The sequence below is a fragment of the Varanus komodoensis genome, unplaced genomic scaffold, assembly GCF_004798865.1.
Source record: "Varanus komodoensis strain SLA01 unplaced genomic scaffold, ASM479886v1 scaffold6_2, whole genome shotgun sequence".
Classification (NCBI taxonomy): Eukaryota; Metazoa; Chordata; class Lepidosauria; order Squamata; family Varanidae; genus Varanus; species Varanus komodoensis.
In genome coordinates, this window is record NW_025336346.1 from 995082 (window position 1) to 1067170 (window position 72089).

A 72089-nucleotide genomic window follows, 5' to 3' on the forward strand; every position below is an offset into this window, starting at 1 on the left:
AAATGGCATTCAGAAACCCCATGAGTTTCAAAAGTAGTGCACTGTTCAGTATAGGGGCCTACTGCTTAGGAAGTTCTAGTTTAAAACTACATTAGAGATGCAGAACTAGTTGAGTGTTATTTGGATGTTATGTGCCTAGAGGCTGATTTAACAGTGACTGAGACGCCACTGTAATTAGTGCTGCAAATTACATTTCCTACTCTTGGGTGGAAGCAGTTTAAACCACAGCATAAACTGCTTTTATTTTGACAAAATGGGAGGCAAGGATACTTGGATTTTAGAATACAACAGCTCTGTAATAAATAAAGTCACTGTTGTCTAGACTAAAAATAGTTAATACGAAGAGAATTAGCTTAAACAGCAAGCCTTGTAGTAAAAATATTTTTGAAAGGATATTGTTTTAGACTATAATTGAAGTTGAAAAAAAGATTGATATATAATCTGTTTGAAGGATTTATCAGAAGACTTCAAGAAATGATTAGGCACTTCACTTGGTAGTCTACTTTTAATTAATTCTTCCAGTAATATTGCAAAGTTCTGATCACCTTTTATATAATTTAGCTCTCTGAATTCACTGCTGGCATATCTTTATCTTATTAATTAACAATATTGATATACCACTTTACATTTTGCATTTGAAACAACCCACTGCCACACACACACAAAACCTCCCTGCACATGTGCACATACAGGCAGCGGTATTAAGAGGCAGCTATAAAGATAGCTCATGGCTAGGGAATAACAAAATCAAGCAAGTATTTTTTCAAGAAATGCCTAATCACACCAGTGATGAGGCTTAATGTACTTCAGAGGGGAGATAATTCCACAGACTGAGTAGCACTCCAAAGAAGGCCCATTTTCATGTCATCACCAAATGGAAATATGTAGCTCATGGCACAAGCAACAGGGCTTCCCCTGAAGATCACAGCAATGTGGGAGGCTGGCTGGGTGGAGATATTCCCTGAGGAATCCTGGCCCTGAGTTGTATAGAGCTTTGTATAGTAATACCAAAACCTTAAAACTGACTTTGTAGCGGACTGGCAGCTGGTACAGATCCTTTAGCACAGGGTAGCACAGTAAGGCAACCCACTCATTAACATCACTGTTGCATTCTGGATTAGTTGCAGCTTCTGAATCAGCATTAACGGTAGCCCTGCACAGAGCATCTCTTACCCAATCTGATTAGTTCACTCTTAATATCTGACAACCAAGCAAACTGCGCAGATTGACTCACTTTTTTATATTTTAAGAAAACAACACCTTACTATACACACAGACTGTACACTTGTTTTAAGTGAGAATTCACTCAAATTTCTTTAAAATCTATTAACAAGAAGCAAGAAACAGTATATCTAAAGCTACTAACCTATATAAAATGGCACTTTATTGCTCTAAGCAATTCTGAGAATATTAATATTCAAGGCCTACAGGATTATCACCGTTGTTGTCCTAACCCCCCCACCCCTCCCCCCAAAAAAACCAGATTCACTAACTGAAGCCTGGTGCACAAAGACATACAATTAGGATTAAAGAATTAGAAGACCAGGAGTTTGTTTTTAAGTATTAAAAACGAAGCTCATGGTCCCACACAAAAATACCATCTCAGTTGCTTCAAACTTCCATCATTGCATAATATAATTTAGGGCAGGGGTGTCCTTGCTCATCTACATACAGAAAGATACGTTGAGGTCTCCCGATAGATTCCAGTCTAACTTCTACTCATCCAGGATGTAGAGGAACAAAATATTAGTGCCAACAAAAGCCTGTTGTGAGTATGAGTCATTGCCTGATGTTTATACTTAAGGAAGGAAGTACATCTAATGTCTCCCCCTCTCACTTGCTGCAGGCCGTCAGTTTAGTCTGAATGAAAGCTTCCCAGATAATAGATTGTGTTCATTAAGTATTGGAAAAAACAAGATCCACAAAATGGAGATGTAAAGCACAAATGCAGTCCCTACTATGAGACATTATATGTAAGTGCAGTAACTGAACCTAAATTATAAAGTTACACATTCACTTCAGTTTTCGATAAAAGATGTACTTCCACATAACACTAGCTTACAAACATTATAGACAGGAGAATTATACCCTATACTAAATGTTTTGTTGCTATTAATAGAAAAAATGGCAGCAGAACACATCTAAACCAGCTTTGTAAATGGGAAGTACAAATTCCCATCACTACACCCACAGGTCATGCTGACAGCAGCTGAAAAAAAGCAGTAGTTAAAGACATCTGGAGGGAACCACATTGGGGAAGGCTGCTTTAAGGTATATTTCTTATCTCAATGTCTACATATAGCCATAAAAGCTTTCTAAAAGAACACTGTATTCTAGTGTTGGAACTGTATGCCCAACAAGTGCCAATTCAAACAGCAAACTGCACAGATTTATTGAATGAATCAGAGATATCAGATAAGTAAATTTTTAGGTTGGAAACATGATGCTTCCTAATTAGCTTTTGCACAATGGATCTTTCTAAAGCACTGATCACAGAGTTTATCCCAGAGTAGGGGTGGGAAAAATTTTTTGGATGGGATGGGGGGATGAATGACCCTCCCATCCATCCCTCCATGTGTAAGATATTATTTGGTACCCAGCCAAAGTTTTGCTGGAGCTCTTCCACCTGGTGTTTTTGCTGGATACTTGACTTTGCTATGTGTATGTTTTCCCAGCACAGCAACTCCAGGTCCCAAACAAGATCCTGAATTGGAGGAACACTCCTTTATTTAGCGCTTCAGTTGGCCGGCTTTCCCTGCTTTGCATTTGCCCCTTTTGGGGAGGGTATGGGGCTAGCTAAGCTAGTGTGGACAAAAATCCCTGCTGTTATCTTTGAGCAAAGATGAATCCTCTACTTGCAGTCTGCCTTCTTCATTGGGAGAGAAAGCAGCACACAAAGGAATCCCTGCTTGAATTAACAGTGAAGTTCCCTCTTTATTAACCTACAGGAACTGGGAACTTTGATAAAAAGTGCAGCATCTTTATCATCTGAGAAATAATGCTTTTACTTATCCACACACAAAGCTTATCACAGAAGAGTTTATATATAGACCTGTACATTCAATTGATTGCTCATGACTTAAAATCTGAGGAAAAAATCAAAATGAAGCAGATATGCTGAATATTTGCTAAATATCCTCTATATATGCAATGTTGTAGCATAGTAAGCTAAATTCTTTGCCCTCTCCAAAAGTGTTGAATATGTAACATGCAGATTTGTATAGTATATTTTGCTTTGGTTAGTGACAATTATACAGAGCACTGTAGTCCTGCTCATTTTAAATCTTACTGAGCACCTTCCTTCGGCTTTGAAGGTTTCAGCAGAAATGACCCAACATATTCTCTAGTAATATAAGAAAGTCAACAAGCTAAAAAGTTTGATTTAAAAATGGATAATATACTGAATTATAATTTTCTGTACTTGTGCATCACACATGAGAAGAATGCACCTTGAGAGACAGTTTACCTGTGCCAGAGTTGTTTTTCATTCTAACAGATATTTCACTGAAATCCCTTTAAGGAAAGATATTAAAATAGTTTTAAATATCTGGCCATACTAATACAAAATTGAAGCAAAGCAAGTCAGAAGGGCTCTCCTGGGCCATCTAGTACAAGCTGGCGCTACTCATATAATACCCAACATTTGGGAGTCGAATCTTTCCTTGAACACCCTCACTGATGGGACCTCCATCACCTCCTGTGGAAGCCTATTCCATATCCTAGGGGTCTTAACTGTCAGGAAGTACTTCCTGACATCCAACCTAAAACCTGGTTCCTTTAGCTTTGCCCCACTGGATCATGTCTCTACCACAAGGGAGAACAGGTCACAACCCTCTACCTTGTGATACTTCTTCACATACCTGTAAGTCACTATAAAATCCCCATAGAGTCTCCTCCAAGCTGAAAAGTTTCCTGCGGGGAATTAACTGGTATTAATTACATCACTAACTACCCCAATTTTTGGCAGGTCAGAAGAGTTAACTTTTGAAAAGATGTCTATGGTAAGTTGAACAGAATACACTTAACTTCTTAAGTTTTTTCAATTAGGGATGTTTTATAATTGCTTTAAAACTTCTGAAGATGTTTTGCAAGAAAAAAATCTGAACAAAAACTATCCCTCTCTTGCTAACCTGATAAGAAGTATTTACAGAAGGCATAGCAAGTGGGCTCTGAAAGGAGAAGACAGTCCATTCAGAGCTGGATGTAGGTCTATGCCTCAAAGGCTACCTACAGTAAGTACTACATCAATGGATCAGGGAGAAAATGTGCATAATATAATCTGAATTGCTTTCACACCTGCAGCCTTATTCAAATAACCATCCTATTATTAACTCTTTCCTTTGGGCCTTATATTCCTACTATTAATACTAGTAGAATTATTTTAAATTGGAAGTGTTCAAGCCAATGCCATCAAAGCAATCTGGGTGGTGTTCAGAGGGAAAAACTCTGAAAGAGCCTCTCCAAACTGAGAGGACTTGTATTAAATGGTCAAATGCTTTTCAGTGCAAGCAAGTGTAAAGTGATGGACGTTGGGAAGACATCTTAACTCCAAGTATATGTAGATAGGCTCTGAAGCAGCAGTTGACCAGAAAAAGGATCTTGGTATTGTGGTGGGTATCTTGACTGAAATTTTGGCCCAGTGTACCTTTACTGTGAAAAAGACATATTTCACATGGTATACAATTAGAAAAAGAATTGAAAATAGAACTGCCAGTCCAATAATGTCTTTATGCAAATCCCTCAGGTGAATCTATTTGCAATACTGTGTATCTTTCTGGTCACATCCCCCCACCCCCCAAAAAAAAAAAGCTAGAAAGAGCACTGTAGAGCTGGAAAGGACAACTAATTCATTTGTATTATGTTTTATATTGTTTTATTTATGTAAGCCATCCTGAGGCCTTCATGACAGGACAGCATATAAATATTCTAAACAAACAAACAAACAAACAAACAAAGTCAAGGAAGAGGAATAAGTTCCTTATGAAGAAAGATTATAGTATTTTGAGTTTTTTAGCTTAGAAAAAAAGCAAGTAAGGGGGACACATGATACATGCTGCGGAGAAAATGAAGAGATAAGTATTTCTTCTTTTTATATAATACTAGAATCTAGCATGATCCAATGAAACTGAAAGGTAGGAGAGAGTCAAGATAAACAGAAGGCAGTACCTCTTCATACAGAGCATAGCTATACAAATCAATGGATAATAATGCCTACTAGCTATTATAATTATAGGCTACCTGATACAGTAAGATTCTCAATACCAAATTCTGGGGCACAAGAAATGGGAAAGAGTCCTACTGCCCTCATGGCCAGCTTGCACACTTCCCATAGCCATCTGGTAGGCCTCTGTGTGAACAGAATGCGATTCTTACTTTCCCAGTTGTATGCATTCTGCATTTTTCAAATGAAGGTACTTTTCCATCAAAAGCACTGACAATGGACTTCACCATAAGTCATCTGTCAATGTTAATATGATTTACTGAAGTTCTAGAGTACACTAGGACTTTAACCATCTGAAAAGAATGAATGTCCAGAGAATGCACCACAATTGTTTTCCATTCTAAGAGAGATTTCAATGAACCACCCTAATTTGTGAAGTTACATATCATTTGGAATACCAATGGACTCAAGATAAAAACAATTCAGTGCAAGTTGGGTGAAAAATTACATACCCAAAAGTCAAATACAGGGCAATGAGTTCAAGAAGTTAACAAGGTACATCACATGGACAGTAAAAATTCCAATGGATATATTTAAACAAGATATGAATGTACGGTAAAATGCCCATACCCACTGTTTCAAGTGCCATGGTTTACTCAACTGCAGTTCAAAAACAAGACCCAGGGCACTGAAGTGTGGCCTGCTCTGAGGAAGCTCATCCTGTGTCACAAGCCTCATACACAGCTGCATTCTCAGTCCTGGGGGTGGTGGTGCACAATTTTGGGCTGGCCATGGCAGCAGCTGGGAAGAGCACAGCTGTCTGTTCCCTCTTGCCTGCCATAGTGCAACAGGCTGCAATACTCCAATAGTATTCACTGTTATTCGTGGCTTCAGGCATCTGCCGGTGGGGCTTAGAACCCATCCTCCCTGGTTATGGGACTCCTACTGTATATAAAGTGAGCATAAGGACAATCCTTGGGCAAAAAAAGTTTCAGTAAAGGCAATTAAATTGGCTTATTGGCTATTTTTCAGGATTTTTTTTGAAGGCAGGTAGCCTGCTGTACTCAATTCAAGGGAATCAAATCATGATAATAAAGGCAAGAAAAGTTCCTCTTGGTTTAACTGATTGGTTCATTGGTTGGAAGAAGATGCTCAAGATTGGCTTCTGCTGGGCAAGGGGCAGGTCTTTGTCAATTATTGTTTTGATTACCAATACTTAATATTTATCAGTTCAACTTTTTCTGTGTTGAGTAACTCAAAGTGGCTTACATAATTCTCTACCTGTTGCTCTCAATCTTATCCCCACAACAACAATCCTGTGACATAGGTTGGAGTGAGAAGTCTGTGACTGGCCCAAAGTCACCCAGCTGGCTTCAAAGCTTGAGTACCAGAACCCAGATTGTCTGAGTCCCAGACCTGTGTGCTCTTAACCACTACACCACACTGGCTCTGATTGTAACTGATGTGATTGCTCCCCCATCCCACTATTTTATACCTAGTGGATTACTGGATCTTGGAGTTTATTTAGCAATCTTTATTATTTATACAGAGGACATGATTACCTTGCATAAGAGCAGGATTTTTGGGGATGCCTGTAGGAAGAGGTATATTTTCCATTGGTCTGAAAGTCTAGAAGGGTTTTCACCCACTCAATCTGTAGTGGCAGAATTCCAGACAATAGGGAGTATAATTAAAAAGGCCTTATTTCTGGTTCTCCAAAAACATGGGTACCACTGGGAAGGTACTGCTAATGAGCCCATCAAACAAGTAGTGGCCCAAACAGTCTTAAATGTCCTGCTGTCAAGTTGTTTAGGCTTATTAACAAGTATCACAACTTTAAACATGGCCAGGCAACACACAGCTCCCTCAACATAGCTACAATGTGCTGGCTTCATAAGCTGTTCTCATTATCAATCTAGTTGTGACATTATGCGCTACTTCCAGACCAATATTTAAGGGCAGCCCTACATATAAATTGCAATAATCAAATTTTTAGGTTACCAATGCATGGATGACTGTGATCAAGCCATCCTATCTAGGAATGGCCGTAACTGTCTCATCCATTGGAGCTGGTTCAAAGGCATTCCTACTCACCCAAGACACCTGTCTCTAGTGACAGTGCTGGATCAATAAACTGTCAGAATATGCACCTGTTTCTTTAGAGGGAGTGTAATCCCATATAAAGAATGCAATTGACCCAGTTCCCAGACATAGGAACCATGCAACCACAGATGCCTTGTCTTGCCACATGTCAGATTCAGTTTGTTGTCCCTCATCCAGTCCACCAATGCATCCAGGCACCAATTCAAGGCTTACACATCCTCCCTTATTTCAGACTTTACAGAGAAAGAGCAGGGTGTCATCACTGTACTGATGGCACTGTACTGATTTGCTCTACAGTGGCACTTGACAACTGCATATAAATATTAAACAGCATGGGGGGCGGGAATAGCATCCTGCAGTACCCAAAGCCAGGGGACTAGTGAACAGTCCCTTGGAACTACTGAGATCAGCCCTGTTGGTATCACTAATACCGTGGTTCCCAACTTTTTCTATGCCCTGCACCTCTAGAAAATGTTTATGCTCACCCCACCCCACAAAAGTAATATCACATTTGAAGATACAGAAGTCAAATTTCTAATTTTTGAACCACAAATTGAACTACATACAGTACTGTGTACTCAAAAAGGAACTCAAAAGTAACTTACTGCATAAAATTAAAATATAAATGAACAGTTAGAAATATTGTAAACAGTAAATTCAATTCCAAACGATTCCAATTCCAATCAATTCCAGTTCCAACTGAACATAAAATTCAGTGACTTCTTTGTTTCGTCTTCTCATTCACAATTTTGTCAAAATGTGGAACTTTTTCACTTATTGCAATCCGCAAGTCTGCTTGTGGATTCAGGTAATTCCTAGATTTTGTCTTGAATGACAAAAGGGAAACGAATCCAAAAGCAAACAAAATAACAATTTTATTATTGGGATAATTTTTTGGTGAAAAAGTCACAATTTGTCAATTTTGGCAAATCACAATGCAGCCTTTCTTCTTCTTTGTCAAACCCCCGAAATGTCATTTTGCACCGTATGGGGGTTCAGGCATCCCAAGTTGGGAATTTTTGCACTAATGGATACCACTGCCGATTATGCCAATGGTCTAAAAGAGCAACAGGGTAGCATACCCCCATTCTTTTTCCAGTAAAGGTCATCCACTGGAATGACCAAGACTGGTTCAGCATAAAAACTAGGCCTGAACCCAGACAGAATGGGTCAATATAGTTGGCACAGTCCAACAAAATTTGGACTTTGCAACTATTGCACTACAACTCTCTCAAGAACCTTCTACCAAAGGGGATACTTGTGACTAGGTAGTTGTCAGCTACAGTATGGTCCAGAGTGAACCAACCTGAGTGGTTGCTACAGTACCTCTTTCAAGGCAGTAGGTAGCACCTCTTCTCTTGAGAATGCATTTACCATATTCAGTATGTACTCAGTTAAACCTACTTTGGTACTTTTAATCAGGTAAGAAAGACAAGGATCAAGAGGGCATGTGGTTGAGTGTGCATGTGCAGACATCTTGCCTACACCCTTAGAACACAAAAATAGAAAGGGTTCCTATAGTATTTGGTAAGATGTAGTCTTGGACATCACCATTTTAAATGTAGCAACACCGTTGTGAAGACAGTGATTTTACTCTCAAAGTGCCTTACAAAGAATCAGAACAGGTTTCCAAAGGGGCTAGAGCTCTGTTTTCTGAAGCCAATGCTAGCAGCATTAAACTTCCTTAAAAAGCACCACCAGATGGCTACTTAAGGATATAATGTAAGCAGCAAAACAAGCCCTTTTTTTACTGCTCGCACCACCCATACAGTAGGCATGATTATGTGTTTTTTGTGTTTGGTTGACTTCAAAACCATACCTTTGCCACCTGCACTTTAGCTGTCATCTAGTCTGTTTCACTGCCTTCTGTAACCTAGAACATATGAGAGCTGACTGGGCTTTGCAATGTCAAGGAGGGTGACCAGGAACAATCACGATGGCCCATTCCATTTTATCTCACTGATCAAAAGTGAAACAATAGCCTGAGCAGAATCACCAGCTCTATCTAGTTTTAGTAAAAACCAAAGTAGATCTCACAAGCCTGAGGTCATTACATTACATACATTAGAGAAAGGAGCCATTTTTAAATCTCAGTTACCTTGCAGAAGCTTGCAGTGACAACCGCTTTACATCAGCATAATCAACCTCCTCACATTTTTAGCTTATTTCATAGAAACATAGGATTGGAACTAATTTCTAGGTAAATATTTTCTCTTTAAAGTAAAAAATACTGAAATGAAGTCTTAATCAGTAGTTTTCTACATGGCTTTAATGTATTACTTAGTACAACCTCCCTTCAACATGGATCCCTTTAGGTATGGCATACATGAAGCTGTCCAGTGGAGATTTTTAGTCCACAAGTTGTAGAAACGTGGCTTCTTAGAACATTACATCACTCACTCACCCACTGATTGCCTTTTCTCCATTTTCATAGGCCTGTAACTTAAATATTACTTACAGAGATTGCACAGAATATGTACACACTTTCTAGGGCCCTAAAAAGGGCCCATTTACCTGAAATACAAGAAATAAACCAAAACGGAAAAAGTCCTATAGGGTTTTAGGATGGATGATACACACCTTTGCAGCTCTAGGACTTATGTGGAATCTAGGAGCTAGCATTTATACACTTTCATATGATTTTAAAACTTATGTTGTCTTCAACAAAGAAAAGAAGGAAAAAAAGGAAATGGGGAGGAGAGGTCAACAAAAGAGGTGGAACCACCATCCATTCTCTCCCGAATAAAAGGGGCAGGAAGCATATTTGAAGACGAAAAAAGTCTACCACGAAAGACAATCCGTAAGACGCTTCAGGCCCACCTGAAGACCCTGTTTCCTCCTGAAAGAAACAGCTCCTGAACTCTATCCAAAGGGGGAAGGCGGGGACAGAGCCCTCTCGCACAGGATGGAGACGAGAGGAAAATAAAGCCCTTGTCGGGGCCCGTCACTCACACAGCACCGACTCGGCTCCCCCTACCTCTGCCTAGACTTACAAGCCCTTCTCCCAAATGTGCGCGTGTGGATGTACAGGCGCGGGAGGAGCGGAGATGGGACTGGACTTCCTATTCGAAGCGCCTCACCAGGAAGAGCGGCGGAGATTCCCGCTCCCTCAGCGGCCGCGGGCGGGCGGGGCAGGCCGCACAGGGAGCGGCCGCACAGCGCCAAGGTCTGCCCTGCTGGGCTCCCGGGTCTCTCCTTCCCCGCACCCCGGCGCACCCTCGCCACACGGGGAAAGCTCCGCGGCCCTTCCCGCGCGCTACCTGAGGGGCTCCCTGCGTCTCCCCGGCGCTGCTTCCTTATGCTTCTACGGGCCCAAACTCCGGCAGCGGCTAAGGAACGGAAACCGGCGGGGCGGGTTCAGAGCAAAGCGCGTTCACGTTCTCATACAAAACGCGACGTGCGCGTCGCCGCCCCTCGCGTCCCAGCAGCCAATCCACGGCTGCGGCGCGGAGGCCGCCGGGAAAGGGCGCTATAAAAGCTTGCAGTCTATTTGTGAACAGACTGTGTAACTTTCCCGGTAGCGCTGAGTGGCGAAGGCGGAGTGTTTGTATGTGTGCATGTTTACGTGTGGCGGAGGTAAAGCAGGAGCCAAGGCCAGCCCGACCCTTATCTTGCTCTTATCTTGATGGGTTCTCCTTGTTTGGGTTGAGTCGGTCAAGAAGGAAGATATTGGAGAGAAATACGCCGGGTGGGGTAGGTCGTAGGTCGAGCCGAACACCTGCCAGCGCTTTCCTGAAGGAACAGCGGAATCGCCAGGTGGGCTCTTCGCTACCTTCAGGATCGCTTCCTTGCATTTCCTGCACGTCGGTCACCCCCGCTGGAAAAGTGGGGTGGTGCAGGCAGTGTCCTTACTCTCAGAGCGAGGTTGACGATAGTTTCTTAAAGGCCGTGCGCCGTGTTCGTATTTCTCTCGTTTTCTGGTCGAGCAGGTCTTCAAACGTCACAGATGCTTCCAAAACTGATCAAAGATGATGATGCCCGTCACAGTAGTAGCGACTTTGTCAGATCTTTCTCAGCACCACCCCGCAAAGCGAGTCCTGTCTCCACCGTGACGGGGACAGGCGAGGGGGAACAACGTAGCTCAGTCTTGCCCTCCCCCCACATCCCTAACCCAGGGGTCACTGGAGTACCTTCAAAGTGAGTTGAGTATCGCCATCAGAGTCATGGTCAAAGCTATTGGAGCAGCCTTATACCAGCTCAACCATTCGCTCCTCTGACTATTCTCTACAACGATGGCTCAACCGCGACTGTCCAGGGTGTCAGACCCGGCTCTTTCCCATCTATATCTGTCACAGATGGAACCTGTGGGACATCTTGCTTTTCTCTTCTGCTAAGCTTCAGCTGGATCCAATAACTCCTTAAGAGTATATATTGGAACACATTCTGCTCCTATTATATTTTATACTGAAATTATACAGTGCTGTTGATTACATACAAGATTGAGAACTGGGACCAATATACTGATTGCTGGAAACACTTATTGGGTAGTAGGATAAAACAAGGGAACGCGCTCCCCAGAGAGGTCCGCCTGGTGCCGTCGTTATCTGCTTTTTGGCGCCAGGCGAAGACCTTTTTATTCAAGCGGCATTTTAACTGTTAATATTATTGGATTTTATCTGGCCAGGGCGGCTTATTTTATACTGAATTTTTGTATTTTAATTTAATGTTTATATTTTTGATTTATATTGTAATTATTTCAACTTAGTGTTGTAAGCCGCCCTGAGGCTTCGGCGAATGGGGCGGCATAAAAATGTTTTAATAAATAAAAAAATAAAGGGCTGACAAAAAGTAGAGTTAGTGATATTTTGAGCTTCAGCCCCCAACATTCATGGCCATTCCATTGGCATGGGTGTCTGAAGTTGATCAAAACATCTACAGATGCATCTTTTGTCTACCCCGGACTAGTGCATATTGACAATAATAAAAGCAATACTGGCTTTTATATAGCTTTTAATTGTTTCCCATAAAAGGAATGCATCAGATTGTGCTGTTTGTAACCAAGTTATCAACTGTAGTTCATGGATATGGTCATTTCATTACTTTATTTGGGGTATTTCTAACCCATCCATTACTGCATGTCTCTGGACGGCTTACAATAATCACATAACAATTATCTCAATGCACATTTTATGCTTTGGTTAATTTCTGTGCAGATATATGCTCTGCTGCAGCTGTATTGTATACAAAATGTTTCAGATGAAGCTGGTTAGGATTTGTGTTTGAAAATACAAGATAGGGAAATGTTTTTCTCCTTTTTGTATGAGATGATCAATACTAGACATTTTTGTCAGGTGTTTTAATTCAATCTTAATAGCATCATAGAATAGTAGAGCTGGAAGGGGCCATGATGGCCATGAAGTCCAGACCCCTGCTGTTGCAGGACACCAATTTACACCAGCCCGCTCAGATGGCTGTCCAATTTCACCTTGAATGTCTCCAGTGTGGGAGAGCCCACGACCTCTCTAGGCAACTGGTTCCACTATTTTATTGCTCTGACTGGAGTAAATATATCTCAAATGGTGAAACCAGAAACAATTTTAGCGAGCCAAAATTTCCTGTTGAATTAAATAAAACTGTTTCTGTCAAGAGAACAAAAATGTCCGTGTTTGATTCTTTTTATAAGGATGAAGAAATCCTACTGATAATATATTTATCAAAGGCAACTAAGCACTTCCACAGGATAAAAATGATAGCCAAAGAGATAAGGTAATTAAAAATATTGAACCCAGCAGGTTACATACCTGCTGCTGGAAGAAAAATGGCATCCTAGTTAAATAGGGATGAACCACTTGTGGGCTTTTAGTTGCTTTGGCTTACAGCTTGCATCATCTCTCACCCTTGGCTATGATGACTAATGTGAACTGTGGCTCTTCAGATGTTTTAGCCTATAAGTTGCTCACTGTTGCTTAATTAAGAGATGCTCTGGGAGGTTGAGCATCCATTAAATAGCTTTCAGAATCTGTCTATCCTGATGTAAAAGAGTCACACTGACATTACTGCAACTTGCACAGGGAAATGTTTTGGCACTCCTGGCTTCTAAGACTTTACAGAACTACACTCAGTGGTAGAAATAGGACACAAATGATAAATTTGAGAAAGTAAGACTACTGCTTACTTATTGATGAATAATGTTATACTATTCATTATTATAATAATAGCGTTCCAGATAAATAATGCTGTATGGTAGTGTGTCCGAACAAGGCCTGCTTCTAACTGATGGCCAATAATGTTGCTTCAGGCAATATCTTCCTGTAGTACAGTATTGAGTGTACCAAGGAATACACTACTGTTACTACTATGAAATCAGAGAAGGAACTAGTAGAAAGCATTGTCAACTAGTTCAATTATTTTTATATTGACCTTTCTACCAAGAAATGGTGCTCAAGGCAACTAATGTGAACTAAAAAGCACATTTAGGATTTAAGAAAATCATAAGAACAATACATTAAACAAAGAATCCAAATAAACCAAACAACAAAAGAATAAAAGCAACACCTACCCCAAGAGACCAACTTACATGCTGAAGTCCTGTTTGCATAGAATTGCCAGTGGAAAGGAGATAGACAGGAAGCCAACTTAATTTCCCTTGGTAGGGAGTTTCCTTGCAAGTTGTCATATGGAAAAGTGGCTGTGGAAACATCCCAACACTGTCAATGCAAAGTGCTGTAGGAAACTGAAACTACTATGTTCTGTAACTCATAGGCTTCATCAACCTTCAGTGCTTTTAGGATATGTCTATCTCATCCATATATGGTACTGGGCTGCATCTGGGCAGTGATACCAATTCTCACATTCTATAGCTGGCTTTATAATATGGACAAGATAACACTTTTTCAACATCATATTTATATGTGCATTTTTCATTTGAGGTCGCAGCTTGGTAAAAACTGGTATTTACCATGTAAAGTAAAATGGGAAATGAGTTTGCGTGGCATGATGTAGATAAAGCATTCAGTACATGAAAGAGTTATGATAGCAAATTGCCTTAGGGTGATTTTTCAACATAACCTATGGTACATGTCTCTGCCGCATATGCTGGATGGCAGTAATACTAACTTACTGCTCTAAGGCAGCGGAGTTGGATTTCTTTCAGCTGGAGGGTTGAATTACATTTTGGGAGAAGGTCTTGCGGGGGTGGGGTGCCACAGTGGTGGAGGTGTCAAAAGGGGTAAGGCCACAATATCACTATTTATGTAAAGGTTCTTATTGCTAGTACCTAAGCCTTACCTTTAGCCTTTTAAAACGGGGGGGGGTGTGAGGGGGGAAGCTGCACAAGAGATGAGCCCCACAAGGAGTACATGCCTGCAATTGCACCTTCCAGTTCATGTTCCCCAGCAAGCCATGTGCAGAGGCATGCTGCCGCCAATCCTAGCTTATCGCCATCAGACTAGAAGTCACTGATAGGCTTCTCCTCTATGAGTTTGTTCAGTCCCTTTTTAAAGCCATCTAAATTGGTGGCCATCACTACATCTTGTGGCAATGAATTCCATAGCTGAACTATGTGCTTTCTCAAAAAGGACTTCCTTTTATCGGTCCTGACTCTCCCACCAATCAACTTCATGTGATGACTCAGAGAGAAAAATGTGCCCCTTTCTCCACAACATGCATAATCTTACAGCTCTATTGTGTCTCGCCTCATGCGGGCCTTTTCTCTAACAATGACAGTCACAGTCATTGTAACCTTGCCTCACAAGGGAGTTGCTCCAGTTGCTTGATCATTTCAGCTGCCTTTTTTTACACTTTTTCCCCATTTCTGCAATATCCTTTTTTAAGTGCAGTGACCCAAATTGTACATAGTATTCCATGTGTGATCCCACCATAGATTTCTATAGGATTCTGGGCTATGATATTGGACGGATTGCAGAAATATCATTGGCAGTCTGATATTGGTAGTGTCATGTTTTTCATAAGTACTTCTTATAAACCTTAGACACTCTCTTAGATAGGCCACTGGATGGCGCCAGCACATCATTTAAAGAGCCATTTCTCATACATGCAGTATTCTCTGCTCCATAACTTACCCCTTGAAATCAAAGATTTCTCAAAAGGATGTTTGAAAGGTAGCTAGTTATTCCACAATTCAGTACATTAGGGACTGGTGTCCCTAATATCAGTGGGATGGTATATCTACTTCAGGTTTTAGTCTGAACAGTAAGCCCTTCATGACGCACCTAGTTTTATTGCTACATTCAAAAGTCAAACATAATTCTGTACACAGTGCATAGTTAACACAGAATTCACTGTCACAAGACGGAATTCGTGATGGGTGTTGGCTTAAAAAGGATTAGATAGATTCATGGCAGATAGGTCAATGACCTGGAGAGGCCACATAGCATAGCAGCTAGAGTGCTGGACTGGTATACAAAAGACTTGTGTCCTAGACCACACTTGACTTTGAAGCTCACTGGGTGACTTTGAGTTTGACTTTGAATCAGTCACTGATTCTCAGACTAACCTGCCTTACAGGGTTGTTGTGAGGGTAAAATGGAAAGGAGGAGAATTATTATGTAAGCTGCCTTAGGTTCCTTGCTGGGAAAAATGCAGGATATAAATATAATACATAAAAATCAATAGCTGTTCACCATAGCAATTATATGGAATGATCAGTTTGAGAGACACAACTCTGAATACCCACTGGACAGGAGGAACAGCCATCTGCTCATCCTTTGCAAGTGTTTTGGGTGCTGGATGCTGAACTACATGGACTTTTGGCCTTACCAAGGCTCTTGCTTGGCTACTGGTGTGGTGTGGTGATTGGGAATGTGGAACTGGGAGTCACGTGTTCTGGGTGCTAGTCTTCACTCATCCGTGGAGGCAGCTGGGTGACTTTGGGCTAGTCACAGACTCAGCCCAATTTACCTTAAAGGGTTGTTGTGAGGATTAAGAGGAGGAGAATTATGTAAGCCACCTTGAGTTCCTTAACTGGAAAAAAGGCAGGATATAAATATAATAATAAAAAAGGAACAGGTTGTAAAGGGGTTGGGAACCTATGTTTCTCCAAATGTTGGACTCCATCTCCCATCAGCACAATCAGTGATCAGGGATATTGGGAGTTTCAGTCCTTTATCTGGAAGCCAGCTTCCTCATGCATGTAGTAAAATTCGTATCAGTGGCAACTGATTTTCTTTTCAAAATTTCTAAGTCACCTTTAACTCAGATTCCAAGTCAGCTTAGGGACATAAGGTCTCTGTTGGGATGGCACCTACTCCTCTGTCAAAGGCTGCATTTCCTCATGTGTATTATCAGAAGCTACATCTTGCTTGTGGGCAGGGCCAAAGCCATCGGTGGACATGGCCAGGTCCAAATGTAGGTTGGTAGGATCCTGCTTTTCTCTGTCTGCCATCTCCTTTTCTGTCTTTTCCCCATTTTCCTTTCCATCAAGTAGGTGGTGGGGAATGTGGCAAATCACTCCTGTTAAAGACTTCCCTGACTATTTGCAGAAACTTAGGCTTAGAGCAACATAAAATTAGTTTAAGAGATGCAGGTTGTCTTCCCCTGAATTGAATAAGTACAGTTCAAGACAAACAAGAACAACCTTCATACAAACAATACCACTAAGGTAAGAAAACTGTAAAAGGACATAAAAGTGTAAAATGCCTAAGTAAATACAAAATATCTTAGCCCAGTGCCAAAAGGACTGTGATACTACCTAGAGAAAGATTGCCTGGCAAGTGACACATGCATTGGTAACTTCCCGATTAGACTTCTGTAACACGCTCTACATGGGGCTGCCCTTGAAGATGGTCCGGATACTTCAATTGGTGCAAAACAGAGCTGCCAGGTTGCTGATGGGGACTGGGCGTTTTTCTCATATAACCCCAGTCCTCTGTCAGCTTCACTGGCTTCCCATTGAAGTCCGGGCCCAGTTCAAGGTGTTGGTTATCACCTATAAAGCCCTCAACGGCTTGGGACCTGGATAGCTAAAGGAACGCTTGTGTCCATCTATGCCCTCCCGCCCCCTGAGATCGGCGGCAGAGGCCCTTCTCCGGGAACCCTCCGTGAAAGATATTAGGAGGGTGAGTACCCGAAGGAGGGCCTTCTCTGCGGTGGTGCCCCACCTATGGAATGCGCTCCCCAGAGAGGTCCGCTTGGCGCCGTCGTTGTTTTTCGGCGCCTGGCCAAGACCTTTTTATTTAAAAGTTATTTTAATTGTTAATTCTTGACTAATTATTGGGTTTTTATATTGTGCCAAGATGTCTCCGGATTTTTAAGGTTAATTGTGTGTATTTTTGTTTGTTTTGTAAGCCACCCCTAGGCTCTTTGCGAATGGGGCGGCATAGAAATGTTTTAAATAAATAAATAAATTACAAACATACATACTGGTGCCAGTCAAACATCACTGGAGAATGTTCCAAAGTCGGAGAACCACCACGAAAAAAGCCCTTTCCTTTGAACATACACAGCACACTTCTCCTAATGGAAGTACCTAGAAAGGGCTGATTGGAAGATCATGCAATGGCAGGCTGGTATGGGTGGAAGTGTTTGTGCAGGTACGTAAAGACTTGATAAAGAAATTTAGCTGGGTTAGTCAGGTGGATTCAGGAGAATTATTTAGAGTCATCTCCTGCTGGACATCTGACACTATTCAATTTAAGATGAGGATGAAAGCACCCCTCTGATAGAGATAACATCAAGTAGAAATTTAGATTTTGCCAGGGGATTGGGCTTGAAAATCTAGGAAGACATTTTATGCGTTATAGTTATAGCAAAAAATACTAAGATTGAGAGTCTGTTCCTAAGCACTGTTCTGTTCTTTAATGCAGCCTTTCCTTTTTTAGGCCCCCCGTTTCATTTTTCTCTCTATCTTTGGCTCACTGATTCTAGTCCCACTTTCCTTGCCCGTGCACTTCTGCTTTTCTCTTCCTAGACCTGCTCTGCCTAATAACTGTCATGTTTTCTTCAGGATAGACTTGGCTTTCCAGTCTTACATTTTGAATTTATTCATTTTTAATCCCTTGTAACGTTGATGTCTTTGGCATTAGTTTCTCTTACTCCAGAACTGGTATTTCGACCCAGCAGATAGAAAGTAACTTGGAAATGTTTGATTCAGCTGACCTGTTACTAGAGCTGGGAGTTGAACGCAAACTGATATTAGAGATAAAATATGGGAGGGACAGAAAGATTCGGACATGTTGTCCTGTGTTCCTTCCAAAGGGGTGAAGATAAAAAAGTAATAAAATATACAGGTAATAAGAGGCAGTGAACTTTGAACATCCAGCAAGTTGGTGTGGGACAGGAGAGATATGAAGGAATCTTCCTAAACCAGCTTCCTTAGAACCAGGTGTCCTCTCTAATGTGTTGAGCTATAGTTCCATTATCCTCAGCCAGTTGGCCCTCCTGGCTGGGCATCATGGGAACTGTGATTCAACATATCTGAAGGGCACCAGACTTTGGGGAAGGCTGCCATCAAAAACTCAACAATATATTATTTTTTCCCCTTTGAGCTTTCTGATGACATCTCTTAGGCAGGGCAGCAAAGAACTTTAAAACATGGGCAAGCGATGCCATTGCTTGTTCATAAGACATAAGGTACACAATGCAAAAATGCAGATGCATTCATTTTTGGAGACCTATTTTGGAGGTATACTTGACTGCAGTAGAGCAGTATGTTAGCCTGACTTTTTATATGCTTTATATTTATTCTTGCCAGCTAAAATTGTATGCATTCGAGGCAATTTATCCGGTTTTGGTAAAAGAATTGATCAGTTTAATCTCCTTAATCTCTAAGGCCTCAAAGACTCAATAGCAAACACTGCAGGCAAACGCTTTGGTAAATATTAATACATCCTTCCCCTGCTCCCCCTCCCCAACTATGGTTTTTCTTCACTTTGGGGAAAAAAATATTTGCAAAGTTTAAGTGTTGAGGCCAAATGGCAGTTGACAGTTCCCTCTTAGGAGAGATGAGTCAATACTGAAAAAACATGCAAGCCTTGGGAAAAAAGGGTAATGAAATTTTATTGGAAGTGAAAACTGGATCTGCCCTTGTCTCAGTAATTTCATTGCAATAGAAAATGCCTCTGGTCATTGATTTAAGAAATTGGAGCATATCCGGGATATCCCTTTTCACTTGTTATCATTTTATCTCAGTTCATTTTATGGTGCAGTGCCTCCTTGCTGCTCAACAGCTGGTGAAAAGAGGCAAGTGTGCAGAAGAGAAACAACAGTAAGGTTGATGTACATGATCAACAAGGTGGAGATAAGGCCTCTCCCAGAAGCAATCCTTTGCTAGCAGTCATGAACCATACGGAAGTAACCTGTAGTTTGAGCAAACAGGCTTGAACTGGCAGGTGTTACAATATGAAACTAACATAACCAGAACAAGGAAGAGTTTGAGAAGGCAGCTTTTGAAGTGAGGTTTCAAAATAGCAAACCTATGTATCACCACGCTAATTGGCTTTTATTCTTCAGAGAAGACATATTCCTGCCAAAACCCCGCCTGCTCTTTTGCAACCTATTTTCCTTGGAAAAGAGGCAGTTGTTTGACGACGTCTTTCATGGGGATTTTGAGAATTTTGGAGAAATTTCCCAGGTGCAGGGCTTAGTGGCTTCCCTTATCATAAGAAGGCTGAGGGATTCCATGTGCATTCTTTATTTTGCTATTTTCATCTTCTGTACTCACAGCATCTCTGGCTACTGAAGCTTTCTGGCACGTCCTCAAGATCTTCTGGCCCTGGGGCTTTCCAGTGCAGTTGCCAACTCAGCATCTACAAGCTGAACATTTTGCTCTGGGTGTGCAACCACCTCAGCTTTCACAGTCTTGGTTAAGTCTTCTAGTGGCGTTTCCAGAAAGCTTAAGCATCCAGGACAGGAAGGGATTAAAATGGTAAAAGAAATACAGCATCTTCTCCCCTGCATCTTAACACATTTCTGAAATGCTCACCCTTTACAAAAATTTTTGGGTGCTATTTCTTTTTGCCTGTTTCCTCAACCAGTGGTTGACAATTCAGCACAGTACTAATACTCTCTACTATTCTAAAGGCCAGGGACTCAGACTGATGTCTTCTGAAGGCAGAGGTACATACTTGCTGATCCACCCGGGGGGAATATGGAGTCCATTGAAATCTAGGACGTTATTCTCTGTACTGTACTGATTTTCAAGCCTTTATCTGCTGGAGATGTGAAATGTTGAGTAGCCAGCTTTGAAATCTTTGTCCTGAAAAACAGAACTACTTGTGTTATCCCAAGGAAGCCCACAAATCCAGTGTCACATCACTAACAGATATATTGAAGGCTCCAGGGAGCTGTATAAATCCCCAGGGATTAATTATCCTTACTGAATTAAGTGCAGAAAAAGCCATAGTCTACAGGCACAGATTCAGTGTCATGCTCCTTTTCAAAGCTAGTCTAGCAGGGAACCAGAAAACTAATGCAAATCAGGCTGTGCTTGAAGCAGGCTGTTCCCCTTCACCAACTTTACTTTGGAAAACACAAGGCTGACATGGGATGACCTTGACCAGGGAAATCAAATCCACTTGCATCTTAAGTCATTTAGTACCTTTTATCCTTGAATGTATTCATAATTCCTGACAGCAAAGGATGCTGAGGCTGCTTTTAACAATTGCACCACATGACGTCTCCTGCGTGGCAGTAGGAATGGCCAAGAACCTAGGCTCAGCCTTCCCAATCCAGACTGCAATGCTCATTGCTCCAGGCCAGCAATATTGGTTATAGTCCAATACATTTGGAGGGTACCAGATTATGCGAGGCTGACCTAGCTGAACCATCACATCTCTTCTCATACCAGAGTGTGGAACACAGAATAACCAATTCAAGTTGTGACAACCCAGATTCAGGCTTGGTATCAGGACGTTTCCTCATGGTCAGAGCAATGCAATAATGGAACCAGCTGCCTAGAGAGGTGGTGAGTTCTCCCACACTAAAGACATTCAAAGCAAAATTGGACAATCATTTGAGTGGGCTGGAATAAATTGTTGCCCTGCACTAGAAAATTGAATGCGATGGCCTTCTTGGCCCCTTCTAACTCTACTAATCTGTGTCATCAGATCAAGCTGAATGATGGGCGATTTGGATCAGATGAAAACATGTACTTCAGAGGCATATTTACATCTTTCTACCATGCATCGTTTTATACATCTGTCACATGCCACTCTTTACCCTTTTTCTAAGCCCAAGCATTGTATGTACCCTTTCTTCACAGGAGAGTTACTCCAGTATCTTGCTAATTTTATGTAGCTTCAATAGATATATAATATCCGTTTTGAAGTGTGGTGATCAGAACTGTAACATAGTTGTCCCCCATATTTGTATAAAAGCATTATGGTACTAGCAGTTTTCTTTTCCTTTCCTAATATCCTCAATATAAAATTTCCTTTTTCAAAGTCAACACAATGATATCTTAACAAGAACCAGGAAGAACTTAAGCGCATTTCAAGCCATCTCAGTTCAACCAAGTGCATTTCAAGCCACTCCAGTTCAACCATGAAGGTTACTGGATGGCCTTGCGCAGCCACTGTGTCCTAGTCTGACCTATTTTGCAGGAGTATTTTGATTGCTCTGACATTTTCTGAGGAAGGGCATATGATCAAGCAGACCCATTAAAATAAGTCCCACTGATTCCAAAAGGGCTGTTTTAAGGATGACTACCTGGACCCAGCCAAACACAGCCATTGACTTAGTCAACTGTTACAAGAATTGTTTTGTCACTGGAATGCATAGAAGATTGTCAACTGGAAGAAGTTTGTTCCATTTTGCTTCTGTACAACAAATTTGTTAACAGTTATGCTTAAGGAGGTTTACTAGTATATTCTTACAAACAATTAGCTGCTGTAGTCTTATATGTAAGATTGTCTCTCTGAAGGCCCTCATTGCAGGTTCCAGGAGGGAGTAATTACAAGGCTAGATGTAGAAAAATTACAACCCATTTTTTATGCTAACAGTACCCTCTTCTAGTCCATATTTTCTCTAAGCTATAGTTTTGGTCAGCCTTGTAAATAAGCCCACAAATGTCATGTGCCTGCACATTTTTTAGTAGGAGAGTGTGGAGGAGAAAGTGAAAAGTTCAGTTCTTCCTGCAGCATTTGGCTGTTGGACATAGAGATGGCTTCTTTCTTTTGGCAGATGGGCACCCTCTTCCGCCAGGCTGCTTATTCACCTGCTTGCAATTTCTTGTTGCCTACAGCAGGTGAGTACTTAAATACAAGGCTGGGCTTGGTACTTGTTGAGTGCCTTGGTATGGCTGGAGGCTAGATACAGCCAGTCTTCCTGAAACTTCAGTAATATTGGTCAGCGGGGCCTGTGAAGGGTGAAAGGGGAAAGAAATCTTTATCTGTGGAAAAGGCTTTTAGTCATTTTCTGATGTACAGCCAGTAATGTGTAGTTGTAGCTACAGCATGGTGTAATATAATAAACCAGGCACATGCAGCACTTATTCAGTATGAAGTTTATGTTTTCAATCAGAAGCTCCAAGAGGAAATTCTGTCCAGTCTTTCCCTTATTCTAGTAAGTTTGTGGCCTATTTAACTCTGGGTTCAGGTGGGAGATATTGAGCAAAAGCCTTTGGGCAAAATTCCCTAAGACTTGAAATACTAGGCTAACTAAGCCAAGAGACTCTTATGCTAGTCTCTTAATGCAAAGACAAAATAAGTTGATTTCTTACTAAGTTGGTTTCACCTAGAAAAACTCTGCATGTTATAGATATATTTAACTGGGAATATTATGCTCAAAAGTGGTTTGTGTCAAAGATACAGCAATAACTACTAAGAGCCTAATATTTCCAGTCTTGAAGAATAGCTGAAATGTTCCTATTTTCAAAGGAAATCCTAAGGCTTACTCTGGAAAATTCTATCCATATGCCTTCCCACACTCCCAAACAAGAAATAAATTATTCTGAGAGAAGCAGCTAACTCCCAGATATAGGAAGCAGATCATCTAGGACAAGACTCAAATGAAAAATACAGGCAAAAACATATTGATAGGTGCAGACAGAATTCTCTCCTTATATAAAACATAAAGACGTCAGTGGCACAGAAGCTAACAGCTGCATGTGCCCTTTAGGAAACAGATTATTTCCAAATGATCTATGATAGCATTACTTTGTCACTGCCAAAGTTTCAGGAGCTAGGCCCCCCATGATTTCCTATGAGTAGAATACAGAGCAGTAGCCTCCAAAGCAGCAACACTGGAAGGGATTTTGAAACCAGCCCTTTTCAGTCTTTCCCCTCATTAAAGGCTGGCAACAGAGCAAAGTCCATCCTGCATGTAGAATCTGCAGAAAAGAATAAAGAGCCAGATGAACACAAAGCTGTCCACCGTGCATTTGTTCTGGCTCCCTGGGGTAAGCACGTCATCTCCAATGATCTATGTCTAATTTAGGAGATCCATGGTTACTTAAGGAAATTGTCTAGTTTAGTCTGACTAATACTGGAAGCAGAAGACATTGCTGTTGTTTGCTTAGCAGTGGTTCTTTTCTTGTACTTCACAGGCAGGGGATGAATCTCTGCTGTGATACTCTGAAATGAGGAAAGTCAAGGAGAATGGTGGTCAAGTATCCAAAGCAGGGCAATATGTGGCCCTCTAGATGTTGTTCAAATGTGACTCCCATCAGCCAGTGTTGAGGGATCATGAGAGCTTCAGTGCAACAACATCTGGAGGGTTACAGGTTGTTGAATCCTGACTGAAACAAAAAGCTGATGGAAAAATGGAATCTGGTATTTCCTAGGATACTGCCCATAGTCAAACCATGATGTAAATATGAGGACTGACTGGACTATCTTTCCTCATCAGCACCAAATTCACTATGTTCGAAGATCACAGCTTACAGCTGTCTAACTTTAGCCAGTTGTATAATCAAGCATTCCTCATTACCACCATCCAACCAAAAGCTCTCAGAAGTGTTAATAAGCAGTTACCTCTCCTACCATCATTTCTGCAGACCTGAGGAACTACATTACAATTCCTCAATTTCACTGTCACATTATACTTTCCAACTTCTTAGAGCTTTAAAATAGTAATGGTCAACACAGTTCATACACGAAGACAGACATGGTGAAGGGGCAGGACATCAGCATGAATTTAGCTATGCTAGAATTACCACTGTTCTTGAAATACAAATGAACTTACAGCAATCTCTGAAGAATTTTGAAGCTGCTACAGAATTATTTCCAGTTACTTGCTTCAGAAGCCTATGCAGGTATTTCAGCATGCAAAAAACACAAATGAAAACAGTGCATTTCTAACTATTTCCACAGTAGAAGAAAACACAATAGATTTAGAAGGATGACTTGATTGAACCAGATTTCTTGGAGCTGAATCTTCTAGCAGCAGATGTTTTGCAGCAGGATTTCATACTAGAACAGTTACGAAGTGCTTTATTCTAAGGACTAATTTCCCCAAATACACCCAAATGAATGTTGGCACTATCATTTCTTCGTTCCCTTTAGTCTCATAGATCACTAATGATCCTAGATTCAACATCACTAAAAACTGAGAATGGAGAACTATTTAACTGCAGTGGAACAGTATTTGTAAAAGGATACAGGCTGAATGAACTTGGTTCTGCCTCCAAGGCCATCATATCCAGTTCTTATCTAGAAAAGAGAAAATTCAGAATTTATAAATATATATGCATTTTCCCTTCAAGGAGAAAGTTATGCTTATTAAACAATTGAATAAGAACTGCAGTGAGTGTGCAGTGATTCAGCTGTATCAAAATACAGTTGAGAAGGGAACCTTAAGCTTGGGGCCAAAAGAAGCCCACCTGGTCCCAACATGGGCCACCAGAGTTTCCCAGCTTACCATAGCTCTGTCCCCCGCCTCATCTCTTTGCCCCTAACAACTTGTTTGGCCACTTACTTTTCAGCTTCTGGGCAGTCCACCCCACCCCTTTTCTGGCCCAGTTCTAAAATGCTGAAATGCCTTTAAGACTTAGTTACTGATGGTAAGTTTTTAAAAGTAGAGTGAATAGATTCAAATCACGGTGTTTCAAATCAATCATTTAAAGCTGCAAGAAAAATGCTGATTTAAATTACTATGAAAATCTGATGGTACAAGTCTGACCATTAAGCCATGTTGACTGACAACCAGATAAGGGTATTATTTACACTGCTTCATTCCTACAAGCAAGCTTTGCATCTCTTTGTCTTATTGTATATGTCACATCCTTTTCTTTATTTATTTGTAGACAGAATATCTTTAACATCTGTTAATATAGGGTCTTTCTTATGACCAGTATGTGCAACAGTTTAAAGTTAACAACACGGTCTCTTCACTAGTAAGATCTACTGAATTCAACAAGACTTATTCTCAGGTAGGTAGGGAGGTCCGGATAGGATCATAGACTTTGTAGGAGAATGCAAAAATATGTATATTGGACAATTTTTTCCTTCTTTCTCTGCAGTGTTGCTCTGTTTCTGCTTTGTCATCTTGGTCTAGGCTTACTTTCACAAATAATGAAGTGGCAAACAAAAGCTAAATGCTCATAACTGATAAATCAAAGCAAGGCTTGATAGTTACTAGGCCAACATAACAGGTCAATATAAATTTTGAAAAATCTCATTTTTGAGATTTTGAAAGTAAATGTTTTTATCTACCCTGCTATATGGTCTTTCTGTACTTACTTGTGCTGCCTTGCTTGGTTCAGCTCTTACCCTGTAGCCCATGGGTCCTCAAACTGAGGCCATTTGGATCCGCCGTGCACGCCTGTGTCCATGGGCGCACCTGCCACCGCTCATCTTGCCCCATGCGCGGGGAGGCAGTGGTTTGCTTGCTTGGACAAAATGATCTCCAAGCAAGCAAGCCGCTGCCTTGTGCGCCCGCCTCATGGCACGTGTCCGCACCTCGCCTCACCTCGCCGTGTGCCCTGCCGCCCCCCTCAACTTGCTCGCTCACCCGCACGCACAGCCCCCGCCCCTGCACCGGCCCCACCCTTCCAGGCCGTGCCCAGCACCAGCAGCTTTCAACTGGCCCCCTGGTGGAAAAGTTTGAGGACCCCTGCTCTAGCCTTTATCTTTACACATGTGACTTTTGTAAGCAAAACTGAAAGTGCAGAACTTGAAACGATCAGATCTGTTAGGCTGAACAAAACTATTTTCATAAGATGAAAAATTCAAATGGATGCTCAAGCTTGATCAGTAGGTAATTTCTTGTTATAAGTGTAGGTTTATACTATTTTTATGCTAATATTGACAGCTATTTTAAAGTTATTGAGGGTTTTTTAAATTTAAAAAAATCTAATGTACATTTCAAAAAATCATTTTAAAATCATGTGTATTTACTCCCTGTTTTTAAGCTAAACAGGATAACATTTTTGGCCTTGCACACTAATGGAATATGAGCCGCAAGAGCTTCTTCCAAATGGAATTCATCTGAGCACTAATAAGATGCTTGAATCAATGAATCTGCAATCCTTGGGGTTCCACAGAGAATCAAGAAGATGAGATCAGAAAGCTCTGTGAAACCCCAAGGATTGCAGATATGCATTCCCAAATCTTTAAAAACCTTTCTCTCTCTTACGCACATGGAAATGTTGCCAATTGGGTCTGGGGTTACAGGGGGATACTGCCAGGCTTCTGCTCCGTGAAACAGCCTGAGAGCATCATGCGCAGGCTCCGTGAGAAGTGAATGACCAGAAGGCCAAAACAAGCTCGGATCCAGAGCCCCCAGTTTCTGCTTGCACATACACAGTTGCAGGTTTCTGCCAAGTCCCACCCTGCCTGACCTGCCCTTCATGTTGCACACACTTCCAGAGGTTGCCCTGATCCCCAAAGGGATTCAGAGGGAGAGGTCAGAAAGGCCCGGGCATTGCAATGGCAGGCAGGTTTTCAAGCCATGCAATCCCTTGCTGGCTCCAGCTACAATCAGAACCATGCACAGTTGGCCTCTGGAAACTCCTTGCCCTGTTTGTGATAAGAGAAAACTGAATTTTCCCAGGGGAAAGAGGAAGCCTCCAGCAGGTTCCCAGAGCAGAGCCCTCCCTTGGTCAGAGCTGCGATCTTTGGTCGGAGCTTTAAAAACCTAAGATGCAGGCCCTCCCTGTAACACAGCCCAGTAAGTCCTAAGTGTGCTTAGTTGCCATAGAGCACTGCAGAGAAAGAAACAGAAATAGTGGACTGGGAATGGAATATTGCCTAACACAATGACCAGAAGCAGTGTGGTTTAGATCCCACTTGTACTTACTATTCCTGTGTTCCTCTGTGGCATGAGCGTGCCATTTACAGGTGGCTTCTTGGACAGAACTGAGTTTCTGATGAAAGCAGGTAAAAGATCTTCTAGATTTTCATCATCTGCCTCACCTGGGTTCTGGACCATTTTTTTTTTTAATTAGGAAAGTTAGATCTAAAAGGTGCACATTTTCAAGCACAAGTAACACTAAAATTGTCTGCTAGCAGTGCCCCAGCCCAATTTTTCTGCAAAAGGCAAAGACAGATTTGCCAGTGCAACTTCTTTTAAATTCCTGGAGAAAACAGGAAGTCATTGCCTCCAGTACCAAATAGTACAGAAAGTTGCAAAGAATTCAGAACACATAGGCATTAGTGAGGAAGTTGGCTTGTACCACATAGCCTTCAGAACTTTAAGGATTTTCTAGGCAGACTATCCAAAATCTCTATTGCACTGACAATGTAGGGTTTAGTTCAGAATGTCTGCAGCAAAAATGTCAGTTTCAACTAAAGATAGTGCACTGAAAGGAAAATATCTCTCGGGTGGCACTGGCTAGTCACAAAGGACAAGCAAGCTGCCCAGAGACACTTGTGGGAAATGAAGATGACAGAAGCATGAGTCTTCCATTTTATTTGGAAGAAACCCAACTGTCTGTAAGAAATGTACCAATACTTTAAAATAAAAATAGGGAAAATGGTGTTTCATGGAAGGTGACTGGGAGCATACCAGTGCCCTTGGGCACTATGCTGCGTACCCCTGATACAGAGGTTGTAAATATTACTCAGATTATCAGTTACAATACCTCCATTGCTTCTTTCAGAACTCTTGATAAATTTGTCACAGGTGCCCTGAAAAACACACAACATCATTTTAGAAGATGGATGCACCACTTTATAAAAATCCATGTATGAGCTCACCATGGTCCTCTACTTCCATATTCTTTGTTCTGGCCATGAACAGAAAAGCTTCTGGTCTGCCCAACAAGCAAAGCAAGCAAGCTTTCATTTTTTTTGCCTCACTGCCACACTTGATCCATGAATACCTAGCATGACTTTATATGGGGTAGAAAAGACCCTCCTTCACTGCCTCTGGTATTTAGCTGAGACAGAGTTTACTACAAATAAACTAAATTAGCAAACCTCAGTTGTGTTATCAAATCCACAGGTCATTATTTGCTTGGCATGCAAATAATTCAGCATGATTTGTGATTCCTATTCCCTATCTATTCCTTTGTCCTTGCTACTGTATGCCAGTCAGTTTTAGATTGTGTGCTTGCAAGTCAGGAATTGCCTCTTTAAATCTCTGGAAGCCAGAAATGTGAAATGCTTCAGAAAAAAGGTTATTTCCAAGTATTATGATGGGTGATGAGATAGGCAACCCTGTTTGGAGATGAAATCTGGCTGCACCCACAACAAGCAGAGTATGTTTGTTGTGACATTCTTCTGCAGCAATTAAAAGCTTCTAAATGAGGCATTTTAGCCTAAAGCAATAAGTGTAGGATATAAAATAGTTGGATAATTGCTTCCAGCATATGTGAAGTGGGAATGCCAGGCCACCCAAGCCCATAAAAGGCCCATAAACATAAAAAGAACAAGACTCACAACTTTTTATCTAGTTTGAGTTTTTTGGCAGGAGCATGGGCTGTCTTGTACAGCTGATGTTTTGGTGTCTCCACATCAAAAGTAGCATTCAAGTCAATTTCATCACTATGAAGAGGCCGATGGAGCTTTGGGTTTAGCAGTTCTAGAGGAGCAGGGCTGCAAAGCCAAATTACACAAGTTTTAAACTGTCAGATAGTTAGGCAGGAAAATTCCAGTCCTTCCTATATTCTATATGGTGGAGATAGGCAGCATTTTTGGTCCTGAGGGTCGTATGTGACACTGGCTCAGTAGCTACATATACCAGGCACCTTCTTTTCAGGCCCTCCCTCAGCAATCCTGATGCAGATCTTTCTTTCCAGCAACACATGGGTGATTCATGTCAGGATAGCTGGGAAGGCAAAATCTGGAGGCACCAGGGCATCAGAGAACCTTTGGGGGCTGAAGTGCAAACCATTCAGGACTGGGCTAGATGAACAAGTAGGCTGACCTGGTGCAAAAAGCATTTTACATATTTGGAGACAGTTCACGAAGGTGCATTCAGCTTTCTTCATATACAATCTTTATGCAGTATTCGTTATATCAAATTCCAGTGAATGTTCCTCAAACCAACCTTTCAGATATGAGTCGGCTGAGTGCTTCACTCGTTACTGATGGCACTTTTAAAGTATCTTGCAAGATTTCTATCTTCCTTTTCAAACTCTTTGAACAGAAAAAGCAAAATTAACCAACTCCCCCATCACACCCAAGATTTCTACACCCCTCCCCTTCAGAGATGCAGATATGCTCACACTCAGGAAGACAGCTTATGCTCTGTATGACCCCTCCAACTGTGCAGTGGGATAAGTTAAGAAAGGAGTCTTGGTTGTAAGCTATGAAGGTAAGAGGGAGCTTTGGGGTCGCAAACATCGTAATGACTGCAGCTTAAAGGAAGGTTCTCACCATTATCTCTTTATCTGCATTTCTTAGATCTGTCTGGGTGCTTCTCAATTCCTCTACTGTTTTCTCCAACTCTAGAACAGTGTTCTGCAGCTATAAATATTACACATCAGAAATTCAGTACCCAATGGAGAACATTATTACACAAGGTTTTGAAGTACCCAACATTTACAATGCCTATGTCTAATTAAAACCTATTTTTGCATCACTTCAGGGTTTAAGAAATTAATACATTCTAATAGAAATCGGAAGCAGACATCTTAGGTTGGAATGGCTACTTTGTGAAGATCAAGCAATCCATTTTCTGTCAAGTCACCTGCAGAGGGAGCTCCAAGGTGGCTTTCTGCAGATGGAAACAGAGTTACTGAGAAGTGCCTCTGCAACACTCAAATACCCAGAATAACTCAGTGTGTTTGTAAGGATTTAGAAAACTATAAAAGATCAATCAACCTAATACATTTTTCAAAAAAGAACCCCTCACCCTTCCTTTCCTATACTAAGGTTTCCTGGATTCACAATATTATGTAGCACTTTTCAGACATTGAAACAGAAGAATGTTCTAGACATATATTTTGATTTAAGACGGGAACCTGCCTTTGTGCAATTTCCTATCTATAACTTTATTAGAAGGCTTTTTTGTTGCTGAAGAACAAACAGAATAGGGAGTGTGACCTGGCTATGTGGGCAAATCGATGACAGGAAGACAAAGTGAGCAAGCTCAGAGAAGCTATAGCTGAACCTTCCTGTTAACAGATAGCTACCAATATGGACAATGCAACTGTCTGGACAAGCAATAGAAATCTTATTTAGGTAGGCATGCAGAGGAATAGTTGTACACAGATGTGTCAGCAGCTATATCCACGTGCCTTTTACCTTGTGATTAGCAGAGAACAACTCTTTCCTTAGCTTCTCCTTTGTATCAAATGATGCTTTCTGAGATTCCTTCAGATTCTCATATTCTCTGGAAAGAGCCCAAATTAGTCAATCTGTGGAACACACTTCTAAGCAAGTGGCTCTTAGCTGAAGCCAGCAATCAAATTTAGACCAAGATACACAATTCACAGTTTAGGTGGTTGCAAAAGTTTCTGTTGTATACACAGACACTTTGAAGGAGAAACAGACTGAACAAGCCAACATCGATTTTGTACAGTGTTAAAACCACGACACTATAGAGCAGGTGAGAAAACATGCTTGCAGGAGACAGCACTGCTTGGTTTGTTCTGTCATATCAAAATGACAGAAAAGAGCCTGTTCTATTAGAGCATGAATGATATTAAATATCTCACCAACATAAAACAATTGCTATCTAATTTACTGAAAGAATATGTGACAGGTCAAAAAAAAAGATTAAGGTTCTGAAAGCATGCTAATGCTATTATAAAACAGAACTGAAGTGAGTGATTGCAATGCAGGTACTGAATGCTGTAGCTCATTATTAAAAGTTGTGATTACCCATTTACTAACCAATGTTGCTTCCAGAAGCTTTGAATTATACATGGTATAAATAGAAAGACCTCTAACACACACTGTAGGGGCTGCCAAACACACCGTATTTATTGCCACAGCTGCAGAGAGTACTCTGCTCTGCACAGGGGAGACATGCAGGGGCCATGCTGCCTTGCTCAGAAACATGACAATCAGCCATCCCCTCCATTCCCATCAGGCAATCACTTCCTAAGCACTCCAGCAAAGCTCTGAAGGCTGTTTCCATAGCAATGGATGTGTCACTAATGCAACAATAGTACACTTGCTGTGCTGAAATCTTCCAACTATGCCACTTCGATTATGTTCACTAAATCTCAGTGTTGCAACCAGAATTCTGCAAAGTGCCTACATGATTTAACTGTTCCCCACATTTCCTTTAGAGGATACTATCTGTATACACACACATCAGTAAACAAGCCTGTTTAACACACTTACTTTTTGAGTGAGATGCAGTAGACTGCAAGTTGTTCTATTGCTGCCTGCCCTGCTCCCATTTCACGAATCATCTCTTCCACCTCGGGACGCTGAGCCTGTAGCAGTGTCTCAATTCTGGAAGAGTAGAGTTTCCTGGTTCAGTGGCAAAACTAGGCAATGTTCCACAAACACAGTGACGGTCAATAATGGAAGAGAGTCATCTTGTACTTCAGCCTGGCATGGATTCCTTCCCCTCATCCCACCTAAAATGCCTAGGAGAAATTCATCTTTGCAGGAATTAGACATTTGCAAGATGAAAATGCACTGGTGTCAAGTTAAGTTTCATATTACAAACATACATACCAAAACTGGGTCCATTGTGAGGTTTAGACACAATTATTTTGTAATAAAAGGAGAGAAAGGGACACCATAAGGAGTTTTAGTTGGATTGAGACTCATGGATAACAGATACAGTTAGCTTGTCATTTTCTTCATACAGAAACAGTTTACATTGAGTTTAAGCATAAAGTAAAATGTTACAGGCCATGACATGCCAGGGGTCAATTTTACTTCATTTCTTTGGATCTATTTGTGGTGATGATCATTAATGGAAACAAAAACAGTGCCTGGAGAGATGTATGTTAGCAATCCACACTAACATAGCAATCTTCAATTATGACAGAGCTAACACTCCATCATAACTGACCAATGTTCTTGCTAGTTTGGGAATGCTGGAAATTGCTGCATATCAGGACAAATTATTGGCCCCATCACGCAATATTGTCTGCTCTACTGGAGAGAGGTACTCCTGAAGTTCCTCAGGCAGATGATTTTCCATCATCTGCTACCTGATACTTTTAACTGGGGAAGCCAAATGTCAAATCTGGGATCCTCTGCATGTTAATATTGTGTACTGCCACTGAAGTAATCAATCTGACAACTATACAATTGTTAAGGGTGTTGAGCTGGGACTTGGAAGATCTGGTTCTAGTCCCCACCCAGCCATGAAGACTGGGTGACCTTGGGCCAGTCACAGACTCACAACCCAACCTACCTCACAGGGTTGTTGTTGTGAGGATAAGATTGAGAGAATTATATAAGCTGCCTTGAGTTCCTTGTTAGGAAAAAGGTGTGATATAAAATCTATCAATAAATGTGTTAACATTGATCAGAAGAAACTTTATTCCTATGGACACACTTAGCCATACTATAAGACAGTACTTTAATTGAATACGTTAAAACTAAAATAGCAAGCTTTTGCAGCATTTTTAGATGCCACAAAAGCTTTTGATAGATTAGGATGGCAGCTGAATGAAAGTTCCATGAAAAAGTTGGAAATCAATTTGTTAAGAATGCCCAGAGATGTTTCAATAGTGCTTATGACTATTTAAATATGTTAAAATAATTTTTCTGATTTTGTTTACATTTTATTGCTATATAAAATTGTTTTCAATAAATAGCTAAAGCTCCTACTGTAAAGCTAGGGGTCAGCCCTGGGAAATATGAAGACAGTGAATGTGAACAATATTTTAAAGTGACTAGAGTGGGACTGAGACCAGGGATTGTTGGTACCTATGGATGTAGAGTAGCAGCTTCTCTTTGGAAGTTCAGAATGAAGTACTGTTAGCATGATTTTATTTTATTTTTCTATTTTTAAAAGTCTTGTAGTATCAAGGAACTATTAAAATACTTGTGTGTGCAAGGAATGAGTCCACGTTAGGGATAATGTTAAGAATGAACATTACCAGGCTCTAAGAACAAGATGGACCTGTTATCAATTAACATGTTTTTAGTCTTCCTATGTTCTTCAGACAGCTGGGTTCAAAATTCCAGGTATAACAATGATTTAAAAATACAGCTTGTAAAAGGAGACCAAATTCAGGTGCTTTGGACTTGACCAAGAGCCACTTTTGCCATCACTATTTTGGGGAGAAAATGGCAGTCTGTTTCAGATATATTCCTTGCTATTGTTGCACCATGTTTTATACCCTTTAAAATGTGCATGTTCTGAACCCCACTGTGTTCAACAGAATTTATTCCCATGTAAATGTACAAAGGACCACCATCACCCCTCGCCCACAAATATGGAAGTACATTCTCTAACCTCTCCATAGTTTTCAGTTTATTTCTCAGTCTTCGGACCTCCTCTTTTGCACTCTTTGCATCTACCTGCTCCTGCTCCAGATATTTCATTTGTTTCTGAGAATGGAAATGTCATCAGTATGAAGAAGGCTGTTCCATGGAAACAAGATTTAGACTTATCAAGCTATCTTCAGGATTCTTGCCACCTCAATAGCCCACAAGCTGGATATTAGATGTTTGGCAGGTCCACAGACATCTCTATCCATAATACTTCTGCACACTTATGCAAATCAGTAAGTGAGAAAACCATTTTGTTTCAAGAGGAACCCCTCCTCGCCAATACTTCTTATTCTTACCAATACTTTGGATTTCCACTGGTACCATGAACCCTTGAATGCACAGTGTTAGCAAAAGGTAAGATGCTGTGACATAAAACCTGTGACAACTCCTAATTTATTTGCAAATACCTTCCCATGCAAGAGATCTATAATCATATTATTATTATTTTATTTCTGTAGAGTGCAATGTCTTAGGAAGGGCCCATAGCTTCTATTTTGTGACCAGGATAATATCTTGCATAAGTTCTCTCCTTCCACTTTATATTGCTTGCAGGAGCCTGCTACTGAAAGCCTAATTCCTTTCCCCATCAAACTATAACAGCTTCCAGCCTTACTTGAAATCGCATTTCCTTGAATAGAGGAGAGTTGTAAAGGCTCAATGAAATGTATGTTTAGAGAGCTTACTTAGATTTAAAGCGGGGGTGGGGGTGGGGGTGGTATTCTTCAATACATTTGCAATTTCTAGGCTTTGACTGGATTGGTCTCCTTAGCACAAACTTCAAAGACTCCTGCCCACTTTTCCTCTACTCTGAAAACTAGGAAAGAAGTCATGCTGTTTGATCAGACTTCAGAAAACACCGGTCAAAGACTAGAGCCTCCATTAGATAATATTAGGTGCTATTCCTTGCAGTAGATGAAGGCGCATTTGCCATCATACCATTTCATCTACTTATAAAACCAAATACCTGAAGATGCTGCTCTTCTGATGAGGGTTTGCTTTGCCTGGCATAGATGGCTCCCCACCTCTATTCATGCCCAGCATATATAGCTCTTTTCCAGATTTTCATTTTATTGCTTTTACTTAACCGGCAGCTATAAACTCCACAGCAGAATCTAGCTACTAAATTCATTCCTAACACACAGTGCTAGATGATAAAAGGCACAGTGCATGGCCCTCTTGATGCTGGCCCATAGCTTCTACAAACTCCAGCCAGCATAGCCAAAAGTCTGGGGCAACAGCCACTGCAACCCAGCGACACCTGTAGGTTGTGGCAACATTACATCTCTTGGTGGAATGGGTTTATCTCCTGCCATTGTTCCACATGCTTACAGGACAGCAAGACACAAAACCACTTCTGGGTTGTACATGGATGAATTTAACAGGAGGGCTGAACTGTAATTATACATTTCAGACATGGGGTAGGATTCTATTCTTGAGGCAAAATACATGACAAAGTCTGAAAGCCGTTAAGCTAAAATGGTGTTTTGGAGGGAGGGCATGTGTTCAACTGTTTCAGATTCACTGGTTGCCTGATTTTGGAGGTGAGTGGGGGGCAGAACAAATATATTTCATGGCAATTTTCCGTGTCCTGGCAGAAGTTGAAATATGGGGAAGCAATGAAAAAAACAACATAAATAGAGCTACCCAGCCTTCTCCAAAAATGTATGTTAAAAATGTAGCTTAAAAGCCACATCTGTCAGACATCTTTACAGAAAAAAGACCCTTGAGTTTACCAACTCATAAAGCAGCATTCCATCTAAAGATCTAAAAGTCAGGAACAAGTAATTATAAACAATCTAAATCATTTCCAAAATGGCATCTTGAAAGGGAAGTTCTCACTTAAATGTCTTCAGCTGTCACACAGTCAAATTATATTTTGAGCTTAGCTCCTTAAGTAGTAACTTTTTATACACGGGCATATTGCTTGTTTCCCTGGAAGGTCAATTTGATACCATCTAGATTTCTCATTTAGAGAGTGCTCAGCAAGAGGGAAGGCAATTAGCACAATTCATTCTTTCCTCTATAGCCCCAGGGCTTGATCCCACAATGTTTCAGAAGATCCTGCAACCCTTTGGGGCAGCTTTTGGGGGTGTGTGTGTGTGAGAAGAACTGCTGGAAAGTTTCCTTTCCCCACCTTCTTTCAGTGTGAGCACCTGCAGGATCAGAATCCTTTCTGAGGATGGAAACTGCCCAGAGAACCTCATGGTTTTGGAGTGGTATACAAATGTAATAAATAAATGTAGTTTATTTACAACAGTTTTAGGAGGAATGGGAGGGGAGGACATGATCATTAAAAAAAAACCAGTTCTTTAATAGAAGACATTCCCCATAGTACTTAGCAGCTGTCAGGACCTAACTGCTACACAACATGAGGAGATACATCGTGGACTGTCAGATGGTGATGGACTCTTAATTTCCATTAGCCTCAGACAACATGCCAGGGATGATGGAGGTTGTAGCTTCAGCTACCTGAGACACACACTGAACTGACACATACTTTCCTCCCATTCCAGCTCCTTGATAAATTTCAGTGACATTGGAAATGGACCTTTTGGAAACAGCAAACTAGGAAAGTGATATAATCTACATCGTGGGTTTTCCAGATAAGTGTAAAAGAGGAACAAATGCCAAAAGATTTGGTATTCTGAAATCAACCAGCAATTTAAAGAAAATATCACTTTCTTTCATAGTCAAGTCTCAACAGTCTTTTTTTTACTCTAAGTTTCTGGATGCTGTACAATAGAGCATGAAAGTTATACCATGAGATCCTTCCAAGATAGAAATGACCATACTGTATCTCATTTTTTCAATCAAAGCTGGTAAAATCATAAAACATATCTAGTGATATAAAGAAATATTACCCTTGTGTGTGCAAAATACAAGCCCATACTATTTGTATCGTACCTTAAGTGTAGAACACAGCATCTCCATCTCAGATGCACCTTTCTGAAGTGATTCAATGGTGGCATTACGAACATCTAAAGTCTCCCTTAGTGAATTCACAATAGACTGGCAATTTCTCTTCTCCCTCTCTGAAACAAAGTATTATGCGAGCACTTAAAAATCATCTGTCTCAGTCCTGTAGACCTCTGGGTTTATTTCTGCACTAAACTTAAAGCAGCAAAACAGGCAGAACTTTCAGAAGTCTAGAAGTAGGGTGAAGAAGTAGACATTGCAGGGCTAGTCTTGTTCCTTTAGAACATTTTTCTGGGAACTCTTTTTTTCACTGTACATGTACATGAGAGAGAACAGCAAGATCTACCACACAGAAAAAAACAATATACTGCTGCAAACTTCTCCCATGTGTGACTCTGGTTTCACCTACCATCTCAAGGGAAGTTGATCAACATCTGCTGCAGCCCGACTGACTTTCCCCAAAGGTCAACAGCCTTTAATAAGAAACAGGTTCTCCAGGCTTAATCTAAAACTCCACAGAACTCTATTAAGTGATGAACTGGAAAGTATCTGCCATATTGAATAATCCTTGTTACAAGCTCTAAGCATCAAATCTTTCTTCACCGTATGAGTAACAATATGATTTCTTCAGAGCTTGGTATTGGCAGAGCTAACAGAAAAACTTACTCCAGCACCAGATCAAAGCAAACTCAGGCATAAAGGAAGTACTGTGCAGGGAGTCAGCAGTATCTGATAACTAACATTTACAGAATCATTAAGTTCTGATATTCAGCTTTAGGAGGCATAGTATTCTGTTCTCTCAGTGTGAATTCTTGTGTGCTTGATATATGCATAGGTAAAATTTCAGGTGCTGCTGTGAACACTAAGAAAGATCTGACATACAGAACAGTTACATTGCTGTATTGTTATATTTCTATTTTTGTCACTCACTTTCACCACAGTTTGTACTGTCGGGCAAGAAATTCAAATGTACTCTTAAGGGATAACAGTAAGGGATAACCAATTGGGCCAGAGAGGTCATCAATGCCTCTTTGTCAGAGTGGACTTGTGCTGCCTTAAAAAGGTGGTGGTGAGACCACTTCTCAAGAAGCCCTCTTTTGACCCAGAAAATTTGAACAACTGTGTGCTGGTAGCAAATATTCCTTTCCTGGGCAAGGTTCCAGACAGGGTGGTTGTCAAGCAGCTCCAGGCATTCTTGGATGAAATGGATTCTCTGGATCCATTTCAGGCCTGGTTTTGGCACAGTAACAGTCCTGATTGCCCTGTATGATGACCTATGCTGGGGATGAGGCAGCAGGGATGTGACCCTGTTGATACCGCTGGACCTCTCAGTGGCTTTTGATACCATTCTTTTGGAGCGGCTGGCTGAGATGTGAGGGGCACTGTGTTGCAGTGGTTCTGCCCTCTACTTGGAGAGAAGTCTCCAGAAGGTGGTGCTTGGGGAATATTGTTCAGCCCTGTGGATTTCCAGCATGGAGTTCATCGGGGGCCTGTTCTGTCCCTCATGCTATTTAACATCTATGTGAAACTGCTGAATGGGGTCATCTGGAGTTTTGGAGTGTGTTGCCATCAATACTGTGATGACACACAGCTCTGTTTCTCCTTTTCATTGCCAGCAGGTGAGGCTGTGGGTGTGCCACACTGGTGTTTGGTAATGAAAATGGACTGGATGAGGACTAACAAACTGAAACACAATCCATACAAGACTGAGATGCTGTTAGTGGGTGATTCATTTGACTGGATTGTGGCGGGAGGGGGGTTCAACCTGTTCTCAGTGGGGTTGCAGTCCCCCTGAAGGAGCAGGTTTGTAACTTGGAGGTGCTCCTTGATCCTTGTCACCTTGCCCCAGAGCACCATCTAACAGCTTCAACTGGAGGCCCAGTTGCCCCTATCTTGACAGGGATAGCCTGCCTTCAGTTTCCTATGCTCTGGTAATCTGTAGGTTAGATTACTGCAATGCACTGTATGTGGGGCTCCCAATTCAAGGTGCTAGTCTTAACCTATAAAACCCTACATGGCTTGGGACCGCAACACCTGTTGGAGCGCCTCTCACAACCTCAATCCACTTGGACACTATGCTCAGCCTCTGAAACCTTCCTCTGGGTGCCAACTCCTCAAGAGCTTGGAAAAGTGGCAACTGGAGGAGAGCCTTTTTGGTGGTGGCCACCCATTTCTGGAATAACCTCCCTGCTGTGGCCTGCCTGGTCCCAAATTTGCCATCTTTTCAGTGCCAGATCAAGATAGCCCTCTGTGCAGAGGTCTTTAAAGAGCTCCCTGGTCATTCAGGGACCTGACACAATTAGGCACAATTTTATTCTTGCCTGGGTCTTTTTAATTGTCTTTGTTTTAATGTTTCTATGCAATTTTAAATTAATTTTAATACTTGCTAATTGTTTTTATCTATTGTATTTTATTGTGTTTGCAACTTGTTGTAAATTGCCTAGAGAGTTTCAGCTACTGTTGGTATGTAAATGTAAATAATGCTACTTTAATTTGTGTAAAGACATTGTCCCATCTTGTATATCTGCAAAAATTACTCTATCAAGACCTCATAAAAGGCAGCATTATATTAGAGAAAAGACAGTCATGCAAAACTAATTAGCTGGATATATTGCTTTTTAACCTTTTTCAGAATCACCTAACATGCCAGAGGTTTAACAGACTGTTTAAATCAGCAAGCCAAATGCTACCCATTACCCCAATGTCTGATACTTTAGTTACAACCATATCATAACAACCATGGGGCAAATTATTCCAATCTATTTCTGTCTCAGGGACAGAGCTTATTTTTAGCTCCTTTATTTGTACATATAGAAGGAAAACCATCCAATGGGAGAGAGCACTTGCTGGAAACTGAAAAACCCTCCTAAGTTGCTCCTTTCAAACATTCACACTTAGTGCACTCTCATGTTTTTGGATTTCTTGTCATTCAAACTGAGTGACATTTTCCTTTCACAGCTGCCTACAGACAATACTTTAAAGCCATCAACAAAGTCTCTAGGGCTTTCACTTATCACTATAAAACATTTCTAAAATTAAAGTTGCCATGTTCTTTAAAGCAGTTGGGAAATGGAAGTGCATGAATAGACAGACTCATGGCCATCATTCAGAAAGCTGACTAAGTCTTCTTCCTTCTCTTCCCTAGTTTCCCACTTCTATTTGGTTTCTTGATCATATTTTTTATTTATAACACTTTTATGCTGCCCCCATCACAGAAAGTCTCGGGGTGGCTTACAAGTAAGATAAATAAACATAGAATAGGATAACATTAAAAATTTAGACTATCTCGGCCATAATTTAAAACCAATAAATAAAAACAAATTAACAATTAAAATATCATTTAAATAAAAAGGTCTTGGGCTGGTGCCAAAAAACAAATAACGATGGCGTCAGGCGGACCTCTCTGGGGAGCTCATTCCATAGGTGGGAATATGCAAGACTTTGATGTTCAACTACAGAGCCATATAGATTTGGCAAGTATGAGCTTCCCAACTAAAAGGCATTTGTCCTAAGTAGATAGAGTATTCTTACCCGAGTTATTCAGTCAAGTAAAACTATGTCATGTAAACCTCAATGGCCAAGCAGAGCTTTTTGTTCCTAGCAGCCAACTGTCTCAAAGCCTTTCAGATGCTTTGAGTCACATGACCATTTTGGGGGCAGAAATCACCCTCCTCAATTTTAAGCATAGTCTTAAGGCTCAGGATTAAGCCATTACACAAATCTTGTCAGTCATATTTTCTTCTAACTTTACTGAAAGACTAATTTTCAACTTACCTTTCAGACATAACTGGGCTTTCACCTTGTCCAGTTCATTCTGAAATACAGCCCATAAAAGATTTGGCTTATGTTGTAGCATAATGTACAAGCCTTCTTCACAGTTTTAAAAGATGAATCATACAGTGATTTCATGCGATCCTATCCAAATATTCTTCACAGCAGCCTGACTGAAAGCAGTTGCAACTAATAACATTTCATTATTTACAATCAAGCATTGTATCGTTTTACAACTACAAGTACATCTCAAAAGTGACAAAATTTCAAGAATGAGATTACAAAAAAAGCATTTTAGTCTAGTCTATTACACTCTCTGCATTTGTTGAATAACTTTCCAAACCTTACAAGAAAAACATGGGAGAATGCCCAGATTATTTTAAATTAAGGCAAAGATCCTGTTAGACAGAATTTGAATATCAAATATTTTTAACTGATATTTGTAACCCATGCATAACACACTGAACCACAATAGTGATGCAAAAGTAGCATGTGAATAAAGTCTGATCAGCAATTTGAAGGCTCATCTGGGCAGAGATACCACCAGTCAGATCAAAACCTTGTTTAATGCTCAAGCAAGATGTTGATATTGACACAAAACAGCAGTTGGATGAAAGGGCAGCTGTGAACCAATTTGCAGCAACTTGGGGGAGAAGATGCCAAGGGACCTTTGTAACAGCTTTCAATAGTGAATACCATAAAAGGGAAATATGAAGCAGTCTATCAGAATCAACAGTCTTTGATGTAAGCATAGATCTATTTTTTGCCTCTAGTTATAATTTTTCAACTGATATATCTAAGGTGACACACTCCACACCAAAGATATGTTTGAACCCTGGAAAGCATTGAAGCTGAATGAGGCCTGAGGAGAGCAGTAAGCTGGACCTTAGCTGAAATGTAGTATGACAGCATAAAAAAGAAGGAAGCCAACATATAATTCAAATTGTTCATGCAAAGGCAATATCACTGAGGTAATAGGCTGTCATTCATGAAGAAACGTAGAGCAGTGTGAGGATTTCTGGACTGATATTGCCATAAAGGTGTACGGTATCTCTCCGCATTGTTTTATTGTTGGCTTACTGTTTCTTTTATGTTATTATTGTATTTGACTAAGCTGGCCTGAACAGTACAGAAAGGAAAGCAATTTTTTAAAACAAAAATATTTATAAATAGATCAGGGCTTTTTTGTGGGCGATAAAGTATACAAATAGGACATATGAGAAATAGTGAAAACTTATTTGTGCAGATATCACAGTTTTGGAAAGAAGTTAAAGTGCTGTGCAAAGCACTTCTGTGTGCCCACCAGGGCATTTCAGATTCCCCCTTCCCATGCGAGAAATACCAAGAAGATACATACTGGCAGTGCTCACACATAGTGACAAGCCATGACAGGAATGGCTTGTCAGTATGTGTGAATTCAGGAAGCATAGTGAAGAGTGGTCCATTTGGTTACTGTGAATCCCCACGGAGAACCAATGTTTTGTTTGAAAGTTTCTACACTTTATCATTGCTTGTTATGTGTGAATTCATTCCTGTGTTTTCTGCAGCTTCCCAGGTCCGATGGCAAGTTTGGCAACAGTGGCAGCTGCGGTGGCTGCTCCAGCCATCATTTTCTGTTGCCCTGTTCTGTCTAGCAACTGCTGCCGTCCCCACGCTCCCTCCACTCCTTGCCACAAAGCTGGCCTCACAGAGCTGTCTGCCATGTCTGTCTTGTGCCCATCTCATGAGGCTGTCTCACACCTGCAAGGCCTTGCGAGGCAGGCATGGTGCCAAGAGTTGCCATTAGGGAGCGTGCCCTGGGAGGGAAGACAGGGAGCACTTCTAGCAGCAGCAGCCATAAGGGCTCTTGCCTGGTCGCGGGCCTGTGTTGGAGCAATGCATGAGCAGTTTGTGGGGCTTCACCATCAGGGTTAACATCCCAAGGAGCCTCTGCCTCCTGTCCTGCTCCAACCCTGTCCAGGGAACTCTCCATAAGCCCTCCTGTGCTCCTGCCCCGACAGCTTGCTGGGGGAGTTTCTTGGGCAAATGCCCAGATGGGCATCATTGAGAAAGGGCCCACTCCCTCCATCCCTGGAAGCTGCGCCTGCTTTCCTTCCTTCCATGCGCTGGGCTGCCATGGGGAGCTGGCCCCAGCAGTGTGTGCAAATCTGAAAGCGGGGGCAAGCATCGGGCACATGTACAGTAAGTGAGGGGGGAGGTATGGGAGGTGGGTACGCAGCTGCATGGGCAGAGCATGGCAGCAGGGGAGGGGGTACCACTCTGTTGCTCATGCAGAGCAATTGTGCTACTCTGATGAGAAGACAGTGGCTCTGTGGAACAGCAGTGGGGGGAAAGCTGTAGCTGGCTGCGGGGAGCATGTAGCCCAATGGGGGAGAGGCAGGCAAAGCAGGCAGGAGCTGTGCACTCTGGGATTGATTCTCAACTGCAGGGGCAGATGGGATATGCGCCACCACTTGGAGCAGCATCAAAGGTATTCATGGGCAGGACAGATACCACATGAGGTTAGCTGTCTGGACCTCTCTTCTGCCAACACAATATTAGAAGCTATAGGTCTAGTAGAAGCAGCCTTAATGAAAAGCATATTGCTATGTACACTTAATTGTTAAATATGATTTCTTACCATGATAATGCTAAAACAAAATGCTGTCAACTTGTACTTATCATAATATAAAATCAATACAGTTGTGTATGTAAAACTCTAGCTGCTAAATGAAGATTTTTTTTTTTTACCATCCTGCAAAAGCACTCAAAATGCGCAAATAATTCCCCATACCACCTATTCAGAAAAATATTGGTTTTCATGGTCTGACAGGCTAACGCAATGCCTGACAGCCCACAGCTCTTTTGTTCAAAGTCAATTAATGAACTCTCTGGCTCTGTAGGCATGTTTGCAAGAGCCATTCACTTGTGAAAAGCGCTTCAATACACATTTTGCCTCCAACTTTTTAGCCAAGGTATGCAAGAGAAGCAAGATCATGTTGCTATTTGAATAGGCAGGCATCTAACTCTCAAGTGCCCTTATCTATAATAGCTTTCCTTTGCAGAATGCTTCACTTATAGAAGCAGCATGCTTACACAAATCCTTGTAAATGTAAAGGCAGCTTTTGTGTGCTTCAAGCTATTTTTGAAACCACAGAGCTACCTTGATTTTTCAGCACATACAGCTGAATTCTTTTTAATCTCTTCTGCGTGACTATTACAGCTTTATTTCTGTTGGCACTGTTACCCACCTCAGGGAATCAGGCATATATTTGTGCACATGGCATCAGTTGTCATGGCAATGCTAGTTATGACCACCACACATACATGCTAACCCTAAGCAGAAGAGGGTAGGCAAATCCTATTATACTAAGGTCAGTATGGTTATTTGCTTCAAATGATTAGGACATAAGAAAATGAAATGCTGGAGCTAAATTATTGCCAAAATATGTAGCTAATGCCATTTTGCATCCAAGGTTTCTCACTGTCACCATGGTATTGTTACACCCTGGGAATGTATTTTCTAGATGCTCTTTTGTTTGTGGTGGAGCAAAATGACCAACAATGGAAGCAAACTGATTAAACTGAGTAAATGTAAAAATGTAACTACATGCCAAGAAATGTCAAATGCAGTATTATCTGATAATATTCCTTTAACAGCTTCCTTTCAATGATTACAAACTAGCTTCTTCTTTGTATATGTCAACAGATGACTTGAATAGCAGATATTTCTCTCAGTCTTAATATAGCCAAGTTATCCTGACATCCTGATATTTGAGGACATTAGGAAAAGGCTCACAGACAAAGGCACCTGAAAAGGAAAAGGCTGTTCTCTTTTCTAGGAGCCTGGAATGACAATAAAATTGGAGGAAATGGAAATAATTTTTAACATTTCAGCATGTCACCAAAATGAAAGCATTTTAAAAATGAAGACAACAAACAGGCCATGCAGAATCAGTGTATCCATGTGATATACCAGTGCATAAACAGATTCACCTTTGAGCTTGCTTATAAGATCAAGCATTTACTGGGGAGTGTGTTTGTATTAAGTCAGATAACAGGTACAAGCTGGGGCATTTCAGTCCAATTCACATACCTGCAGACTTTCTGCATCCTGTTGCAGCGGTTCCTCCAGGGCAACATCAAAGAACAATTTATTGATGATGTGTCGTTTGCCAACCTACGTGCAACATGGTAAAGAACAAGGATAGAAATGTGGAAAAATAGATGCTAAAACACAATAGATTAGAACCAAATCTGCCTGTCTACCAGCAAAACAAAAACCATTGATTTCTTCTCTCCTTCCACTATCCCCCCAAAAATACTCTGGGAGACCAGTGGTGGTGGTTTGGGGGCACGGGGCGGGGTGGTGGTGGTTAACACAGTATTTCTCATTATATTGGAAGACAATGTAAATATTACCATCTCAGCAAATACAAGATACAAACCAGGATTACCTGGACCTTAAAACGAAACAATGTCAGACACTACAGTGGGCAGCATGGAAGGAAAACAGTCATTCTGGAGATCAGGCACAGCAGCTATTAATGTGATCTGTCTGGCACATCGCAGTGACACAGGGTAGTATATGACATGCTTCACATGGTAACTGTCACTATGAAATCCTTTGGCTCATCCTTCCAGTAACAGGCTTTCCAAATTTGCAGCCATAACTCCAGCAGAGTTCTGGAATTTTGACAAAATAATCCAAGCACCTTGGAATGAAGTGCAGTTTGTTCTCTGGCAGCTTCAGATCAGCAGCTGAGGCTGAGCTCATGCTGTGCCAAATCCAAGTAGCTGCTGTTTGCTTTATTAAAAAAATCACTGAAATTGAATTTGATACCTCTCCCTACCTCCCCCATGCCACTACAGCTTTGTATTTTAAGAATTATATACAGTCATGACACCAGCTAATTGCATAGTTACTGCTACATAAGATGTTATTTCATGATAGCTCCATGGCAACCCAGAGATGCAAGAGGCAGTGAAGAACAGAGGGAATCAAGAAGTCGGAAGAGCAAAAAGGGCCAAGACCTAGCAAGGACTGAAAAACACATCAGTAAAATAAGGCAACACCACACAGACAGCCTGACAGCTGCAAAATGATGTGCCCTCAAATTTGCTATGGCAAACAAAACTGTAGCATTGACACTGAAGGGCCCAACTCTGGTAATTACTACCACACTACCAGGCATGCTACCATATGGCTAGCATCCCAAATACTCATTCAGGTACAACCAATAATGTGTATGTAAGCAGTAGGACTCCCAGCCGATGTCCAGGATGCACTGAGGGATGATGCTCCAGAAAGCAAGTCCAAACCTGAGTGGAGCTAGCTGCATAGCTCACCAGATTTTAGCTGAGAATTACTAATGTTAATAAGGGCAAAGCTATAAAGATTATAGCCCAATACTAAGGAAGTCAGTCACACCCAAGTTTTATTGAAAGTAATAGTACATAAAAGTATCCTGTTACTTTTAGCAGAATTTCAGCTTTTGCCAGAGTTGGGCCTCTATGCCAAGGCAACCAAAAATTATCTGCCAGTATATGAATTCTGCAACAGTTGAATGCCAACTGTTTCACAGTACTGAAGTGGGGCCACAGTAAAGCAACAGAGCAAGTTAGAAGGGACCTCCTGGGCCATCCAGTCTGACCTCCAGCTCGTTGGCTCCACTCATGACATGCCTATCATGTGCATATCTAGCCTATCCTTGAAAGCCCTCACTGATGGGGCTTCAACTATCTCCTGTGGAAGCCCATGCCATACCCTAGGGGTCCTAACTGTCAGGAAGTACTTCCTTGCATCCACTGTGAATCTTGTTTCCCTGAGCTTTGCTCCACTGGAACATGTCCTGCCCTCATCTGCAGGGGAAAAAGGTCATGACCTACCTCCGTGTGACACCCCCTCACATACCTGTATATCGCTAACAGATCCCCTCTGAGACTCCTCTTCTCAAGACTGAAAAGACCCAGTTCCCTCAGTCTCTCTTCAGGTGACTTACACTGCAATCCAGCCACCATCCATGTGGCCCTTCACTGCACCAATTCCAGCTTTGCTATATCACTCTTGTAATGAGGGGCACAGAACTGAACACAATACTCCAGTTGCGGGTACACCAGAGTCATATAGAGTGGCAGTAATACCTCTCGCAATCTAGAAGCCAAGCGTCTAACTATGCATCCAAGGGTGGCGTTTGCCTTCTTGACTGCTGTGTCACACTGCTGACTCATGTTTAGCCTGCAGTTGACCAGCACTCTGAGATCCTTTTCACAAGTGCTGCTCTCTAGCCACTTGTCCCCTAACCTGTACTTATGACACCCATTCCTATGCCCCAAGTGCAAGACCTTGCACTTATCTGCATTGAACGCCATCCTGTAGTCTCCAGCCAGCTTCCACAGTCTGTCCAGATCCTTTTGCATCCAGGGTACCTATTCCTCAGTTGTGGCTACTGCTCCCATTTTAGTATCATCTTCCATTGTCTTTCCTAGAATGGATGTAAGGCTAACCAGTCTGTAATTCCTCATGTCCCCTCTACTACCTTTTTTGAAACTTGGGACAAGGGACATCACCCTCCAGTCCTCTGGAATCTCAAAAGCAATGAAAGATCTTGCCAGCCTAAATCACATCCAAAGAACAACACCAAGATGGGTCTTGTCATTTGGAGGGAGGGAGGGAGGGAGGGAGTGTGTAGGTAGTTCTATCCAGATGAAAGTGTCTAGGGGAAACAAGATACCCTTCAAATATCTCAAAGCCTGTCCTACAGAAAACAAGGACAACTAGGTCTATGTTGCTACAGAGGGCAGGACTAGAACCAAAGGGTGAAAGCTGCAGAGAAGTAGATTTCTGCAAAACATTAGGAGAAACTTCCCCACAATGAGAGCTGTTTAACAGTGACACAGCCAGCCTCAGCTAGTGATGGGTTCTCCTTTACTTGAAATATTCCAGCACAGCCTGGAGGGCAATAGGGGAGGGATGCTACAGCTGTATCCTGAAATACACAGCCTGCATTGAGCAGATGGTTATACTGTAGAATTCTTGATCTCTTCTAGTGCAATATTTTAACTGAACAAATATAGCAAACATTCCTGTATACCAAACCTTTAATTTATATCTCACATTTTTCTTTTAGCATGAAAGAGTATTATACATGTTGGAAGAGGACATTCGGGCCATGAACTCCAACCCTCAGTTCAGTGCAAGAATCCATCTTAAAACATCTTTCAGATGACTATCTAGTCTTTGTTTGAATACTTCCTGTGATGGAGTCCATCACTTCTCTAGGCAGTCGGTTCTATTGCCTAGAGAGGTGATGGACAATGGAATCAGGAGAACCTTCCTAGCAGTCAGAGTCAATTGAAATCTGTCTCCCTGTAAGTCAAGCCCGTTATTTTGTGTCCTGTAGGTCTATGGAAGACAGATTGGAAAGCAATGAGAATATTACTCTACGGCAAATGTTTATCTAAACACCAGTAAGTGTATGCCATTATAGAAAGTTTATGATTAAAGGAGCAATACTGATAGGCCCTCTTTTCAAATTGCCTCTTAGCTCTACCAACATTCCTGCTACCCCACACCCCCAAAGTATGAGTGAAGCTACTGCAATAGAGCTCCTCACTGCAGAAACAGATATTTCTTTTCTGCAAGCCTCATTTAAATAATATGATCATATTATTTCTCTAACACCGATTTACACAAATATTTTGCCACTAAGTTATATATATTTGCAAAAGTTTTCAAAGACATATCACTTGTGCATATTTAAAGATGGGCAAGCTACAGCCTTAGCTTTCGAAGGCTACGTAGCACATTCATAGTTGAAGTGGGATGTATACCCAGCACTGGTTCCCAACTATTTTGGGAATACAGCACTGTAGCAAAGCACAATCATAAGCAGAATTGTAAAATACTACATAAGCCATAAAAACACTCAGAATGACAAATTAATTTGCTTACTACAGGCTATAAATTTACCTGGATTCGGCATTGTGGACAAGTCCGACTTGGTGCTGTGTCAAACCACTGGATAAGGCTGAGGGAAATACACTGAGTAAATGTCAAAAATAGATGGCATAAACTAATAAAGCTTTATAACACAAGCTAGAGAGGGAATATCAAGTAGGAAAGGCAGCCAAATTAATCTTGTTTGTAGTGATAGCAACATTTTAAAAATACATTTCTATGCACACTGACTTTCATGTAAGTTCCATGTTCAAATAAAGAATGCCTACAATTGCATTGTATGTCACTTCATACCAGAACAAAAGCAGGGGTTTCGCTTATGTTTCAATATGCAACATTACAGCACTTAACACCTTCAGCATTATTGCTGGTGATTAACATTGCCATGGAGGCAGCATCAGTTTGCTGTATTGTGAAGGGCACAAGACAGGTGGTCTTGCTTCTAATTTTTACAATAAAAATCAACATTTTCATACAAACCACAGAAGATGAATAGAATGGAAACATATCTGGAATAAATAGTATTATAATAAAAATTCTTTCATAAATGTGCCAATCACTGCAATAGCCTAGAAATGGCTCAGCATTATTTCAACACTGGTTCATTCAGTGTTTCGAATATCTTGACTAGGGCCAACATAGGTATCTCGAGAGACAGAGGAGACGACAGAGGGAAGCAGCTGCAGAATTATACTATCAGGTGATGACAAATAATGTAACAGAAAATTAAGCATTTCTCTCCATGTTCTTGATACCTTACTTTATTTATTATTACTTACCAGCCTATGAATCTTCCCTCTGAGGGAACACTCCAAAAATATGACTTAAAGCCTTTGAGTCAGTAGTATGTGCAGTTCTACCAAAAGCAAGATTTGTATGGAACAAAAGAAACCTGAGAAACTGAAATGCTACCAATTATCTCACAAAAATGATCAAGTGACTACTGGGAAAAAAGGAGCACAGAATATGGAGTTATTCTGGTTATTCAGAAACTTTCCTCCATTAATTTCACCTTTTATACTCACCACAAGTAGTGGAAGGTGTGTCCACAGTGAATAGCCGCAATATCTCTCTCGTTGTCAAAGAAATCAGAACAAATGGTACAATGGGCACGGATAGGCATTCTTTACAACTAGAACATCAAGGAAAAGATGCCAAGGTTCAAGCATGGAACTACTGCCTGTAAAGGGAAACATCAACAGCAACCTTAAGAGGCCTTATCAGTAAGTGCATAATCACAAAGACCTATTTATACAATCAGCCTTCAATAACATTCAGTGGTGCAGTTAAATAAATTTAAACCCTGGATTAAATGTGTTATGATACAGTCTTTGCTGAGCTCTGATTATGCTGCACCATGAATTAAGGCACTGGAGCTGTTGTAGAGCTGGTAGGGTTTCCAACAGGAAAAAAAAAGTCTAAAAACATTATGCCTCCTTCTCCCCAAGGGTGGGAAAAGTGTTGCTTCCCAAATTTCTGGTTCTGTTTTAAATTGTGGTTTATTGGATTGTTGCAGTATGCATATCTAATTTAATATTATTGATTCATTGTATAAAATGCAAGAGCCACTCAGCTAGTGTGAAAGGTATACAAATACTCTAATCAGTCAATCCATAGAATAGTAATGTTGGAAGGGGCCAAGAATGCCATCAGGTCCAACCTCCTGCTGGTGCAGGATGCCAAGTCACACCATCCTACTCAAGATGACTGTCCAGTTTCACCTTGAACGTCTCTAGGCTGGGGAAGCCCATGACCATCCTTGGCAACTGGTTCCACTGTAGCATTGTTCTGACAGGAAGTTTTTCCTGGTGTCTAGCCTGAATCTGGTGTACTACAATTTAAGTTGCCTGTTCCATGTCCTACACTCAAGAATAAATGAGATCTTTTCCTTCCCCACTGTGACAGACTTTGAGGTACTTGTAGAGAGCTATCACAGCCCCTTGTAATTCTCTTCTCGAGACTCAACATGTCAAGCTTTCTCAGTATCTCATTGTAGGTCTTGGTTTCCAGACCCTGGATCATCTTTGTTGCCCTTCTCTGAATCCTTTCCAGTGTTTTTTTAAGCCAGGATGCCCACAGTATTCCAGGTGAGGTCTGACTAGTGCAGAATAAAGGGGAACTAGTACCTCTCTTGATAAATAAAATTAAATTTTTGTTGCTTTTATATTTTGTAAGCTACCTAGAGAGTCACTCTAGCTAATGGGAGGGGTAAAAATGTAATAAATAATAACGCTCCAAATAGACAACTCCACTCCCCCAGTAACAATTCCCTTTGGCACTGTTTTCATGGCCACAACCAGTCATTCAACCGTGGCATACAATAAGGGATGCTCTATCATTTGCATGTTCATGAAGTGGAAAGTATTAACTAAGCATCATGACAAGGTGGACTGGCCATTAGGAAGTGGAGGTGAGAGCCCTGGCCTACAGACCTGACAAAGCTGGGCTCAAATCTCCACCACGAGTTCCACAGCCAGTCCCTTACAAGGTTAAAAAGGAGAGGAGAGGCAAAGCCAAGAAGAAACGCACCTGTACTTTTTGAAGGAAGAGCGTAGTAGCAGTGCAACGAGCTTTTAGCCTATTAGGCAGCGCTCCAATGCACGCAGCCTCTACCTATAAGAGAAGGGCAACCGGGGAGAAGAAAGTCAGAAGAACCGCACGGACACGCCTGGCCCCACACGCCCCCTCCCCGCCAAGCGCAGCGTCCGGGCGTGCGCGCCCCCCCGCTTTCCTCGCCTACCTGCCCTCCGCTTCAAGGGCGCTGCCGAGTCCGCCACCGGGAAGAACGATCAACCTGTCGAAATCCACGAATGGCCTCACTAGCTTACCGGATTCAAATTTGGTTCCCGTCTCCGCCTTTTCCGGTCGCGAGCGGAGGTGACGTTTCGAGGAAAGGCGCGGGAGCTCAGAAACGACGACTGGGGCGTTTCCTCCCCTCTTTTAAGTGGTCCCCAGAGGCGGGGCGTGCGAGGCGGGGCGGGGCGAATGGCGCGAGGAGCCCTTCGCTGCTCTGGATGGCTACCTGTTCTACTGCTGAGTGTGTCCCAAAGAGGGGACGGGGGAGCTGCGGGGATGACATGAATGTTTGTAGTGTTCTTCCAAGGCAGAGGTTAGATTTGTGGTTCGGAAACAAGTAGCAAGGGATGAATAAACGAAGGGCCGATACAGGAATGCAGCGGTTTTTTTTTATTTTGAGGAGCAGCGAGAGCAGCAGCCTGACTGCTGTCCTTCCTTTCCCCTCCCGAGAGGGCCTCGAAGTTCCGAGCTACCTCACAGACTTGGTGTGAGGATAAATGGATACAATGTGTAAGCTGCTTTGGGTTCCTTGCAAGCGGTGGGACGTCAATAAAATGCAGAAATAGTTGGTAGCGAAGGTGGCAGCTGCGCTAATGCAACTTGTCATGCAGCAGTGTATTGGATAGCCCACTGAAGTTTCTTCTTTGACAAAAAACACACTTGGAGACTTGTGTTTATGGAATTCACTGTCACAGCTTTTTGTGTTTCCCGGTTAGACCTCACCATTAGGCAATGCTGCCACTAGAGTAAATCTAATTTAAGAAAAAACCCAGTAGCTATGTTCCTACAATAAAGACATGGGATTGACATGACTAGTAGAGCAGACCTTTCAAAATGAACAGCAAAAACAAAGGTGCTTACTCAGAGAGATCCTTTACAAAAGGGAATAAAATGCCACCCTTCAGATTATAAATTGAGATTGCTTAAAAGCTCTTGTTAAATTTTTTTGGTTACCATTCCTGTAATAGATAAAAGAATCTTTCCCAGCTACATAAGTTGTCAATAGTTTTCCTCAGGTTGGATAAAAATCATCAGATTTTTTTTTATTTAAATCAGATTTTGATTTAAATTGGATTTTTAAAAATAACATGCTTTTTGAGGAAAAATCTATCTAAAGATAGTTTTCTACTTAAGATAAATTATAGTTCAAAGGTTAGTATGAAATAAGGATTAGTTTTTAATTATGTAGCATGAGGCTGTACATCCATGCAAAGTTTAAATTTTTTGGTAAGTGATTTCCATTAATCCATTCATAATGCCATGCTCTTCATGAGATTTTGGTTATTGGACAATTTTTCTATCTAAAAGATACCACAGATTGTATTTACAGTTCTCAAAACTGTGGATTTTTGTCTGCAGTGATCACGTGCCTCTTCACAGCAAAAATGTTATAAAATAAACATACAGCATTGAGAAAAAAGATCTTAATTCCATTGTTCCTTTGCAAATCTATACACAGAATCAACCTGTTACCTCTTAAGTGCTAAGTGGAATAAATCTGCAGAAGAAGCTGAGTGTGAGGAGGGAGGGGCAATCAGTAAAAATGAATGCAAAATTCTTTGAGCACAAGTCTTTGGATCTTTTTGTGTATAGCTTGAGGTTTATCATATTATTCTTTCCCTGGAAAACCTATAATTGCAGCAGGACGTAAAAGAGACCCAGTTTGGCAAAATTTTAATGAAGTTCCTCTACCTACAAGTAAGGCAGGAATATGTGCAAATTATGTAGAAAATCATGATTTAGTGATTTAAATCATGACTTAAATCTCCCCTGGTTTTCCTTAAACCAGATTTCGCTAAACCGAGTTATGTATAATGTCGTTTATGTTCTTAAAGCAATCTTCTCTAAATAGGTGCCATCTAGATAGTCTGGACCGCAACTCCAGCATTTCTGACCATTGGCCTAGTTACTAGCTGGATCAGATGGAAGCTGAAGTCCGAAATAAATGGAAAGCACCAACATGAGGAACGTTGTCCTAAAGTGGTTTTGGATCTGTATGGAGTAAAAAAAAAAAAAAAAGCATTGCATCCCTGCTCTCCAAAAGTAGGGTGCTTTCTTACAAGGAAAGACAGGATTCTTTTAGCAATATAGTAAGGTTCAGATGTTTTATAAAGAAATTCAGGACTAGGACAGCATGGGAAATAAAAAACTTTACTAGTTTTAGACACTCCGTCCTTCTCATCTGTATCAGGGTAGATATGTTGGGGAAATTGAGATAAATCCTGGTAGAAAAAGGTTAATATGTGCCTTTGTGTTATAAAATCAAACCTGCAGCATCTCTGCGCCTCTTTCTCAGAAAGTACCAGAATTCCAAGACAGGTTTCAGTTTAGTGTTATTTTTAAGCTGTTCCTTTAAGGCATGGGTCCTCAAACTATAGCCTGCGGGACAGATCCAGCCCGCCAGGGCCATCCATCCTGCCCATGTTGCTGTTCACTGCCCGCATGCACTTGCTGTGCAGGCAGGGAGGTGTTGGCTCACTCAAGCTGCCGTCACCGCCTGCCTCCAGTACGCGCGCGCTTGCTGGTGCCTCACAACATGAGCGGGGAGGTGGTGGCTTGCTTGCTCAGAGATGGTTTTGGATTCGCTGGGAGATCTCCGAGCGAGCGAGCCACCACCTCACTGGCCCACGCGCCTGGGCACCCTCACCTCACCCGCCCGCAACAGTCACCGCAGCCTTTCAACTGGCCCCCTATTGAAAAAGTTTGAGGACCCCTGCTTTAAGAGATGGCTACTACCTTTGGTTGGAAAAGCCTTTCCAGAATGAGGCTCCCAGGGAAACTTAACCCCTGGTTATTCTTGGGCTAACAGCAAACAAAACTGATAAGGTGGCCAGACAAGTTTTTCTAGCAGTATTGCAATCACTCTCATTTGCATGTCAAGACCCACAATAATCCCTGTGTCTCAGTGATCATTATGTTAGTCTCTTGTAATCAACCCGATTGTATTAAGTCTCCTCTGCAGATCTCTCACATTCTTTTTCACTATGTTCCCCTTACTTTGTCATCACCTGATCTGCTGTGTCATGTCACTCAGAATCTATAAAACACTTTGTGTATGTTCTAAAATGGGGGTCCTCAGAATTTTTGACCAGGGGACCAGTTGAAAGGTGCTGGTGCTGGGTGCAAGCCGGAAAGGTGGTGCCTGGTTGTGTGCATGGGCTGGCGAGGGGGTGGGGGCGGTGCATGTGGGTGCGCCCGCTGAGGTGGGGGCCAGGCGCTCACTGAGGCATGGGCAGACGCATGCGGCAAGGGAAGGCAAGGCGGGGGGGGGTGCACGTGCCATGAGGCGAGCACACGAGGCAGCGGCTTGCTCACTCGGAGATCGTTTTTTCCGAGTGAGCAAACCACTGCTTCCCCATGCGCGGGGCAAGGTGGGCAGCAGCGGGCTTGCACGCGGTGGGTCCAAATGGACATGGTGGGCCAGATCCGGCCCCCGGGCCATAGTTTGAGGACCCATGTTCTAAAAGCTTGTAGTTGGCAGAGAAGACTACAGGTAACTGCAGGGGGGCCTGGGTGATCTCACCAATAAAAATGCTGGGATTCAAGGGGATTCAGTCTTCCCTGTGGGTCCTGGTATTCATTTTCACCATTGGTAAGGAGACTCTGACAAATGGCGACAAAGGCCGGATTTGGGATGCAGGTTCTTTGCACCTTTATCCTGGGCAAGAATGATGGTAAAATCAGTCAATTCTCCCTCTTTTGGAGGAGCACAGACACTGGTTATCCTGATCGTTTTGCAGGCAGGGAAATGGTAATAGATTGGGCCTTAGAACACCATTGCGCATGGGTTTATTGCAGGCACCCAGAGTCTCAGGTTCTCCCAAGCTCACTGCCCCACGAGGTGGCGCGGTGGCATGGACATCTGGGGTGGAAGTGCTTGTTTATGTGAGTTATACTGCTTGGCCCAGATTAACTGCAGCAGGACCCAATCTTAGGTAGCCTTAAAAGGCCCTTTGATCAGGATGACTGCTCCTTTTGTATAGGAGGCTGGTGGACAGCTTTCCTGGGCATTTGGGTATTTATTGACCTGGGCTGACCAGGGGGGAAAGGATTAAGAACAAAAGCTAGCTAACAAGTTGGACATCTGCATGCAAGATCTTGCAACTGATGGACCAGGAACCATATGAGCGCAGGACATGTTTGCACTGGGGATTTGTGTAAACTTTTGTGTTCACTGGGGAAGTCTTGTGTCAGGGCATGTGTGCAGCATCAGTGGAAAGCATGCCTTCTAGAAATGTATTTATTTATTTAAAATACATTATAAAAATGTGAGAATGTAGTGGTGATTTCTGAATAAACATGCTCTAGAGTGGGATGCTACTTTAATTGAAACTATCATGTTATGATCTGTATTACAGAAGAAATGCATTTTTCATGCTTTGCTCCTTACCTTCCATCCCATGTGTCCTTGACCTTCTCATTACTTAACCAGGGTTGGCTATGCATGATTTCTGCATGTTTTCCTGGGTTTGCTGGAAAGTTTTGTTGGAAAGCCTCTGTAGTTTCCATCCATTTTGTACTTCCATAGAAATAATTTTTTAGGAGGGCTTTTAACCATATATATTTTGATGCCTTCTTTGTCTCTGCAATTTTCCCATAGGAGCAGTGTTTCAAACAGAATGAATTTAGAGACTGCTGGAGCTACTGCTTATTTTCAAAGCATGAAGACAATATGTTCACATCCCATCTGTGTCATATCTAATAACATTAAGGTAAAGATCTTTGGAAATTCTACAATTTGTTGTAACAGGATTTCTCATAATGGAACATATTAGGTAATTTCTTTATTAGGGCAAAAAGATGGCTTTTACTAAATAATGTGGTATCCAGAAACAAAGAGATGCATCTCTTGGCCTGAAGCTGGTAGGTTTTAGCTGGGGAGAGATTTTTGTGGGAATTCAACACATTTTGCATGTCATTAAACGGAGTTCCAAACTGTCACGAATTGTATAAAAAGCCTGTAAAACTTGACATTTTGCATGTGAAACTTGGAAAAGAAAAGACTTTTGTAGTGACATTTGAATGTGGTAGAAGCAGACACTGTAAATGGATTCTTTCCAGCCTTCTGTTTTGTGCGGAATTAAGAGGCTAAGACAGCTTTGCCAGTGAGTCTAAAAATACCAGCCTGTGCTTCTGTATGCAGCTGGATGACAGGATGGGTCTGGCAACACATAATTGACCTGTAGTTGTAAAACTGGTTTATAGATTCTCGAAGAGATTCAGATGTACTGCTCATGATTTTTTGAGCCTTCCTCTTGCTCTTGGGGTAGAAGACAAGAATGTGGTAAATGCTGCACCAAGTGAAGGGATTTGGGAATGTCTGTTTTATATTTTAAGCTCTTCTGATTGCGTAAAGGCCACTATTCATCCACTATTCACTAGTTAAAGGATTTGCTAAATCAGATGTGTTTCTTAGGTCACTGCAAACTAGGAAGGGCCCTGCTGGATCCAGACAAGTTCCATCCAGTCTAGAATTCTGCTTCACACAGCTGCCAAACAAATGTCCTCAAAGAAGACATAAAATGTGAGCCCTCCTTTAGTGCTTGTCTCTCAGTAATTGGTATTTGGAGGCATATTGCCACTGTAATTCAGTATAACTATAAGGACTGACAAATTTAGCAGGCGCTGGCTTTCATGAATTTGCCTAATTCCCTTTCCTAACCTTCAAATCCAGTAACTGTCATTTCCTCTTGGGGAAGCAAATTCCATAAATCAGTTTTGTACTATGTGAGGAAATACTTCTTTTCACATCTATTGGCAGTTTCACTGAGTGACTGAGTCCATGTTCTAGTTTTATGGGAGAGTGAAAATTCCTGCTTCCATTCTTTTATATCATGTCTATCCTTTTTCTTCCTAAACCCAACCCCACAACACTTTAGCCTAAACAGAAAGGCCCCCAAAGTTCTATGCCTCTGCAATCTCTTAATACTTTCTCCTCCAGCCCATGTGTATCTGCATCCTTCACCAGCCCCCCACCATGAAATCAGATGGTTGAGGGAGGAATATCAGTTGTACATATTTTTCTTCAAAAGGGTGTTTATGCACATCAGCACTTGTTTATGCTGCAGTAGTGAAATAAAAACAATGCACTGATGAAATGACAATTTTTGCCTTTATCTTTGTGTGGGGAGGCATGGGTGGAACAGTGAAGTTAATGGCAGTGAACCATGCAGGAAAAAAAAAGGGAGGCTACCCCTGGGGATGTGGCTCTGCTGGAGCAAGTGGAGGATGAAACAGGCCAGAACGTGGACAATATAGGCTGAACACCAGATGGTCTTGCTGGTGCGCACCCTTGCAGAAGACCCGTTCAGAATGCTGCATGCTGATTTGCACAGATTTATGACCCAGCATTTGTGCATACTACCGATCTGAGTTATTTTGGAAGGGCTGAGGATGCTTTATTGGGAAATGGGATAGCAGTCAGAGAGGATGGGAGGCAGAGGTGTTGATCTGCAAAGCATCTTGGAATACATCCTGGCAGAGGAGAGGACTGAGAAGGAGTGAGGGAGAAGCAGTTCATGGCCAGCCACCCTATATGCAGCTGTTTTCAAGAATAATGGACAAGCCACCCAGCCTCCATAGATTTATGTGACATGCGAACATGTCCACTGTCAGACTGCTGCCAACCATGTTGCAACCATGTCATTTCTTCTTACTCTGGTCACATCTTGGGCAGGTACCAGAGGAAACGGTTTCTGCATTGGCTGATGTGAGACTGAAGGCTGGAGGAGTGTGCATTTTGATGAGCGCTAACTGACATGAAAGATTCCAGTGCTTGACCTTTGCTCTCTCTAATGAGTTTGTTTCCTCTTTCGCTATCCCATCTTCCTTAATCAGGAAGGCCATTCCTCCTCCCTGCCATGCACTAGCAATTGCAGCAGGACTTGCTAGCAGAGGGTCTCCCTAGGGCATATTGTTGGAGGGGGCATGCAATTGCATCTCCTTCTCCCCCACGCAGGACCCAAAACCAGATGGAAACAAGGAAGCTCACTGCAAAGCAAGAACAGACTCTCAAAGACTGTGCTTGAGAGGAGCTGCCACTGAGTGGGTGCTTGGTCTTTCTCCCAAAACTGTACCCAGACTGACAAAGGATGAGAGGAGGAACGCATGAGGATGTGCAGTCTCTGGGAATATATGTAGGTGGCCATGGGTTGGATCCATAATCTGCCCTCTGTAAGAGGAAGTGCTTCACTCAGCAGAATCTCCTCACTCTGTGTAGTATTTTTGGCTGGCTGGAGGGTCTGCCAGAGGAAGGAGGGGGTGGGGAAGTCCATTTCCATCAAAGCTTAAATGTGGATCCAGTTCTATGCTTTGTGTCTTAGGGCATCAGTGTTGAGGTACCCAGCAAAATAAAAAGTTATCCATTTGGCAGTTAGTACATGTCAACACTAAAAATATATTTTAGCATCAAATCTGTTCCATTGGTAGGATTTCTTCCCAGCCTTAACTTGGAAACAAAGCAGAGGGGGCAGATATGTTCTTTTTATTTCAGTTCTTTCTCAGGATGTTTGTATAGATAATGATTTTATAGTTTGATGAGTACAGTAAAGATACAGAGAGACAGACAAGGGCTATTTCAGTTTATCCTTAGAAGGGACTTTATTTTTTCAGTGGTACACTGCGGCAATTACACAGGAATTTCTGGGTGGCTGTAGTTGAAATAAAACAATTCCATAGACTGAACTCAAACTTACGAACATGCAGCTGCTTGTGAGGGAAGAGAAGGGGAAGAAATGCTGGGAGGCAGGAACTGAGGCAGGTGGGTGGTGGAGAAGACCTCCCATTGGGGAGTTTTATTATGTTGACTGTTCACAAGAGCCGGGATTCCATTCTTGTAGTTGGTCTGGGACAAAGCCTGGGATAGCAAGACCCGGTGACGAGAAGAGAAGGTGTTTATGGCTCATGCAGAGGGTTGCCACCTATTTTCCTGAGAGAGGCTCTGCCTTTAAGAAGTGTGTGACAGATGAACTTAACAGGTACCACTTCTGTTAGCATTGTAAGCATTGATGGGGAAATCATAGCTGTTGGATTTCTGCATATTGAGTGGTTGGGCCTTTTACCAGGAATGGAAATGGAAATTTGAGTCAATCAGACCTTGCTTATGGCAAAGGTGATTCCCTTCCCCAGGTGATGCTAAGCAGAGTATATGTGGTCGTATAGCTCCTCTCATTACGATAAGAAATAGCTGTTCATACTTCTGAAGCTGTTGTGGCACTTCTTTTATGTTCCCTGTTCTTAGACGAGCAAGGTACTCAGATAACCTGTGTGTTCCTATTTAAGTTGTCATACTTAGAACCAAGGAATGTACAAGGAAAGAATTCCCTGGTTGGCTCAGACAGCTTGAAAGCCAACAATAAAACTAAAACCCCCACTGACTGATAAATACAATCCTGCACATCTATACTTCAGAGTAAGCCCAGTTTATTCTCAGGAAATGAATCTAGTATTGCAGCTTAAGGCTGCGATCCTGACCCGAGAATGCATCCTACTAGCTCAGTGGGACTTCTCAGCAGACATGGAAAAGAACGCACTGCCAAGCAGTCTCTGATGCTTGAATGGGCACAACAGCAAGTTGAGGAATCTGTACACCTGTGGCAATCTGGGTACTGGACTGGTTGTAGAGCATTTTCGTTCATAGCACTGTTGCAATGCCTTTTAAAAATAATGACTATGTGGGCGCACGTTTTGAATAATTTAAAAATAAGGTGAATACTGATATAGAAACCTAATTCTCAGCCCTCATGTAGAATCTTGAGCAACAAGAACAGATCTATATTGGGGGGTGGGAACATTCATCATGTGGGAAAATGTCAGAAAATAAGAGAAACTTCCTCTAGCCTTAAAAAAAGGAACTTTTGTATTTTAGCAGCTGAAATAAACATCAGACTTCACCATTTTAATCTGCAAAATGGTTGTGTACAAGACATATCAGAAGCAATCTGCTTAAGTGCCATTCTCAGTACTGACAGTTGTAATGGTTAGAGCCCAGAGCCGGCCAGGGCTGTGTACCCCAATACAGTTAAGTACCTTGCTTAAGAACCAAAGCTGTGATACAGCTACATGGCACTGCTGCTTTTCTAACGACCCCGGCACAACAAGCCATCTTGGAACAAATGGTTACTGTCGCAAGAGCCTGGCATTTGTATCCCTGTGCTTTCATGTAAGACATGAATGTGCAGACCAAGACATGCAACATGTATGCAAACTACAATCAATAGACTGCTTTCTGTTTATTGTGCATACTATCACAAACCATACATGGGGTGATGTATTAATCTCACACTTACCTACGTGCCGCATGAATCACGTGTATATTGCATGCATCCAGTTCACACAACATTTTTCCTCCCATAGCAGTGTTAGTGAGACGAGCCATTTTGGCCACTCATGCCAATATCTGTGGAGTTCACACTCTTTTTCAGGGAGTGGGCAGAAAGAAAACAACAACAGAGAGGTGGTGCAGGAACCAACTCGAAGCAGAACGACTGTTTCCACTCCTGGGCTATTAGGGTGGGTGATGACAGCTGGAAAGTTTAATGCACAAAAACCGACAAGACTTTTCTGCTTGGAGTTGTTTCTTTCACTACATTGTCACCTGCCATTCCCAGCAGGCTCTTTTTGTTACACTGCTGTATATGAAGGAGTATGCAGTATGGTGAGGAGTATTATTCTAGAGTTAAGCTTTTGAGTAGGATATAGGTGCTAATACGTAATTCTGTTCCTTGTGGGGCATGGAGCCTATGGCTCAAAAAAGCCTGTTTCTAGATCCCAAAGTAGTTGACAGAAAAGATACTGTTTGCTTTCTAACATAGCAAACTGTATCTAGAAACAATCAGGATGCTGCTACTGCATGAAAACAGCCCCCCAAAGGTGCTCCATGTAGCAAGCTGCTTGTGTACGTTTTCTGGCACGGTTTTGGCAACTGTGCCTGCCATGTGATTACTAGTGGCAATAGGAACAGGGATTGTGATGGCAGTTCTCACGGGTCTACTGCATGTGTGATTCAAGCCTTCACCCAGAGCTCACAGTAAAGGAAGTTTTCGAAACCTCGTTTGCCTGGTTGTGACTAATGCCTATGTTTATCATGTGAGAGCACATTCAAGAAGAATTTGTTGTGCTGTACGGCTATAATAAAATCAGACTGTGGCACATTGCAAAGTAATATGAGGACCTGGTCAAGTCCCGTCATGCAGCAGGAGCCACTATCTTGTCTCCCCTGTCAAGGGGCAAGTAGGGATGAGTGGAAGACCCAATCCGACCATGCATATGGAGCTGGCCCACCAGCCTTGCCTTCACCATCTATCTGTTTGGGGAATGCCCTACTGAACGAAGCCTTTGGACTTTGGGAGATGGGGCCAGTGCACCAGCTCCACATGCAGGGCTGGATTGAGGAATTGGACAGCACACCTCTCCTGCATCCTTCTCCAAACTGCATCCTTTTCTACAGCTTTAGTTTGAGGTTCGCCCAGCTCTCAGATTCATTCACTGTTGATTCTGTGCTTGCTTACTTGAAAGCACACATTATTGAATTCAGTGGTACTTGGTTATAAGTATGTATGTCCAGGATTTTGCTATTCGACTCCTATTATATATGTTGTGGTAGAGCTATTGATTATTTGATCTCTGATCTTTGCTCATGGCCTGAATGAACATCTTGCAATGATAAGGGCTCTGAAGCATGGCTTACTAACTTTTCCTTGTGGTGCAATGCACCTTTTATAACAATGCACCTTTTATAACATGCTTGTTATACCTTTTATAACAAGATAAGCAAATCTTGTAAGAAATATAGAACCATTACATTTCCACATGTACAAAGTACAGTTATTTTTGCAATATCTCTGGGTACAGAGAAGCCTCTTAATCTATTTTATTGACAGGGACGCAGCAGAACAGAATCATAACAAATGATTATTGCAGTGTTTATTACACAAGTTTAGGAATGCTAGCTTCTGGAACACAGTGTACCTCTTTCAGGAGGAAGGGGAACAGTATTTTCTTGTCATCCACTGCCATAGAGTTCCTTGCTTACTGCCGTTCTGGAGGAGAAATGCAATAGAGGGTTAGTGCAGCCTTTCCTAACTGGCTGCCCTCTAGATGCGTTTGATGACAACTCCCACCATTCCCAGGCTAAGTATGAGTGATGGGAGTAGTAATTCAATGTATCTGGAGGGTAGCAGGTTTGGGGAGGCTGGCTTAGTGTATAAAGCTTCTCTTCCTTTCATAGCAAGCTAATGCGTGTCTCTCTCCTATACTCACTGACTCCCGCAAATCGTTTCTTTCTACAAATCCCCTCCCCAGTCTTGCTTGCTTCTGTACCCTATTTCTTGCCACTGCTACTAGCTTTTCAGATCTGTTCCACTTAAATGCTATGTGTAGGAAACCTTCACATTTGTCACAGAGGGAGTTTGTCCAGGTGCAGCTACTCATTTAGAAGGGAGAAATAACTACTATAGAAATCCCTCCTTCTATGCATTTAAGATACAGGAGAGCATCCCCTTTGTATCTGGTCACTTTACCTAATGAAGACGTATTCTGTAGCTGCAGGATTACAAAACTCTGGAACCAACTTAGACTCTCTCATCATTCAGACAAGGCTAGTACAGATCCTCAGTGGTAGAACAGCAGAAGAATCCACCCATAGGGTCTGCCTGTCTGTGCTGCAGTGTTGATCTGGAAATCGCCCAGATCTTCTTCTTCTGCTGCATTATCTCCCAGCAAGTGCTGCAAATAACCAGACCTCATTCTAGGCTTCCATAATCCCTAATAGTACAGCACTATATTTGTCCTGAGTTCTTGGGGTAATATGGCAAGTCTGAGATCATGATGATGCCTTATTCCCACCTGCCTTTTGTCTTCCTTGTCCAGCCTGCTCACAGGTGACTTGCTCCTCAGTTCATAGAGATTCCCCCTGGTCCACGGCAGGATTGTAGCCACCCCAATAAATGGATACCTACTTATTCTCTCATTTGTAAATATGTTTGGGGTGCTGTACAAGGCCTCATACACGCAAATACCGCATGTGGATATTCATTGCTTATGGTAACGCACACCCCAGTGGTGGACAGGGAGGCAAGCTGCTACAGACGTTGTTGCCAGCAGTGGACCCTCTGAATGCCACACACCTCTGATACATGCATGTCTGATCCAAAGCCCCCTGATCTGTATCTTTGTTCCTCACACCGCTTCCTCCTTTGTATCTCAGCCAGCTGAAGGAGTTACTGCTGTGCTTGCTCTGGCTGCTGCAGCCATGCCCAGAAGCTGGATGATGAGTGAGGGAATGCCTGGCAAGACTGTAGTCTCAAAAGGCAGTCAAGAAAGGCATTAAATGCCCTGGAGGCAGCTACTAATAAACAAAATCAATGGAAGGGAATAAGGGAAAGCAACAAAGAAAAGGAGAAGGGTGAGGGGAGGAGAGAGAGAATTTCATGCCATAGGCTGGGCCTCCACAACCACCTGTTCACCTGAGCCCACCTGGGTCCATTTGGACTCTGTCACATAAAAAACAGAAACTCTGCTGGCACCTAGCTGGAGACACATAGTCAGACAAACTGACAGCCACACGCAGAGGGGTTGGTTGGGAAGCCAGGACAGTTGGGGGTAACCATGCCAGTGACTATTTACAGAGAGAGTTACAACAAAGAGAGGCACAACCCTGCCCTTGCCCTCTGCTCCCCTTCGGCTCAGCCAGTCTCCTCATTCCAGGACTCTGGGGTGGCACTGGGAGCGGCCGTTTCTTCCCCGTTACACGTGGCGGGTGCCGCTGATGCTGGAGCTGGAGTTTCTGCTGTGCTTGCCGGAGCTGCTGTTGATGTAGCTTCTGGGCTGGCTGCTGCAGGCTCCGGTGCTGCCTTTGTGGTCGCTGGGGCTGCTTCACTGGCTGCTGGAGCAGTGCCATCTGCTTCAGCTTTAGCCGGCAGGGTGCTGGCCGTCTCTGTCGTGGTAGCACCATCTGTTATTGTGGCTGTGGCTGGCTTGGCTGCATCTGTGTGCTCTGGTGCCCGGAGTCTCTTCATCATTGTAGTCACTCTTACAGCTTTCTGCAGGTTGGTGAAAGAAAGGTAGTTGCTGTTTGCTGTGTGTGTGTGTGTGTGTGTGTGTGTGTGTGAGAGAGAGAGAGAGAGAGAGAGAGAGAGAGAGAGGGAGGGAGGGAGGGAGGGAGGGAGAGAGACAATGCTCTCTCAAGGGTTCTTTATGAGGCCAAAGAAGAAGCATGGCCCCTCAATTCCACAGATTCTCCCCTCCACAATCTGATATCAGCAACTCATACTTATGCAACATATCTTTGGCATTTTCTTTTTCTTTTTTAATAATCTTGGTGTGTTCACACTGGAAAATCTCAGCTTTATTTTTAAGTGTGCTTTCTGTGCTTGTGACTGCAGACAAACACTTGAGAAAAAAGACCAGGTATAATAGAACCTCAAGGCTAAAGCAGTGGAAAGCAAATAACTAGGCCTGTTAAATGTATTGCGGTATACATTACACTTCAAGATGGTTATTATGACTGTATACATTCTGGTGCTTACTAGTGAAGAGCAGCAGCCTTCAAAAACTGCAATCACGGGATGCCAACCAATTTAGATGTTTTAAGTAACTTAACCACTTGACTTTTAGATAAAATGCAATCCTATATTAGTTTAAAGAGAAAAAAAAACTTGCATAGGATTTCACTCTTAAATTATATTTAAATATAGTTAAATATTTTAAACCCCTTATAAAAATGTTATTTTGAGGGCAACTTGTATTAATTAAGGGCAGCTTCTGTTGTAGTAAGGAACACTTTACTAGTGTTTAACAAGTAAATAGCTGCCACTCATAGCTAATTGGAAAGAACCATTACTAATATTTTCTTGGCTTCAGAGATGAGCAAGGCTGTTGGGGATTACATGAGCGGAGCCAGGGGTCAGACTAGATGGTCCAGAAGGCCCCTTCTGACTCCCTTTCTTTTTATGTTTCTATGTTTTGGGGTGCTCATTCAGAAAAGGCCTGGTATCTGCTGCTGCTGCTTCCCTTTGCTGTTGCCCAGACCCATAGAATTTACCTTGGGCAGGGGAAGACAAGGTGGTGAGTGCCCCCAGTCCCCATTAAAGCATCTTTTTCCATGGTGCATTGGAACTAGAAACCGAAGAGCTCTGGTTAGAGACTGACCCTCTGCCAAGAAGATGAGCTCAGGTGGGGTTGCACAGTATCTACTTCATCCAAATCCCAGAAGGCCATTTCCCATTGCCTATAGTAAGTGTGCTGTAGCTTCTCTTGGCAAAGGATGAGTTTACAAACTAAGTAGAGTGAGATGAGACCCAGGGGGAAGGAAGAGGAGAAAGACTTTGGCATACAGTATTTCATTTTAAAGGAGCAACAAATAGAAAATAATAGGATACAGACATGGAAATAAACCCCTAAAATGTCGGAAGTAATATTAGCAGAGGGTTTAAAGGCAATGTTTCATAGAAAGTTAGTAACACGTGGACCTAATAGAGTTAATAAAATTAAGGCATAGTGGAATAGCCATATCTTCTCAGAAGTAAGCCCATTTGAGTTCAATGACTGGTACTTGCAGTCAAATGTTAATGCAATTGTAGCTTAATGATAAAGTTATTAGAAATATTACATTACCAATATCTGAGTTAATAATGTTTATTTCACAACTATAAGGCAACTGTGCTAAGACATGAAACTGGTTCCAGGGCATTCAGTGAGTGTTGTTTATAAGCAGATTTGAGCTTGGGTTTGGAATCCAGCACTCCAGTGTAACCTTTCCCAACCTAGTATACCATTGACAACACTGGCTCAGAGTGATGCAAGTTACATTCCAACATATGTAGAGGCTACCGGGTTGGGGAAGGCTGCTCTAATCACTCAGTCACACTATTGATACTTTTGCGAGTGTTTTGCAAAATAGACAATGGCAATTCCATCTTTTATCCATCTGTACTAAGCTAGGATGAATTCCTTGTGTATCCATTCATGAATAAAAGAAAATACCTGCCACTGTTGGAAGACCAGGAAAGAAACAGAGTGGGAAATTTGGAATGGGTCTCCTCAAGTCTTAGGGCCAAGTCAGACTTTCTCAAGTACAATAAAGGACCTTGCCAGCACCATATTACCTTCCATTTTGCCCTTGCAAAGTTTTTCTCAATCTGAGCACATACTCCATCCTTTATGTTCTTGTCTGAAGCTGCATTGCCAGAAATCCTGAAGAGAGAAAAATAAGACAATGAGTTATGCTTCTGGGCAATAAACCCTGCTCAGTATAACTTTCTTGCTTAACTTCTCTTACTGGTATAGCCTGTTGAGACCTAAGTGGGAAGAAGACAGCTAGCAATGACCGTGATACTCTTATCTTTCACTTAAACCAATCTGTACTGAGCACCAACTCCCATCAGCTCCAGCCAGCATGGCCAATGATCAGGAATGCTGGGAGTTGTAGTTCAAAGCATCTGGCGGATACCAGGTTGGAGGAGACTAATATGAAGTCCAGCTCTCTGTCCCATTTCATTCTATGTGTTATGATCTTCTGAGGCTTTTCTCTGGCATGAAGAGGCAATACTGTCTGCCAATGTCTGTTCCACTTTTCTTCCCTCTGGGTCTCATTTCACTCTACTTTGTTTGTAAGTTCATCCTTTGTCAAAAGAAGCTACAGCACACTTACCATTCATGTGAGATGGCCTCCTCTGCTGTAATCCTTTGGTCCTGGTCCACCTCCATCAGACGGGCGACCAGATCCTTGGCTGGGGAAACAAATGAGGAAAGCTAATTGTTAGTTGCCTGGGATGGGCTAAGGATCACAGCAGGTGGTACTCTGGTTCTGCAGTATAGAGCAGGGATTCCCAACACAGCAGTCATGGGAGTCATGGTATCTGCAAAGCTCTTCACCCCTGCCCTTTAAAAAGAAAGAAAGAAAATGGTTGGGGTGACAAGTTCTCCTTCCTGTTCCTTCTGATCAGCAGGACAAGAAAGCAAGGCAAAGGGGCAGAGTGAAGAGAAAGAGAGAGGCAGGAGGCTGAGAGTGGAGAGAAACAGCAAGATAAAGAGTAAGTGGGAGAGAAAGAGCAGGGCTAGGGGCTATAAAGGAAGAAGGCAGGAGAGAGGGCAGGGATAAAAACAGAAGGAAAGAATTAGAAGAGACAGCTAGTGAGGCTAGGGGCTGGGAGTGGAGGGCAGGCAAGCATGAAAGGGAAAGGTCTATGTGGACGGAAGGAGATGGGTTGGGCCAGGATGCAGCCCTTTGCATTACCCTCTTCTAGTCTTGCTCTGTTTCTCCCTCCTGCTCCTTTTGATTAGTCAGGCTTCTACAGCATCCACTGTGTGGCTAGACATATTGTGCATGGAGCCATTGTGTGATGGTGGCCGCAGCAGTTTCTCAAATTCCCAGATATGCTTATGGGCCCAAAATGGTTGGGGACTTGAGGTTTAGATAACAGGGAGAGGCTGCTTACTTCTGAAGCAATTGTGACATCTTGGGGCTAGACTGGATATTATGCAGAAGTCTCCCAGTTTTTCTTACTTAAATGAAAATCATTCCTGGGAGGCTGCAACTTAAAGTGAAAGAATGACAGGGAGAGAGGCTGCTTAACCCTTCTTCTCCTCATAGCTTCTTCATAACCAAAATTAAGGGTACGGAGCTAGTTTCTGCCAATAAGGAGCAATTACTGCATCTTTCCCATGAGTTTCAAATTGGGTGCCTCTCTCTGTATGTATGTATATATGTATGTATGTACTGTGAGACTATTAAGATGCATTTCTTGTGCAATATCTTCTCTTGCGTCCCTTTGTAAGGGTGGCCATGGGGAATATACTGGTAGGGCAGAAGCTTCTCAAAGTTAGCTGCCTTAGAATGGCACCAGCTCTTGTTAATGCTTCAATCATCGTCATGAGATGGTGGAGAACAGAATGAGAACTGATGACTGTGGGGCTATTGCCAGGATAATGGGACCAGTGAAACTTCTACACTGTGAGGCTGTGCTTCTACAAGCCATAGCATGGATTTTCCTTTCTGTCCCACTCCAGACCATTGGTGGAGCCTTACCTGCCTGTGAGATGTCATCCCAATAGGGAGGATCAAACTCATAATCACCAGCCAAGATCTTACGAAACAGGTTCTTGTCATGGTTCTCATAATCATCCTCATCCATTTCCTCATAGAAGGGTGGATTCCCTGACAAGCTGTAGCACAGAGATAGGAGGGAAATTTAGCTCTAGGAAGCAGACTAGCTGCAAAAGATGGTAGTGAATCATTGCTATGGGATGAAGCCCTTAGCTCTCTTTCCAAGGGTTTATGCCAATCCCGCTGCTAGAAACATTTCCTTGTTGTTTTTCCTTTGTAATCAGGCTCCTCATGTTCATCCAGTTTCATTTTCTGACCTCCCTCCACCCTATCAGAGTCACCAACATATGATGCAATGCCTTCATTCCTTCTCACTTACAGAATATACATGATGACACCGATAGCCCAGCAGTCAACGGGCCGCCCATATCGCTGGCGCCCTACCACTTCAGGAGCTACAAGGACAGAAGAAGGGGTGAGTGCTATTTCAACAATAAGCTATATATGCTAGGATTAAATTAAAAATTAAAACCAAACAAAACTCCAGACTTAACATTCAGAAATTTGTCTTGATCAGCACTGAAATGAACATTTAGAAATATCAATTATGTGATGTAGTCATCTTAGAACTATGCTGCTTTAGGATGCAGAAATAAGAATTTACATATATTACCTTGCAAATAGATAACTAGCAAATCAGGACTAAGTCATACCTTTTTCTCCAGACATACTAACTTTCCATGTGAGGAAACTGGGGAGGGGGGATTTATAATACAGGGGTGAATCCATATCCTCAAAGAAACCATCGTTTCAGAAACATCTAACACCCTTGCTATGAGAGATCCTCTTTTCAGCCTCCTCATTTTTTGCAAGGTACACATTGCACATTTGGAGCCTATGCATATTTAGGCATATGGTGCACACAGACCTCTGTGCCAGTGGGACCTTGAACATGTGGAGACCGTGCGGTGCCAAGAGCACAATTTCGTCCCCATGCAGAAAATGTCATCTGCATTGACCTCTGTTCTTAACATGAGGGATCAGTTCTACCCCTGAACAAGGGCTGGGAAGCTGTAATACCAGGCAAGTGGGTCTGCAGATTCACAAGCTGTGCTTCAGCAGCTCTCTGAAGGAAGAGGCAAAGTGCATTCTTGATCAGGGTGCCGACAGGGTATTGTTTATTACATTTTATCCTGTCTTTCCACTGAGAGCTTCAATGTGTTTTAGCCTCACATCAACCTCTGAGGGAAGCCAGGTTGAGCAAGAGAGTGATTTGCCCAAGGCTGCCTACAAGCTCTGCATTTGATTCAGACTCTAGACCTCTCTCCCTCCCCTTCCCTCCTCAGTCTCAGGTAAGATTTTGCCCGTTGAGGCACACTAGCTCCCTTCTCCCAGCAGCAGCAGAGAATTGCCCCAGATTCCTCATCAGGCAGAATGGAAAAGAGTGTGTGCAGGGTGGGGTTGGGGGGAAGCTAGCCAGAGGGTGGAAATACCAGGTATGGCTTTGTACAAATGAGTGTGAACTGGGGAGAACACCATTATTCCTGCACTGAAGTATGAAAGGGTACGTGGTATGGCTTGTTACATCAGGAAATCTTCCAAATAGATCTCAGCTCTGTGGGTTTCCTGGAGAAAGCAGTGCCTAGTGCTTTTCATCCATGCACAAAGGATACTAGTGCCTGAGGTGGGAAAGCCATTGCCAGGAAGCAGGTTGGTAGGTATGTATCCAGTGCTGAGGAAGCACAGTGGGAGAAGGCTGTTGCCCTTACACCCTGTGCTGGAGGGCTTGACTGCAGCGGAGGGACTGCACCTTCTGTCCGTCCTAGCCAGTATAGGCAATGTGGATGGAGGATGGAAGGTGCAGTCCAACATCCAGACGCCCACATGTTGCTCACTGCAGGGCTTGTCTTAGTGCCATTTTTTCTTTTCCCCTGGTGGGTTCTTCTGCTAAAACATCATTGATTTCATGTACCACATCTTACCCAAGTACTCAGGAGTTCCACAGGGTTCCTTGATAAGCCCATTCTCCAGCTTGGCCAGGTGAAAGTCGCTGATTACAATCTTGGAGTTCTTCAGGCGGTTGTAATACACTAAATTCTCTAGCTGCAGGAACATAGCAGGAAAGAGTGGGAAGGGTAAGCTGTGCATGAGAGAAGGAAGGGGAGAGCAGCCCAATGTTCTGGCAAAGCTGCCGATTGGGGCCATGTCTTGCTCAATCCACAAAGAAGTACTGTGCTCTTAAGCAGGGCAAAGAGCATCTTTCTTTTTTCCTTCCTTTTGCTCTCCTCCTCCTTGCTTTGGCTATAAAAACTTGGATGGGACTTCTCATTGAACCATAGAAAACTGTGAGAAAGAAGAGGAGAGCAAAGTTGTGTTTACTTCTGTCTGCTTTTAAATAGAATCAAGAAAGCCTGAGGATGGGGGCCGCTAGTGAGTGACTGGCTCCAGTGTTTCTGCAGCACACACTAGCAGGCTGACCAACTTCAGAACAAAAGAAACACCATGCTGGATCCAACCCAAGGTCCAGCTAGTCCAGCACTCCATACACACAGTGGCAAACCAGCTTCAAACAGGATCCCTCAAGTGGGATGGGTGCAAGACTTCCTCTTGCTCAAGCTCCTCAGCAGCTGCTGCATGCAGGCGTGCCACCTCTTGTAAAGGAAGTAGCAAACAGCCAGCAAGGCTAGTAGCCACTGTAACCTCCTTCCTCATGAGTTTGTCCAATCTCTTTTTAAAGCCCCCTAGATTGGCAGTCATCACCACTTCCCATGGCAGCTAATTTCATAGTTCAACTTGCCTTGAGATTCCTATGCACAATCTTCAGTGAATGCAGATATGCCACAGCCTCCAGCACCTGCCTGATGACATTACTGGTATCACGCTCAGAGTAGTATCCTTGGTCCAAGATCCAGTCAAATACCTCCCGACCAGTGGCCCTGCAGATGAGCAAAGGGACAAAGAGCAGTAGTAGGGAAAAAAGGGAAACTGGATGTTGTCACACTTTGCATTACTGGCACTGGGACCATTGTGGCATGGCAGGGAAGCAGATTCTTAATTATTATTGGTAGACTGAGAGCACTGCAAACTGCAGTAGAAAGTGGAAAGTAAGAAGCTGCATAAAAGCCTTCCTCAAGCAGATCCCTTCCTGGTGTGTTACTTGTTATCTATAGTCAATAGAGGAGCTGTCTACATTGGCATAGATGGGAGTTGTAGTCCAGCACATCTGGAGGGCACCAGATTGGAGAATGCTGATTCACACTGATGGGAAGTGTCTCTGCAGGGCTTCAGAGAGGAATAGTTCCTAACTTAACCTGGAAGAACCACAAATTGGACCTGGGGCATTTGCCTGCAAAGCATGCATTCAGCCCTTGAGCTATGCTCTCCCCTCATGTAAATGCAAATTCAGGAATGATGTGAAGATGAAATGAAAAGAAATATTATGCTCCCTTCCTCCCTCTTGATGATTTTAGGAAGAGCATAGGAAGATCTGATAAAACTTGGGAAGGTACCCAGTGAAGTGGCAACAAGACAGTTGATATTTGAGCAGGTTCACAAGAACAATTCAGGGGCCCCAGCAGTGCAAAGGGGAAAAATGCAACCTGTGCGGCACTTTAGGAGTTTTGGGCAACACCTACTTACAGCTCCAAGAAGAGGAAGTACTCTTTC

General features: G+C 42.3%; 3 protein-coding genes across 4 annotated transcripts in view; all 3 read right to left on the reverse strand.

Moving 5' to 3' along the window:
* Positions 1-10652, reverse strand: part of RHOA (ras homolog family member A) — a 27113-nt gene extending 16461 nt beyond the window's left edge. The window contains exon 1 of one of the 2 annotated variants that reach the window (XM_044451254.1): positions 10525-10652. The gene's annotated coding sequence lies outside the window, so the exon portion shown is untranslated. The remainder of the gene's footprint in view (positions 1-10524) is intronic. The other variant, XM_044451255.1, reaches the window with a different exon arrangement.
* Positions 10653-22654: 12002 nt separating this feature from the next.
* Positions 22655-51175, reverse strand: LOC123034172 (TRAF interacting protein). Its single transcript, XM_044451334.1, has 16 exons — positions 51113-51175; positions 49609-49763; positions 48596-48653; positions 44720-44803; positions 40648-40687; positions 36862-36989; positions 33920-34014; positions 31837-31950; positions 30790-30877; positions 29920-30009; positions 29591-29679; positions 28981-29136; positions 28182-28227; positions 27398-27520; positions 24760-24810; positions 22655-23733 (listed from the first exon to the last, which is right to left on the reverse strand). The coding sequence occupies exons 2-16, from the start codon at positions 49704-49706 to the stop codon at positions 23608-23610; spliced, it is 1386 nt and encodes a 461-aa protein (XP_044307269.1). The 5' UTR covers positions 49707-49763; positions 51113-51175; the 3' UTR covers positions 22655-23607.
* A 12887-nt stretch (positions 51176-64062) lies between these two features.
* Positions 64063-72089, reverse strand: part of CAMKV (CaM kinase like vesicle associated) — a 10957-nt gene continuing 2930 nt past the window's right edge. The window contains exons 3-10 of the mRNA XM_044451405.1: positions 72063-72089; positions 71221-71359; positions 70406-70526; positions 68803-68878; positions 68406-68542; positions 67029-67107; positions 66484-66571; positions 64063-64419 (exon numbers count right to left, since the gene is read on the reverse strand). The exon at positions 72063-72089 is cut by the window's right edge and continues 48 nt beyond it. Of these exons, the coding sequence (XP_044307340.1) occupies positions 64063-64419; positions 66484-66571; positions 67029-67107; positions 68406-68542; positions 68803-68878; positions 70406-70526; positions 71221-71359; positions 72063-72089 (1024 nt within the window). The remainder of the gene's footprint in view (positions 64420-66483; positions 66572-67028; positions 67108-68405; positions 68543-68802; positions 68879-70405; positions 70527-71220; positions 71360-72062) is intronic.

Coding starts and splice junctions, on each gene's coding strand:
- LOC123034172 (XM_044451334.1), bottom strand. CDS start 49,706: ATGCCTATCCGTGCCCATTGTACCATTTGTTCTGATTTCTTTGACAAC. Junction 29,680..29,919: donor ATGCAGATAAAGAGATAATG/GTGAGAACCTTC, acceptor TTCTGTTCAAAG/AGTTTGAAAAGGAAGATAGA. Junction 29,137..29,590: donor AGCCGACTCATATCTGAAAG/GTTGGTTTGAGG, acceptor TTGGCTTTGCAG/CCCTGCTCCTCTAGAACTGC.